A 67,659-nucleotide genomic window follows, 5' to 3' on the forward strand; every position below is an offset into this window, starting at 1 on the left:
GGGACCTAACCCTGTGCCACAGCAGTGACCCAAGCCACAGCAATGACAGTGCTGAGTATTCAACTGCTAGGCCACTAGGGAATGCTTCCTCTGTTCTTTATCTTTGTCTGGCTTTGGTATCAAAGTAATGCTGACCTCATAGAATGTGTTTGGAAGTGTTCCTTCCTCTTAAGTTTTTGGGAAGAGTTTGAGAAGAATTGGCATTCATTTTCTTTAAATGTTTTGTAGAGGAGTTCCCATTGTGGTACGACGGGATCGGCGGCAACTCTGCAGTGCCAGGACTGGTACAGTGGGTTAAAGATTTAGGATCTGGTGTTGCTGTAGTTGTGGCATAGGTTGGAACTGTGGCTTGTATCTGATCCTTGACCCAGGAACTCCGCATGCAGAAGGTCAGCCAAAAAAGAAAAAAGAAGACTTTGGTAGTCTTCTCCATGAAGCAGTCTGGTCTTGGACTTTTCTTTGGGGGGGGGGGTGTTGATGAATGATTCAATCTCCCGAATAATTATAATTCTGTTGAGGTTTTCTAATTCTACATGATTCAGTCTTGGTAGCTGTATGTTTCTTTTTTCTTTCTTTCTTTCTTTTTTTTTTTTGTCTTTTTCTAGGGCTGCACCCTCGGTCTATGGAGGTTCCCAGGCTAGGGGTCTAATTGGAGCTGTAGCTGCCAGCCTACACCAGAGCCACAGCAATGTGGGATCCGACCCACGTCTACAAACTAGACCACAGTTGACGGCAATGCCAGATCCTTAACCCACTGAGCAAGGCCAGGGATTGAACCTTCAACCTCATGGTTCCTAGTCGGATTTGTTAACCACTGAGCCACGACGGGAACTCTGATAGCTGTATGTTTCTGATAATACATTCATTTCTTCTAGGTTATCCAATTTGTTGGCTTATAATTGTTCACACTAGTGTATTATGGTCCTTTATATTTCCATTGTCAATTTTGTGATCTTTAAAAAAAAAAAAAAATCTCTGGGCGTTTCCTCTGTGGCTCAGTGGTTTACGAACCCAACTAGGATTCATGAGGATGTGGGTTTGATCCCTGGCCTTGCTTAGTGAGTTAAGGATCCGGCGTTGCTGTGAGCTGTGGTGTAGGTTGCAGACGAGGCTCGGATCCCGAGTTGCTGTGGCTGTGGCATAGGCCAACAGTAACAGCTCCGATAGACCCCTAGCCTGGGAATATCCACATGCCATGGGAGAGGCCCTGAAAAGACAAAACACAATAAATAAATAAATAAAATGTCACAATATACAAAACATTTCAGAAATGATATCCCCTGCAATGGTTTAAACTAATGATGAAAAGTCTTAGCTGTCAACTTAAAATACATGCAAGGTGGAGTTCTCGTAGTGGTTCAGCAGTAACAAACTTGACTAGCATGCATGAAGATTCTGGTTTGATCCCTGCCCTCGCTCATTGGGTTAAAGATTGGTGTTGCCATGAGCTCTGGTGTAGGTTGAAAACATGGCTTGGATCTGGCATTGCTGTGAGCTGTGGTGTAGGCCGGCAGCTGCAGCTCTGATTTGACCTCTAGCCTGGGAACATCCAAACGCTGCAGGTGCGGCCTAAAAATAAAGACATAATAGGGAGTTCCCGTCGTGGCGCAGTGGTTAACGAATCCGACTAGGAACCATGAGGTTGCGGGTTCGATCCCTGACCTTGCTCAGTGGGTTAACGATCCGGCGTTGCCGTGAGCTGTGGTGTAGGTTGCAGATGCGGCTCGGATCCCGCGTTGCTGTGGCTCTGGCGTAGGCGGGTGGCTACAGCTCCGATTCAACCCCTAGCCTGGGAACCTCCATATGCCGCGGGAGCGGCCCAAGAAATAGCAACAACAACAACAACAAAAAGACAAAAAAAAAAAAAAAAAAAAAAAAAAAAGACAAAATAAAATAAAATAAAATAAAATACCTGCAAAGCAGTATAGAGTTTTCTTCAAAATTCCTTTAGGGGGTCACAGCAGCAAACTGTAAAGAAAATTTTTAGAAAGCAGCAGAATCACCAGGGAGGTAGGCTGGGTGCTGTCTGGGACAGCTTCAGAAGAGGTGTGAGCTGAATGGAGCTGGTGAGGGGCAGACCTAGCAGGGAGGAAAAGGGGCAAAGAGCATCTTGGAGAAGAGAGGTGTGGAGGTCAGGGGCCAAGGCCTCGATGGGGGGGGGGGTCCCTTGAAGCCCAAAATGCGGGGTTTCCATGTGAGATCCCAGAGGCAACTCAGAATAGAGCTCCCTTCACTGTCCCTGGTTCGTGTCCGGAGACCAGCACGTCCTCGTCTCCAAGATTTGCAACAGCTGGCAGGAAATGAGCGGGTGCGTGACCTCAGGGAGAGGCTTGTTTCCAGAGGGGTCTAAGTGTAAGCCTAGAGTGCTGGGGAGAATGCTGAGCTTTATTGGAGGTCAGGGAAACTTAACAACAGGCAAGGCTGGGCTCCAGGGCCTGGAGCCAGAGAAGCCCCAAAGGAACAAACAGCCACTTTGAGGTCAGGCAGCTCAGCCGGAGGCCTCCTTGGGGAGGGATGGGGCCAGAGAAGGGCGGGCTGCCCTCCTTCACCCAGGAGTCCAGGGCCCAGACAGCCTGAGCAGAGCCTGAGCAGAGCAAGGGAGAGGGGCCAGAAGCAGGTTCCCGTGGGAGGTCCCTCAGTGGAGCTGAGAATTGTCCCTCTGTGTCAGGTCTCACGCTGGCTTGCCCTAGTGTCTAAACTACCGGGACTGAGGTGGTGGGAGCCCAATAAGTCGTGCCCGTCCAACCCATCCGTAGCCAGACCTAACAGTCTATGGGGCCGCATTAGGGGTAAGGAATTTAAAACCACCTGCATAAGCTTTTGTACTTCCTGTATAGTTGGTTTCTCTTTCCCTTTCGATTCCTAGCAAAATTCCTTTTGGAAAATAAAACATTCATTTATGGTTATCCAGGGTCAAAATTTTAAGAGGAGTTCCCGATGTGGCTCAGTGGTTAACGAATCCGACTAGAAACCGTGAGGTTGCGGGTCCGATCCCTGGCCTTGCTCAATGGGTTAAGGATCCAGCGTTGCCGTGAGCTGTGGTGTAGGTTGCAGACGTGGCTCGGATCCCGCGTTGCTATGGCTCTGGCGTAGGCCTGTGGCTACAGCTCCAATTGGACCCCTAGCCTGGGAACCTCCATATGCCACAGGAGCGGCCCAAGAAATGGCAAAAAAGACAAAAAAAAAAAAAGTTTTAAGAAACACTTTCTCATCCAAAGCTGGGGTCAGGGTGTGGCTATGGCAAGTTTATTTTTTTTTTTTTTTTGTCTTGGAGATGGAGATGGAAGCATTGGGCATGGGTGAGCTTGCTGAGGGAGAGCAAGAGCAAGAAGAGGAGAGGTTCTGTCTAAAAGTCACCAGCAATTCTGACACCAAGTCCAGTGGGTATGAGTTTTTCCCCCACACCAAGCAGTTCTCTGCCATCAGCTGGGTGTCGTACAATTAAGCTCAGTTCTGATACGATCTACTAGAGATAGCGTCAGACCTACAGGTTAAGGGCTCAGTCCTCTAAAGCATCCCCCTCACCCCACCCCCACTTCAGATACCAATCAAAATATGCCTGCAGGAGTTTCCTGGTGGCTCAGGGTTTAAGTATCTGGCATTGTCACTGCTGTGGCACAGATTGGATCCCTGGCTGGGAAACTCCTGCACGCTGTGCATATGGCCAAAAAAAAAAATGTCTGTTTAGAAATCAGAGATTCCCATGACCCCTTCTTTGGGTGATAGAGCAGAATTCTCTTCCCCAGATATTCACCTGGCCCTTCCCTCAGCTACTTTCAGTTCTTTGATCAAATTGATCAAATGTCACCCACTCAGTGGAAACTTCCTTGATCGCTTTTTTTTTTTTTTTTTACTTTTCTCATTAATTATTTTATTTTACATTTTATTTTATTTTATTTTATTTCATTATCTTAGTATTTTTAGGCACATGAAGGTTTAGGCTTGGGCACATGAAGGTTCCCAAGCTAGGGGTTGAATCAGAGCTGTAGCTGCCTGCCTACGCCATAGCCACAGCCACAGCCATGCCAGATCTGAGCCGCGTCTGCCATCTACACCACAGCTCACAGCAATGCCAGATCCATAACCCACTGATCGAGGCCAGGGATCAAACCTGAGTCCTCACGGATGCTAGTCAGATTCGTTTCCACTGAGCCATGACAGGAAGCCATCCCATTTATTATTTTTTGACTTTTTAATGATGGCCATGCTGATTGGTGTGAGGTGGTACTTCACTGCAGTTTTGATTTACATTTCTCTAATAATTGACTGCTTTATTTAAAATGGAACCTCCCCACAGGCTGGTATGCCCTATCCCTCCTTCCTGCTTTATTTTTCCTCATGGCACGTGTAACCTCTAAAATACTGTGTTTTACTTATTGTTTCTTGTTTTCCTTCACTGCAATGCAAGCACCACGAGGGAAGATTTCATTGTTTATTTTGTCTGCTCACTGTAGTGTCCCCAGTGCCAGGCACATAGTAAGTACTCAATATTTGTTGAATAAATGAACTTCCACATGGCTGTCTCACAGTACATGAAACTGACCAAGTCCAAAAGCAAATTCTTTTCCTTCCCAATCCACAGCCCCAATTTCACTTTCCTGTATTAGTGATGTTACCATCTCCTCAGCTGTTCAAGTCAAATCCACAAGTCTTCCTAGGTTCTTCCTTACCTCTCATTCCCCATTCTAATGGATCGGCGGGTTCTATGGGTTCTACCTCAAAATTAAATCTCAGATCTGTCCGCTTCTTTCCCTCTCTACTGGCCTTCCCATCATTTCAAAACCATCACCACCCCCACCCCCACTGCAAGTGCCAGTCTTTCCTACTTCCTACAAGTCCTGCTTTAGTCTGTTCTTGAAACAACTGCCAAGGTCGTCTTTTCTGCTTCTAAAAGAATGCCTGTGACCCATATCCATTAGCATGAGCAGCAGCAGCAACAACAACAAAAACAAATTAAGCAGGAAAGTACAGAGAAGAAAGAAAAAACTTAGTCACTATCCTACCACCCAGAAATAAGCATTAACATTTTTTTTTTTTTTTTGGTCTTTTGAGGGCTGCACCTGGGACATATGGAGGTTCCCAGGCTAGGGGTCAAATCAGAGATGTAGTTGCCGCCCTACACCATAGACAGAGCAACGTGGGATCAGAGCTGTGTCTGAGACCTACTCCTCACGGCTCACGGCAACACTGGATCCTTAACCCACTGAGTGAGACGAGGGATTGAACCTGAGTCCTGATGGGTACGAGTTGGGTTTGTTAACCACTGAACCACGATGGGAACTCCTGACATTTGTTGACCATCATTTGGCTCTCTATCAATTTAGACAGTCGGAGAGACTGACAGACTTATATAAAAAGGTTACGAAAATGAACCATGGTACATGCTATTTATAATAAAAAGTACTACTGAAGTTTTACTTGCAGATAACAAAAGGGAAAAAATATCAAAGGGAAAATGAACAAATTACTGATTTTTAGATAAATATTTTTCTTTTTTTATGGCCACACCTGTTTCATATGGAAGATTCTGTGTCAGGGAGTGAATCTGAGCTACGGCTGTGCCTATGACACAGCCAGATTCTTTAACTCACCCTGCTGGGCTGGGAAACAAACCCACACCTCCACAGTGACCCAAGCCACCGCAGTTGTCATCCCAACCCACCACGCCACAGCGGAAACTGCCCAGGTAAATATTTTTATCAAGTAAAATAGTTATTGGGAGTTCCTGTCATGGCGCAGTGGTTAACAAATCCAACTAGGAACCATGAGGTTGCGGGTTTGATCCTTGGCTTTGCTCAATGGGTTAAGGATCTGGCATTGCCATGAACTGTGGTGTAGGTTGCAGACGCGGCTCGGTTCCTGCGTTGCTGTGGCTCTGGCGTAGGCTGGCGGCTGCAGCTGCGATTAGACCCCTAGCCTGGAAAGCGGCCCTGGAAAAAGGCAAAAAGACAAAAAAAAAAAAAAAAAAAAAAAAAAAAAAAGAAAGAAAGAAAAAAGAAAAATATTTATTTGTAAAAGAGTCAGAGATAAAAAAAAACAACACTTCACCACCACATGTTTTTGTGTTAGATAGCATCTCGGGACTCTACCAGAAGGATGAGGAAAACAGTATATGTACACTTACTCCCATGTTCCCTGCCACAATGTGCCGATGTCTGCCAGCTATATTAGTCCATTTAAAAATGGCAACATAGGAGTTCCTGTTGTGGCTCAGTGGTAAGGACCCCGACGAGTATCCATGAGGATGTGGGTTCGATCCCTGGCCTTGCTCAGTGGGTTAAGGATCCGGTGTTGCCATGAGCTGTGTAGGTGACAGATGTGGCTTGGATCTGGCATTGCTGTGCCTGTGGTGTAGGCCAACAGCTACATCTCCAATTTGACCCCTAGCCTGGGAACTTCCATAGGCTGCAGGCAAGAGCCTTAAAAAAAAAGGAAAAAAAAATCATTGTGTACAGTATTTACATTCTGTTTTGTAACCACTTTTTCCAATGCAAGTTTGGTCTTAGTTCTGTGAATTCAGGGCTCACAAACAGACCTTTTAGCCTGGCTTCTTCCTCTCCAGCATCCTTTGTTTGAGTCATCATTTGGTTGGTTAGACTTCAAAAGGCTCTTGGCCTCTGTATTCCCTGAGTTCTTTCAGCTTGAGACTGTTGCTGCTTGGCAGGGCATAAATTCTCGGGTCATGCATTCTTTCTCTCTGAGCCCTGTAGACATGGCTCCACTGTTTAGTGCCATTGAGTTCTGTGGGAAAATCTCAGGCAACTGGATTTTTCTACTTTGTCTGTGCCTTTCTAGACACTCTCTTCTTTTTTTCTTTTTCTTTTCCTGCTATTTTAATGATGAACTATTTCAATCATATAGAAAAGTACAGAAAATAGCACAATATCTAATCATAAGCTTTGTTGAATTTCAACAGTTAAAAAATATTTGCCTTAGATCACTTAAAATTAAACAAATAAAACCTCCAAGTCGAGGGAAGGCCCCCATGTGCAAGCCTGTATTGCACGGGCCCTCTCCACTGCTGTAGTCACTGTTGGGGAGGAAGAAATTTTCCTCTACCCTTCTAGCTTCTTCCGGTTGGTCTAAGAGTTAAATTGACATGAGATAGAGAGTTCCCATTGTGGTGCAGTGGAAAGGAATCCGACTAGGAACCATGAGGTTGTGGGTTTGATCCCTGGCCTCGCTTGGTAGGTTAAGGATCCCACATTGCATGAGCTGTGATGTAGGTTGCAGACACAGCTCAGATCCTGTGTTGCTGTGGCTGTGGGGTAGGCCAGCAGTGGTAGCTCTGATTTGACCCCTGACCTGAGAACTTCCATATGCCGTGGGTTCAGCCCTAAAAGGCAGGAAAAAAAAATTGACATGAGTTAGATTAACAGGAAGAAAAAAAAAAAAATGTTAGTAATATGTATACATGGAAGAGACCAGGAAAACTGAGTAACTCTCCCAAATGACCAAAACCTCACCTTAAATACCACCTTCAGCTAAAGACAATAGAGGAATTTGGGAGCAGTGGTTTGGAGCTTCAAAGGGGAGGAAGACAATTCCTGTCGGAGATAGAAAAGCAAATATTTGGTAAATAAATGTTTGCTGGGCCATGCAGGAACAATGGGGCACTGGTGGACTCTGATCTCACCCTCACCACACCTAGCCCATATCCTGTGCAATATCTCTGGTGATAGCTTTATTTTGGGAACAGGTCTTTTATCTAAATTCGTTAGGCAGCTGAGGAGGAGGTAAAAGGAAAGACTGCCTGAGTTTACAGTTCTTAAAATTAAATTATTCTCCAAGCCAAAGAAACACATTTTGGGGTGGCAAATTTCGCTCTCTTACACCGCCCTCCTGAATTATGTATTTATGATTCCCTTGATTAAAAAAATAATTTTGATCACATATGTACATATTCCTAAGCAATATATTATGCAGTATTGCATGTTTTTGCACTATACATAAATGGTTTTTGGACTTTACATAATGCATACATTCTTTTGCAACTTTCTCTCATTTAAAATAAGACATTTTGGAAGTTCCCTTTGTGGTGCAGCAGGTTAAGGATCTGGGGTTGCTGCAGATCCTTAAAGTTGTGCTGGGCCACAGCTTTGGCTTGGGTTTGATCCCTGGCCCAGGGACCTCCACAAGAGGCAGACTCGGTAAGAAAAAAAAAAAAGAGAGCGATTTATCCATATTGATGGAGTTCATTTGTTTTCATTACCATATCATATTTAATTTAAAAAATATGCTCTAATTTATTTATCTATACTCCTGCTGATGAACCCTAGGGCTTTTTTCATTTCTTTTCTGTTTCCTTTAAGACTATTACCTTATTAAGTAGGCATTTTTATGGTGTTATTGTAAGAAAACATAATTAAAATCTGTATAATATTTATTCTTTGGAATTTATGGAGACTTCTTTTGTGTCCTAGAGCTTATTCAATATTACATGATCTACATCTGCTGGAAAAAATGTTTATTTTCTCTTTGTTGGGTGTAGAATTCTATGTATACCAAAAGGTTGAACTTGATAAACTTATTCAGCTATTTTATATTTTTGTTTATTTTTTCCCCCTTGGTCAATCTGTTTCTGGGAAAATTATATTAAAATTTCTAACCATAATTTTTTTATTTCTTCTGGACGTTTTGTTAGTTTATATATATATATTTTTTAAAAATTAATTAATTTATTTTTTTTCCTTTCTTTTTAGGGCTGCAGGTGGGGCATATGGAAGTTACCAGCCTAGGGGTCAGATCAGAGCTGCAGCTACCCGTCACTGCCATAGCCACAGCCACGCTAGATCCCGAGCTGCATCTGTGATCTACACCATAGCTCACAGCTAGTTCACAGACACAGCTCGAATCCCAAGTTGCTCTGGCTGTGTGTAGGCTGGTGGCTACAGCTCTGATTCAACCCCTAGCCTGGGAACTTCCATATGCCGAAGGTGCTGCTGTAAAAAGCAAAAAAAGAAAGAAAGGAAAAAGAATTTAAAAACATTGCTACTTGGCCTTCTTGCATCTACTGCTTCTATTGAGAAGTCTGATGTCAGTTTGATTTTTGTTGCTTTGCATTTCTTTTGGAGGGGTTTAGAATTTTACCTGATTTGGTGTTCTTAAACTTCAATATAATGATTCTGGATGTTTTTTTCCCTCTCCGTAGTTACCCCGTTAGCATCCTGTGAGCCCTTTCAACCTGAGACTTTTCACCTTTCTCTAATTCTCAGAAATGTATTACCATTATTTCTTCAGCTATTTTTCTTCTCTTTCTCTTTTTCTTTCTTTTTTGGGAATCCTATTATCCTGATATCACACTTCTGTTCTCTATGTCATTTGGCTTCTTTTAAAATATTCTATTTCTTGGAGTTCCCATCGTGGCTCAGTGGTTAACGAATCCTACTAGGAACCATGAGGAGTCGGGCTCGATCCCTGGCCTTGCTTAGTGGGTTAAGGATCTGGCATTGCCGTGAGCTGTGGTGTAGGTTGCTGACTTGGCTCGGATCCCGCGTTGCTGTGGCTCTGGTGTAGGCCAGTGGCTAGAGCTCCGATTCGACCCCTAGCCTGGGAACCTCCATGTGTCGCAGGAGTGGCCCAAGAAATGGCAAAAAGACAAAAAAATAAAAATAAAAAAAAATTCTATTTCTTCAATCTTTTCTTCTGCCTCTGGAAGATTTTCTCAATTTGTTCTCTCAGTTCACTCATTTGTTCTTCAGTTGTATCTGTCCTTTATTTTTTCCCAATTGTCGTGTTCTTAATGTTAACTATATATCTTTTTATATTCAATATGTCTCCTCAGTTCTTTTCTGACTTTTTAAAAAATGTAATTTTATTTAAAAATTTTTATTGGAGTAGAGTTGACGTACAATGTTGTATCAGTTTCAGGTGAAGAGCAAAGTGAAAGCTGTGCATATGCTTACATCCATTCGCCTTCCCCCACATTAGTCATCACAGACTATTGAGTGGATTTCCCTGTGCTGTATACTAGGTCCAGGCTAATTATCTGTTTTATGTACAGAAGTGTGTATGTGTTGTTCCTATCCTCCTAATGTATCCTCTTTCACGATTTCTTGTTCTTATTTCTATCACTTGTTCTTTATCTTTTTTGAAGACATTTCTTATTTTAAATTCTTGGTCCATCTGTTTCAACAATTCTGTTTCAAATGGTTTAGGTTGCTCTTTTTTGTATGTCATTATCATAGCTCTACACTTCAGGTTCTGACAATTTTGGCTGTAAGCCCGTGTTTCCTGAGCTAGGGTAGGGATTGCTCTGTTACCATGTCTGGTGATGGTTATGGGGGCCTCAGTGTGAACAGCCAAAGATGCCAGAGAATTAGCGTCACTGTTCTCTTTGCTGCCACTCTACTAGGCAACATTCTGGGAAGGGATTTGCCTTCAAAGTTTAATTTAAAACACAGGTCTGAGTAAAGGTATATATACAGTAAAGATACGAAATCATCCATGCACAATTATACCATCAGAATCAGAAATCATGAGAAGAGGTGGGTACAAATGTGGGACACTGGAGATGAACTTGCAATTAAGAGAACAACAACTTAAAACAATCTCATATACATATAGACTCTTACATCAAAACTTCAGAATAACTGCAAACCAAAAATCTACAATTTATACACAAACAAGGAATCTCTGGAGAAGAAATATATCTCATAATAAATAAGTGCATAACCCACCATGAATGGGGTCATTTGACATCATTCTTGGAATGCTGAAGTCTCCTTAGATCTGATTCTGATTTCCTCTCCATCAAAGAATTTATGATAATTATAATTAAATAATGCCACTGTACAATTAAATAATACAGTTCTACAATTGTATTATTAATAACCATTTCTCTCCATGGTACAATGTAAAGTCTATAATGTCTTGTTTATCACATCGCCTAGAATGGTGTAATGCCTTTATTGAAGAATCAATGAGATGGAACAAATTGTGAGGACATATTTATATAGTTACACTGTTTTTTAACCAACGTATGCATTTTATATTTTACTTATTTTCAGAGGGTGTATTATTTTTGTTATGCTTACCAGTTAAGTTATTCTTTTTACTATGCTATATAAAATATTTAGTGGTATATAAGGCTTTCTTCTTTATAAATTTTAGTTGCATAATATAACAATTTAATATAGTGCTAATTTTTAAAGAAAAATTGAAATGTAATAGATAAAACTAAGTAGTAAAGATGAAAGCCATAAAATTGGGATAAAGTATAGAATAAATTTCCTATTTGTCTCAGCATATTTTCCATTCCACTTCTCCAGAGGGAGTCACTTAATCTGTTTCTTAAGATCCGTGTTATAATAACCTGTGTGAATGTAATTGTGTGTAAATGTATGTATTTTATTCTGTAAAAAAATAAAAAACTAAATATTAAAAAAATAATAATAAAATAAAACACAGGTCTGGGAAGAGTCTCTTTAGGTTGTAATCCTTCAGCTCTGGGGATCTGGAGGGGGCGGCTTGGCTCCCAGCTCAGACCACACCCATTTTCATCAGCTTCTTATTCCAACAGGGCTTTTATGCTGCTCTGTTTGTAGTCAGCTGTCAGGGTTCTTGTCTTTCCATGGAGGCAATCATATCATCTTGTGACTTTTTTTTTTCCCCTAATCCTTAGACCTTAAGAAAAATGGCCGTAATTCTCAATGTAATATTGAGTAAAATGATAATAGTGATAATAGTGGGAATCCTTTCCTTGCTCTTAATTTTAATAAGAATAACTTAAAACGTTTACTATTACGAATTAAATTGTGTGCAGTTTCCATCATGGCGCAGAGGAAACAAATCCTAACCATGAGGTTGCTGGTTCTATTCCTGGCCTTGCTCAGTGGGTTAAGGATCCGGCGTTGCTGTGGCTGTGGTATAGGCCGGCAGCTGTAGCTCCGATTAGACCCCTAGCTTGGGAACCTCCACATGCCGCAGGTGTGGCCATAAAAAGAAAAAAAAAAAAAAAGAAAAGAAAAAGAAATTGTGGAGTTCCTCTTGTGGCTCAGTGTGTTATGAACATGACTAGAATCCATGAGAAGTGTGTTCGATTCCTGGCCTCTCTCAGTGGGTTATGGATCCCAGTTCCTAGCCTGGGAACTGCTATGTGCCACAGGTTTGGCCCTAAAAAAAAGAAAGAAAGGAACGAAATTGTAGTAGGTTTTTGATAGATACCCTTTGTTGGTCAAGATATTTCTTTCTAGGAATTCCTGTTGTGGTGCAGCGGAAACGAATCTGACTAGGAACCATGAGGTTGTGGGTTTGATCCCTGGCCTCGCTCAGTGGGTTAAGGTTCTGGCATTGCTGTGAGCTGTGGTGCAGGTCGCAGATGCGTCTCGGGTCCTGTGTGGCTGTGGCTGTGGCTGTGGCGTAGGCCGGAGTCTACAGCTCTGATTAGATCCCTAGCCTGGGAACTTCCACATGCTGCGGGTGTGGCCCTAAAAGAAAAAAAAAATATATATATATTTCTTTTATTCCTAGATTACTAAGAATTCTAATTATGAATAGGTATTGAATTTATTCTACGATCTACTGAGCTAACCATATAATTTTAATTTTCAATTTGTTGATATATTTTATAATGGTAAAGCCATCTCTGCATTCGTCATTGAGATTGCCTTCTAATTTTCCTTTCTCATATGGTACATTTCTGGTTTTAGGATCTAGGGTGATTTACTTAGTACACAAATTTGGCTGTGTGTAACAAATACCAAAACTAACAGTGGCTCGAAGGAGGAAGAAGTTAATTTCTTTGTCATGTACTATCTGAAGGTTTGTGGACTAGGGCTGGGTTGGTGGTTCTGCTCAGCTGTCCCTAGTTTGTATGGTCCAAATGGCTCATTTGAACTCTAAACACTGAACCAATGGCCTGTTCTCTCCCATTAAGGGCATGAATCAGAAGTTGCATAAACATGCATGGACCTAGAGATTACCATACTAAGTGGAGTAAGTCAGACAGAGAAAGACAAATATTATATTAAATATTATATGCTATCTCTAAAAAAAGACACAAATGAACGTATTTACAAAACAGAAACAAATTCACAGACTTCAAAAGCAAATTTATGGTTACCAATGTGGGGGCAGGGAGGGATAAATGAGGAGTTTGGAATTAACATACACACAACAGTATATGTAATATAGGTAATTGGAGTTCCCACCATGGTGCAGTGGGTTAAGAATCTGACTTCAGGGGCTCAGGTCACTTGGAGATGCGAGTTCAACCCCTGACCGAGGAACTTCCATATGCCACAGGGGCAGCCATTTAAAAAAAAAAAAAAAAAAAAAAAAAGGATAATCAACAAGGACCCACTGTACAATAGGGAACTCTACTCAATATTCTGTAATAACCTATATGGGAAAAGAATCTGAAAAAGAATGGCCAGGAGTTCCCGTCGTGGCTCAGTGGTTAACGAATCCGACTAGGAACCATGAGGTTGTGGGTTCGATCTCTGGCCTTGCTTAGTGGGTTGAGGATCCGGTGTTGCTGTGAGCTGCAGTGTAGGTTGCAGAGATGGCTTGGATCCCAAGTTATTGTGGCTCTAGTGTAGGCTGGTGGCTACAGCTCCAATTAGACCCCTGGCCTGGGAACCTCCTAGAAAAGGCAAAAAAAAAAAAAAAGAAAAAGTATGTGGATAACCGAATCACTTTGTTGTACACCTGAAACTAACATGACACCGGAAATCAACTAAACTCCAATATAAAATAAAAATTAAATTAAAAAAGAAGTTGGCATATATCACTATTACTGTCAGAGCTGTCATGAAACTCAGGTTCAGCATTTGTTGCTCTAAAGTCAATATTCAATAGACAAGGGTTAGTAGAAAAAGTCAGATGCTTTATTAGGAAACTGGCAACTTGGGAAGATGGCCGATTAACATCCCCCAAACCACTTGCAAGTTGTTAGTTAAAGGGGAAAAGATTTTATAAGGAAAACCTGCAAAGTTTCAGGGGTGTGCTGGCGGGGGCTCCATGTAGAACAGCACGGTCAGCTCGGAGAGTCATGAGTCATTTCAAAACTGGCCATGCAGTGCTCTGGGCAGCATCATTTTGACTGTTTTTTTTTTTTTTTTTTTTTTGGTCTTTTGTCATTTTAGGGCTGCACCCGCGGCATATGGAGATTCCCAGGCTAGGGGTCTAATCGGAGATGTAGCTGCCAGCCTACACCACAGCCACAGCAATGCCAGATCTGAACCGCATCTGCGACCTACAGCACAGCTCACAGCAACGCTGGATCCTTAACCCACTGAGCGAGGCCAGGGATCAAACCCGCAACCCCATGGTTCCTAGTTGGATTCGTTTCTGCTGAGCCACCACGGGAACTCCAGTTTTGACTGTTTTTTTTTTTTTGTTGTTGTTGTTTTTTTTTGTCTTTTTGCCATTTCTTGGGCCGCTCCCACGGCATATGGAGGTTCCCAGGCTAGGGGTATAATCCGAGCTCTAGCCACTGGCCTATGCCAGAGCCACAGCAACGCAGGATCCAAGCCGAGTCTACATCCTACACCACAGCTCACGGCAACGCTGGGTCTGTTAACCCACTGAGCAAGGGCAGGGATCAAACCCGCAACGTCATGTTTCCTAGTCGGATTCAGTAACCACTGCGCCACGACGGGAACTCCCCGTTTTGACTGTTTTAATGGCAGTTAATCTACAACTCTAGGGTCTTTTCCTTTTTTTGCTTTTTAGGGCTGCAAATGTGGCATATGGAAGTTTCCAGGCTCGGGGTCGAACTCTACGCCATAGCCATAGCAAGGTGGGATCTGAGCTGCATCTTCAAGCTGCACCACAGCTCGCAGCAACGCTGGATCCTTAACCCACTGGGCCGGGCCAGGGGCTGAACCTGCAGCCTCATGATTCCTAGTTGGGTTCATTACCGCTGAGCCACGACAGGAACTCCCTGTTTCCTTTTCCTTGAGGCCAGTTTCTGGAATTATGGAAGTCATAGATTCCGTACTGCTCAAGATGGAGCAGCTTATATTATGGCTACAGTCTGGTCATCACACAGTTAGCTTTTTCCCTCTGGTGGTGGTTTTAATATCTGCACACCAACTCAGGAATGTGCATCAGACACTGTTATCTTAGGTCCTTGAGGAAGGAGCTAAGGATTTTGTGACTGCCTTAGGGCTGACCTTTTGTTTAAATTGTTACCAGTTCTCCAGGCCCTACTGCTATCTTTTGTTATTTTGTGTTCACATTCTTCTCATCCTTAACTCTTGAGTGAGGCCTGGGAGGCCTGGGAGTCCTGGGAGGCTAAGGCTTTTCTACAAACGAGAAGTAGGCAGAGGACCTGGGGGGGATTTGCCCTGGGGTGACCCCATAAGGTTCTGCTCAGTTACATCATTTCTGTCTACTTCTCCAGGTCAGAGCTTCGTCCTGTGGCTACTACCCCTGCTGCAAGGAAGGTTGAGGAGTGTGGCCTTTATTTGAACTTAAATGTAAGAGTTCTGAAAAGTAAGAGGAGAATTGGTAATGGGGAACCAGCAGTCTTTACAGTAAAGGTTATTTCATATCTGCTACAAAAGGTAAACCGGGCATTATTTCCTTTTTTTCTTTTCTTCTGTTTTCTGGAAATGCAAGTCTGTACAAGATTTTCTTTTTCTTGGTTATTTGATAAATTTACCCATAAGAACCACCTGGGTCTATTTTATTTTCATTTTTAAAATCTTTATTGTGTAGATTTATACTACTGATCAATTTCTTTTCTTTTCTTTTTTTTTAATTTTTTTAAATTTATTTTTTATTTTTTATTTTCCCACCGTACAGCAAGGGGATCAAGTTATCCTTACATGTATACATTACAATTACATTTTTTCCCCCACCCTTTGTTCTGTTGCAACATGAGTATCTAGACAAAGTTCTCAATGCTACTCAGCAGGATCTCCTTGTAAATCTATTCTAAATTGTGTCTGATAAACCCAAGCTCCCGATCCCTCCCACTCCCTCCCCCTCCCATCAGGCAGCCACAAGTCTTTTCTCCAAGTCCATGATTTTCTTAATTTCTTTTCTTTTTTAAAAATTTCTTTAATAGGAGTTCCCGTCGTGGTGCAGTGGTTAACGAATCTGACTAGGAACCCTGAGGTTGAGGGTTTGATCCCTGGCCTTGCTCAGTCGGCTAAGGATCTGGCGTTGCTGTAGCTGTGGTGTAGGCCAGCGGCTACCAGCTCTGATTCGACCCCTAGCCTGGGGACCTCCATATGCCGCGGGAGCGGCCATCAAAAAGGCAAAAAGAGCAAAAAAAAAAAAAAAAAAAAAATCTTTAATAGTTATAGGTCTTCGGGAGTTTCTTGGTGATGCAGTGGGTTAAAGATCCGGTGTTGTCACTGCTGCTCTGTGGGTCTGATCCCTGGCTCCAGAACTTCCGCATGCTGTGGGTGCAGCTGAGGGGAAAATAAAAAAAGTTCTAGGTCTTCAGATTTTTCTCTGATAGTCAATGTTGGTAAATTATATATGTATATATTTTTTCTGCAAAATTGTTTTATATAATTTTTCAAATTTCAATCTCAGTTTTTTTCAGGAAAATCCTGCTTAATCTATTTTAAGAGTGTGGGCCTCCAGGAGCTCCCATTGTGGCTCAATGGTAATGAACTTGATTAGTATCCATGAAGATTCTGGTTCCATCCCTGGCCCCACTTGGTGAGTTAAGCATCTAGAGTTGCTGTGAGCTATGGTGTAGGTCACAGACTGGGTTTGGATCCCACATTGCTGTGGCTGTGGCGTAGGCCAGCAGCCATAGATAGCTCCGATTCGATTCCTAGCCTGGGAACTTCCAGATGCCACAGCTGAGGTGGTTTAAAAAAAAAAGAAAAGAAAAAAGAAAAAAAAAGTGTGGGCCTTCAAAGTCATTTTGTTTTTATCAAGTACCCCAGGCCATTACCAGGTTAGCACCACTCTTTATGCTAATTTCTTGTTTTGAGATTTTCTGAACTATGCCAGCCATGTGAACTAAAACTCCGAATCTGCATGAAGGCAGACTCATGGTTAAAATTTCTCTAGGAAAATTATTTTTCCCCATCCAGAGCCCAGGGTCAAGCTATATAAGCTTCCTTGTAATCTTCTTATCTTGCTAGTGGGATATTTTTCTTTCAGGCCATTCTTTCTCTAAGGGAGCAGTACTTCGAGGGTCTTTGCTTCACATAGAGGGGCTTTCCAATACCCAGCTACTTGCAGATATAAAGGCTCATTTATTCTCAACTGGTCCCTAAAAACTGAAGCCCTTTGTTTCCTGAGATTAGAAACCACCCCTTTCCAAGGTCAGCTGTAGCATTAACTCTTGCTTACTTCTGGGTTTTTAGCTCCTCCTTTGCTCTGGGCTTCTGAGCATTTCCTCTGCTTTCTTGTGAGCTTACCTGTGAATTAGAAAAAGTATGTGTTACATTTTCCATTTTCTTCCTCTCTCTCTCTCTCTCTTTTTTTTTTTTTTTTTGCTTTTTAGGACCGCACCCATGGCATACGGAGATTCCCAGGCTAGGGGTCCAATCAGAGCTACAGCTGCCAGCCTACACCACGGCTCATGGCAATGCCGGATCCGTAACCCAATGAGCAAGGCCAGGGATTGAACCCACAACCTCATGGTTCCTAGTTGGATTCATTTCCGCTGTGTCACAACAGGAACTCCACTGAGTGTTACATTTTCATCAGATGGAAATAGAAGTCTCCTTTTTTTTAACGCAATGACTTCATCAGAATTTGTCTTGGTTTTGGCAATTCTGGATCATTTTTTCACCTTGGAATATGCTGTGCCCATTGGATCTGAACAGTTCAGCATTTATTTTAGATTATTATTATTTTTTTTTAGTCATATTTTTTTTTTTTTTTTTTTTGTCTTTTTGCCATTTCTTGGGCCACTCCCGTGGCATATGGAGGTTCCCAGGCTAGGGGTCGAAATGGAGCTGCAGCCACTGGCCCACACCAGAGCCACAGCAACAGGGGATCCGAGCCACGTCTGCAACCTACTACACCACAGCTCACGGCAATGCCAGATCCTTAACCCACTGAGCAAGGCCAGGGATCAAACCTGAAACCTCATGGTTCCTAGTCGGATTCGTTAACCACTGCGCCACAATGGAAACTCTTACTTTAGATTATTTTATTCTATTTGTATTGTTTTATTCTTCAGGAATACCAATTACATATTGGCTGAATTTTTCTGTTTGCCACATTTCTCTTTCTTTCCATAATGATATTTTCATTGTTGTGCTTTTCCATTTCTTTTTTATGATTTTCTTAAACCTACCATCATGTTTCTGATTTTGTTTTTTATCGTGTTTCCTCTATTTTAAACGATGACCCTCGTCTTTGTAATGTTTTAATTTTTTTCCTTTTATTTCTTTTCTGAAGTCTTCTAATTCTCCATTCTCCTTCTTTTGCTCTGTAATCTTTTCCTTGAATCTTCATATCTTTTTGATTTTTGTTTGTTTGTTTTGTTTTGCTTTTTAAGGCTGCACCTGCGGCATATCGAAGTTCCCAGCCTAGGGGTTGAATCAGAGCTGCAGCTGCTGGCCTACACCACAGCCACGGCAACTTGGGCTCCTTAATCCACTGAGCGAGGTCAGGGATCAAACCTGAGTCCTCATGGATACTAGCTTTTTTTTTTTTTTGTCTTTTTAGGGCCGCACTGATGGCATATGGAGGTTTCCAGGATAGGGGTCCAATGAGAGCTGCAGCCACTGGCCTACACCACAGCCACAGCAATGCCAGATCTGAGCCATGTCTGCAACCTACACCACAGCTCATGGCAATGCTGGATCCTTAACCCACTGAGTGAGGCCAGGGATTGAACCTGCATCCTCAGGGATACTAGTCAGGTTCATATCTGCTGAGCCATGACGGGAACTCCTCATGGATACTAGTTAATCTGCTGAGCCACAATGGGAACTCCATGAATCTTTGTATCTTTCTTAAAAAGTTATTTATTTTTTGGGAGTTCCCGTCGTGGCGCAGTGGTTAACGAATCCGACTAGGAACCATGAGGTTGCAGGTTCGGTTCCTGCCCTTGCTCAGTGGGTTAACGATCCAGCGTTGCCGTGAGCTGTGGTGTAGGTTGTAGACACGGCTCGGATCCTGAGTTGCTGTGCCTCTGGCGTAGGCCGGTGGCTACAGCTCCGATTAGACCCCTAGCCTGGGAACCTCCATATGCCGTGGGAGCGGCCCAAGAAATAGCAACAACAACAACAAAAGACAAAAAGACAAAAAAAAAAAAAAAAAAAAGTTATTTATTTTTTGGCCATGGGAACTCTTGGGCGAGGGATGGAAGCTTCACCTCTACAGTAAACTTAGCCATAGCAGGGACAACATTCGCTGAGCCAGCAGGGAATGCCATGGAATGTTCTTAAATGTTATCCTTTCTGATTATTGTTCACTTTGAATGGAGCTAGCTACGGCCTGAAGGATGGTGTGGGTAGAGTCTGGTGGGAGTCTAGTGGGTGGGGAGGTACCTGAGTGTGTGAGGAGGCAGATCTCCTCTCAGTTTTTGGCATTTGGGAGGTAGGATTATATCACAGTAAAACTTGGTGGCCTATGGTGTGACATTTTCTGCCCTCTTTCCTGCTTCACCCCAGTTCACCTCTGGTGGCATCCTAACAATGAGGCCATGTCACAAGGTGCTAGGAATGTCAGGGCAGCATGGTTTCTTCTTAAGCTACCCCTTCCCTGCTGTCATGACATTTCAAACTAGGTCTCCACAGGGAGACCTTTCTCAGCCTGTTCTCAACGTCAAATATTATTGTTTCAATCTAAGGGACATTGGCTATCCCTAGAAGGGAGTGTTTTTTTTTTTTCCCAGAAGTTCCTGGGCCAGGGATTGAACCCTCACCACCGCGGTAACCAGAGCCACAGCAATAACAATGCCAGATCCTTAACCTGCTGCGTCACCAGGGAACTCCAAAAAGGGGGTGTTCCACCCAAGGACTTGGGTAGCATGTTTCTGCTTTCAAGTAATGCCTTTGGTCAGATTCACACATACCTATGTTTGGCAGGTGCCCTTCCTGATTTGGGGCTTGGAGTTATACCAGTTTCTTTAAACATGGTTTCTCCTCTCCTTTATATTTTGTTTTGTTTAACATTCTTAAGGAGCTTCCAAAGTGGAGAAACAAAAAAATGCCTCTACTCTGCCCTTTTACATTGAGAGTTTCCCAGAGTCTTTTTCTTTTTTTCCTTTTAGGGCCACTCCTGCAGCATATGAACGTTCCCAGGCTAGGGGTCAAACTGAGCTGCAGCTGCCGGCCTACACCACAGCCACAGCAACATGGGATCTGAGCTGCGTCTGTGACTACAGCTCATGGCAACGTCGGATCCTTAACCCACTGAGCGAGGCCAGGGATTGAAACCATATCCTCATGGTTACCAGTTAGGTTCACTACTGCTGAGCCACAATGGGAACTCCCAGAGTCATGTTTAAGGCCCAATCAGACCATGTCGTTTCAATTGCTTATAATCCATCCATGGTTTCATGTTGTACTTGGAATAAATCCCAGACTCCTTACACTGGGCTACGAGGCTCCTGACTTGACCCCTCCTGACCTCTGCAATTCCATCTTCTACCATTCTCTTCCTTGGCATCCACGCCTCACCCATACCGGGCTGCTTTTGCTTCTTTCACACCCCAAATTCCCTCCCATCTCTGGGCCACTGCCTGGAAGGCTCATCCTCCACTCCCTGGGTGGGAAACTCCTCCTCCTTCAGGTGTCAGCTGAAAGATCCCTCCTTAGCAAGCCCTTTCCTGACCACCCCACCCAGGGGATGATCCTCTATCATCACAGCCATTTGTTTTCATCACAGACCTTACTACAACTTGTAATTCATGCGTATCTCCTATCTTCCTCACCTGCTTACATGCCCCGCCAGGGCAGGGAATGTGTCTGTTTTGTTCACCTATGTATCCCTAGGGTCCAGTTCAGTGTCACTATCTAATGAACGTTTGTTGAATGCATGAATGAAGAATGAATCAGGAGTTCCCTGGTGGCTCAGTGGGTTAAGGATCAGGCATTGTCACTGCTGTGGCGCAGGTTTGATCCCTGGCCCTGGAACTTCCTCACACCATAAGCAAAGCCAAAAAAAAAAAAAAAAAAAAAAAAAAAAGAATGAATGGGGAATTCCCATCGTGGCTCAGTGGTGAATGAACCCAATTAGTATCCATGAAGATATGACCCCTGGCCTTACTGAGTAGGTTAAGGATCTGGCATTGCTGTGAGCTGTGGTGTAAGTCGCAGATGCGGCTCAGATCTGGTGTTGCAGTGGCTGTGGTGTAGGCAGGTGGCTTCAGCTCCGATTCCACCCCTAGTCTGGGAACCTCCATATGCCTCGGATGTGGCCCTAAAAAGACAAAAGACAAAAAAAGAAAAAAAAAAAAAAAGAATGAATGGGAGAGTGGTACCCTTGAGAGCCACATTGAAGAAGTTAAAAGATGTGATGGTCAGTCAAGAGACACTGAAGATTTTTGAGAAAACGAGGGACAGCACGGATAGCTATGACCAGGACGGATGAAGGAAGAGACTGGGTCCAGGAAGAGACTGGTCAGGAGGTTGCTGTCCCAGGACAGCTGGGGTGAGCCTGTAAGCTATAGGCACAGGGACAAAGGGTCGGACAGGTGAGGTTCCAAGGAAAACCCAGCAGTCCTTAGTGTGTGCTTGTGAGGCTCTGTGGCTGGGAGGCTGCCTGGCTGGACCTGGGGTTCTGCAGAGCGAGGCAGGATGATGCCCCCACAGGGGAGCGTTTGGGAGCCTGGGGCTGGGAGGGAGCTGCCTGAATGCAGATCCACACACTTTCATGTTAGGAGTCTCTAAACTGAGGGGGTCACGATGCTGTGAGAAAGAGGGAGGGAAAGAAAGGAGACAGAGGCAAGCAGGCAGGAAAGACAGTGTGGAAGACTAATGTCAGCCCCACCAGCAGGGATGTGGAAAAGAAGAGGAGCCAGGGAAGTGGCTGGAGGAGGAACTTCAGGGGACAAAAAAAAAAAGAAGGAGTTCCCGTTGTGGCTCAGTGATAATGAACCCGACTAGTATCCTTGAGGATTCGGGTCCCATCCCTGGCCTCACTCAGGGGGTTAAGGATCTGGCATTGCTGTGGCTGTGCTTGTGGCCTGTAGCTGCAGCTCCGATTTGACTCCCAGCCCAGGAACTTCCATATGTGATGGGTGCGGCCCTAAAAAGCAAAAAATAAAAGGCACTTCTGGGAAAGGAGAGGCAGGCAGTCAGGGTGATTGAGGAGGCAGGCCAAACTGAGTTCAAGTCCTGGCTCTACACTTAATCCCCTGAGCCTCTGTTTCCTGATCTATTCATCACAGACGTTCCCCACATTATAGGGTGGTGGGGAGGATCAAATTAATAACGCGTGTGGAGTACTTCTAACAATGCCTACACAGCAAGCACTCAGTACACCTGAGTTTCTTTCCACCTACCTGACCGAAGCCCTCCTTCCTCTTAGAAGCAGATGTTCACTCAGAAACTGGGCAGGTTCACCAAGTCTTTCTTTATGACGTCACTTAGAGATGATCTTATTCTGAGAGATTAATTCTTGTGCATTCTTTTTTGGTTTCGGGGAGCTGTGCCTGTAGCCTGTGGCCTGTGGAAGTTCCTGGGCCAGGGATTGAACATGGGCCACAGCGGCAACTTAAGCTGCTGCAGTGACAACTCTGGATCCTTAACCCATTGCATCCCAAAGAATCCCCCCCGCCGCCACCACCCCCCGCCCCTTTTTTGGTTTGCCTTTCTAGGGCTGCTCCTGTGGCATTCGGAGGTTCCCTGGCTAGGGGTCTAATTGGAGCTGTAGCTGCCAGCCTACACCAGAGCCACAGCAACGTGGGATCCGACCCACGTCTACAAACTAGACCACAGCTCATGGCAACGCCAGATCCTTAACCCACTGAGCGAGGTCAGGGATGGAACCCGCAACCTCATGGTTCCTAGTCGGATTTGTTAACCACCGAGCCACAGCGGAAACTCCAGAAGCTCCTTTAATTCTTGAGTGTTCTTTTTTTTTTTTTTTCTTTGTCTTTTTTGGGCCTCACCCCAGGCACGTGGAGTTTCCCAGGCTAGGGGTGGAATCAGAGCTGTAGCCACTGGCAACATCACAGCCGCAGCAACTCGGGATCCTATGCCACAGCTCACAGCAATGCTGGATCCTTAACCCACTGAGTGAGTCCAGGGATCGAACCTGTGTCTTCATGGATGCCAGTCAGATTCGTTAACCGCTGAGCCACGACGGGCACTCCCTTCTTGTGCATTCTTATGACTGTGTGGTAAACCCAAACATTCCAGAAGTCAGCTCAGTTTCTTCCTAGAAGGAAAGTTTCTGTGAGAATCTGAGTATAAGCCAGGGGCTGGTTGGTGAATAGAGAGTCATGATAACGGGAGTGGATGTTCTGAACACCCTGAGCATCCAGCCCCACGGAGGGAGTCCACGTCCTCATCTAGGAGACAGGGTCCAGGGAGGCACTGAACGAGGTCAGCCTGGGTTGTCACTAAATTCCGCTAGATCTGAAGCTGGTCCTAGTGTTTGGCCAATTATAATGGGGAAAATATAATCGTTTCCAAGCTCAGAAGAAAGAACGAAGCAAATGAGCAGATTTCCCTCAATGTTAAGATTATCCTTATTATTTTATCTGAAACTGTTAATACCTGGTACTAGCAGATGACAAAATGAGGGCTCAAAAAACTCATAGATGCTGACCGGGAAAGGAGGTTATTGTCCCTGTGTTTCAGTGGATGTGTGGGGTTTGGTTGTGGTTTTATGTTGCTGACATGTCCCATGACCCCATGTTGGCAATGACGGTGCTTCTAACTGTAGGTCATGGTTTCCCCTCCTGCTGCCGCATCTGATAGCATTCATGGAGTGCTCGCTAGGGGCCTTACATGCGTTATCTCATTTGATCTGTGAGGTGGGTGGTAGCATCACCATGTTTCAGAAGAGGACACTGATTCCTAGAGGGAGGTTAGGTAAAGTTGGAAGGTCATACAGCTGGTGTAGTGACTGCAGTCACTCACTTCCTTCCTTAGAAAAGAAATCCTTGATGGTAGGGCTCTATACTCTGTAAAGAGTCAGTGACTCTGTTCTTTTCTTTGCTTTTGCGTGTGTGTGTGTGTGTGTGTGTGTGTGTGTGTGTGTGTGTGTGTGTGTGTTTAGGGCCACGCTCGTGGCATATGGAGGTTCCCAGGCTAGGGGTCAAATCGGAGCTGTAGCCACTAGCCTATGACAGAGCCATAGCCTCGCCAGCTCCAAGCCACATCTCTGACCTACACCACAGCTCACGGCAACGCCAGATCCTTAACCCACTGAGCAAGGCCAGGGATCGAACTCGCGACCTCATGGTTCCTGGTCAAATTCGTTTCCACTGCGTCACAACGGGAACTTCAAGAGTCAGTGACTCTGTAAGGAGTGACCCACACAGGGGCCACTCCTAGCGCCCTGTCTCCCTGGAAACAGGGATTGGTCCACAGCTGAGTACATGAAGCAGGCAGAGCCAATCAGGGCTCTTCTTGGGACAAAGGGACCCTGGGTTTACCAGGTGGAACCGTCCGTGGCTGTGTTCCTCGTTATATAGAGAGACCTTGTGAGAGTGAAGCCAGTCAACAAGGACCTGCTGTACAGCACAGGGAACTCCACTCAATCTTCTATAATAACCTATACAAGAAAGTAATTTGAAAAAGAATAGATATAGGACTATGTATAACTGAATCACTTTGTTGTCCAGCAGAAATGATCACAACATTGTAAATCAACTATCCTCCAATATAAAATAAATTGAAAAAAAGAGTGGGCATTCCCGTCGTGGTGCAGTGGAAACGAATCTGACTAGCATCCATGAGGACGCAGGTTCGATCTCTGGCCTCGCTCAGTGGGTTAAGGATCCGGCGTTGCTGTGACCTGTGGTATAGGTCAAAGGTAGGGCTCGGATCCCACGTTGCTGTGGCTGAGGTGTAGGCTGGCAGCTATAGCCCTGATTCGACCCCTAGCCTGGGAACCTCCATATGGCTTGGGTGTGGCCCTAAAAAGCAAAAAAGAAAAAAGAAAAGAAAAGAAAAGAGTGAGGCCAGCACGGCAGGAGACTCACACTGATGAGAGAAGGATGGACGGATGGATGGATGGTGGTGGTGAGTTCTTTATTCCAGCCCACAGGCCTGGGGCTCATTGAGCCCGTGAAATATCACAGTGGTCTTTCCAGTTATGTAACACATCGCATCCTCTTTTTTTCTTCAGTGAGCTTGCCTTCAACTTCCGTGTCTTTTAGCTGAAAAATTTTGACGACTAGAGCTAGACAATGGTCTAAACTCAGAATCCAACGTCTTAACTCTCTGCTACAACTCTTTCCTAGTATTACACATTGATATCTTAAAACATCGCCCTTTAAGCCACTTCCTCATGATCCACACCCTCTGCTTTGAAAAATCCCTGCTTACCTTCCTGAGTCACCTTTCTTTTTCTGAAGCTGCCTTTAGTTCCTTTCCAAATTTGGAAAGTTCCCCGGGTTTATCAGAACACATCAGAACGCAGTTCTCAAGATGGGAGTTTCGGGGAAGATGGCTAATCACTGTGCTTCATGTTGGTTCCAGTTGGCACCCGTTTCATCCAGTGATCTTTTTTTTTTTTTTTTTTTTTTTTTTGTCTTTTTGCTATTTCTTTGGGCCGCTCCCTCGGCATATGGAGGCTCCCAGGCTAGGGGTCGAATCGGAGCTGCAGCCACCGGCCTATGCCAGAGCCACAGCAACGCGGGATCCGAGCCGCGTCTGCAACCTACACCACAGCTCACGGCAACGCTGGATCGTTAACCCACTGAGCAAGGGCAGGGACCGGACCCGCAACCTCATGGTTCCTAGTCGGATTCGTTAACCACTGCGCCACGGCGGGAACTCCTCATCCAGTGAGCTTTTCCATCCTTGGCTGGCCCTGCATTCTGGCAAATGGCAGAACCCTGCTGCAGACTCCAGCCTGCCTGCCATCCTGGCCTGTGTGCTCGCTAGTGGGGACAGCAGCCTGCCTCCAGGCTGCGGGAGGCCTTGAGGAATCTGCGGGCTTTGGGGGTGGTGGTGGGGGTGGGGTTGGGGGTGAGGGTTGGGAGTGGGTAGTGAGTCAGGCTCCTGAGTCAGGCGTCAGACCTCAGGAACCACAGGCCTCTGCACACAGACTCTGCGAGGGGCTGTGGGTCCGGAAGGCAAGTCCCCAAACCTGAAGTCCAGCGGTGCTGAGGTGTGAGGTTCGGAAGGCTGTGGTTGTGCTCCCGGGAGCGAGGCCAGGGATCGAACCGGCGAACTTATGGTTCCTAGTCGGATTTGTTTCTGCTGCACCATGATGGGAACTCCTCCCTGTTGAGTTCTAAGAAAGTGGACCAGAAGTTCTAATTTGGAACTGCGGCCAAAATTAATTAAATGATATTGCACTCCTGCTGCCCCCCAAACTGCCTTTCCCCATCACCTCACAGAGAAGAGCTGCTGGACTGAACCCTGTCCCTTGGGGTAATGGGGTCACCGGGGAGGTGAGGAGAGGTGGGGCCGGCCAGTTGGGGAGAAGAGAGGGCAGGTGCTTAGGTCTCACCTCTTCCCTCAGAGGAGGGAGAGGTGATGGAGAGAAAGGTACAAGGCCTCCTCCCTCTGAAGAGCCCTCCCAAAGAGTGGGCTGGTAAGCTGCCCCCTCCCCAAAACCCTGCATTGGCTAGAAGGGAGCTTTGGGTGACATTGGAGAGAGCTAGGTTTGTTTGAATGGTAGCAAGTCAGCTTTCGGAAGGTTCAGGGGGAGTTCCCTGGCGGCCTAGAGGTTAAGGATCTGGTGTTGTCACGGCTGTGGCTCGGGTTTGATCCCTGACCTGAGAACTTACTCGTGGCCGAAAAAAGAAGGTGCAGGGGTGGTGGTGGAAGATTTAGAGCCTGTGTGTGGAAATGTGTTGAAGGGAGGAGACAGGACGGTGGCGATGAAGGATGAGGCTGCACTTTGCTTCCGTCTGGCCCTTCACTGAACACCTGCTCTGCGTCAGGTGTGTCAGGCCTCAGGGATACTGGGAATGACCCCATCAGCGTTTATGTCCCAGCCGCCTGGTTTGGGGGGGGGAAAGAAACATAAATAAACTGTCACAATGAGCCATTAAATATACTGTTTTGGGCGATGGGCAAAGAAGTACATGGGAGGAACACTTAACCTGACACCTGCGTGAGTGTGTGTGTGTGTGTGTGTGTGTGTGCGCGTGCGTGCATGCACACGTGTGTGCTCTTGTATGCACTCTAGTATGTGAGGAGGCACTCTAGTATGTGAGGAGGCTGGGAAGTGGATTCAGGGATGCTGTACAGAGGAGACGGTCTTTTTTTTTTTTTTTTATCTTTTCTGGGGCTGCACCTGTGGCATATGGAGGTTCCCAGGCTAGGGGTCTAATCGGAGCTGTTGCCACGGGACTACACTACAGCCACAGCAATGCGAGATCTGAGCCCTGTCTGGGACCTACACCACAGCTCACCACAGACGTTCCCCACATTATAGGGCAGTGGGGAGGATCAAATTAATAACGCGTGTGGAGTACTTCTAACAATGCCTACACAGCAAGCACTCAGTACACCTGAGTTTCTTTCCACCTACCTGACCGAAGCCCTCCTTCCTCTTAGAAGCAGATGTTCACTCAGAAACTGGGCAGGTTCACCAAGTCTTTCTTTATGACGTCACTTAGAGATGATCTTATTCTGAGAGATTAATTCTTGTGCATTCTTTTTTGGTTTCGGGGGGCTGTGCCTGTGGCCTGTGGCCTGTGGAATTTCCTGGGCCAGGGATTGAACATGGGCCACAGCGGCAACTTAAGCTGCTGCAGTGACAACACTGGATCCTTAACCCATTGCACCCCAAAGAAGCCCCCCTCCCCTTTTTGGTCTTTTTGCCTTTCTAGGGCTGCTCCTGTGGCATTCGGAGGTTCCCAGGTTAGGGGTTGAATTGGAGCTGTAGTCGCTGGACTACACCACAGCCACAGCATCCCAGGATCCAAGTCCAGTCTGGGACCTATACCACAGCTCGCCACAATGCCGGATCCTTAACCCACTGAGCGAGGCCAGGGATCAAACCTGGACCCTCATAGTTCCTAGTTGGATTCGTTAACCACTGCGCCATGATGGGAACTCCAACAAGAGATAATCTTTGAGCTGAGTTTAAAGGGGGAACAGCTAGAAAGGCTTTCCGAGAGAATGAATGACGTGGGCAAGGCTCCGAGGCGTGGTAGGGCGTGGCACGTGCCTCAGTGAAGGTGGTGACTAGGAAGGTGTGTCATGTGTGGTAGTCTTCTCTTGAAAGTTATGGGCGTTTTCACTTGCAGAGTGACATGTGCAGATTTGAATTTTAGGAAGGTCACCATGGTGGCAGTGCTGATATGAGGTCAGAGTTGCGGGGGGCAAGGTTAGAGGTGGGAGAAAAGTCCAGATGTGCTTACAATAATCCAGGAGCAAGGTGCTGTGGTGGGATCTCAGACAGTGTAGACAGAGCTGAAAGGCATTTAGAAGGTCAGGCTGTGGGAGTTCCTGTGTGGTGCAGCGGGTTAAGGATCCGGTATTGTCACTGCTATGGCACGTGTTTGATCCCTGGCCTGGGAACTTCCTCATGTCATGGGCATGGCCTCCCAAAAAGTTAAGAAAATAGAAGTTCAGGACACCTGGCTGGGTAACTGGAGGGCAGTGAGGAAGCAGGAGGCTAGGAGGGCAGCCAAGTTTCTGGTTTGGGTCATTGGGTGGATGGTGGTGTTATTTGTGGCGATGACAAGGGAGGGTTAAGGGCGGTGGCAGATCTGAGGAAAGTTTCTTTTAAACTTATTTATTTATTTATTGTCTTATTTGGGCAGTACCTGCGGCATATGGAAGTTCTCAGGCTACAGGTTGAATGGGAGCTACAGCCACCGACCTACTCCACAACCACAGCACCTCGGGATCCGAGCCGAGTCTGCAACCTATACCACATTTGGGGCAACATCAGGTCCTTAACCCACTAAGCGAGGCCAGGAATTGAATCTGCATCCTCATGAATCCTAGTCAGGTTTGTTAACCGCTGAACCAGGAAGGGAACACCCAGAGATTTTTTTTTTAAGATCACAAAATTGACAATGAAATTAATTGTGTGAACTTGGGAAAACTTCCCTGAGTCTCAATTTCCTCCTGTCCAGTGGGGTAAGATTGTACCAGTTTCCTGGGATTGTTGTGTAAGTTAGATGGGATGATACACGGACATCGCCTAGCACACAGTAGGTGCTCTGTAATGTCAGTCTGCACCCTTTCACAAAGGGAATGACAAATGCATCACACATGGCAGATGTAGAATGATCCAAACCCAGTGTGATAACACAAATTCTCTTCATGCTGAGTGTGCTCTCAGGGGATAGTCAGGTTAATTATTTAATGCAGTTTGTTGAGAGAAAATATCTCAGGCCATATTTTGGGGGACAGAGGAATGATAAAAGGGATCTTTATAGTGAAAAAAATTTAAGCTCAGAGGTTGGTGCACTCTCCCAAGGTTGCATGGTGAGTCAGGGCAAAGTCAGGGCTAAACCTGGGCCCTAAAGTGAGGCCTTTTCTCTTTCTCTCTTCTCTCTCTCTTTCTTTCTTTTTTTGGTCGCTCTGCGGCATATGGAGTTCCTGGGCCAGGGATCAGATCCGAGCCACAGCTGTGACCTACGCCGAAGCTTTGGAAAGCCGATTCTTAACTCACTGTGCTGGGCTGGGCATCGAACCTGTGTCCCATTGCTCCCAAGGCACCACAGATCCCGTTGCACCACAGGGGGAACTCCAAGACCGTTTCTCTTTCTGTGGCACTGCCTCAGGTACGCTGAGCAGATTGGCAGAGCTCCGCAGTGTTCAGCCCCTCACTTCTGCCCAGAGTTCGCTCCTGTCCCCTCCCTACGGCTTTTAAACAGTTTACTGGCATCTGTCTTTCATCTCCGAGGTCCACCTGGGCAGAGACGGTCCGGGAAAGATCTTGTATGTTGGGCAGGTGTGAGAAGTGTGGGCGTGGGAAGGTTTGTTGGAGATGAATCAGCACTGCCTCCTACTTGAGTCAGGAGCAGGGCAGGGCCAGGTCTGGAGGACCCGCTTGGGAGGGAGGGAAAGGGGAGCAGAGAGAGACTGGCTTGCAATGACTCATCTCCACCACCAGGGGGCACAAACAAGCCGGACAAGACCCAGAAGCCGCTGCGGCATATGGAGTTCCTGGGCCAGGGATCAGATCCCCTGGCACCTGGGAACCCCTGGCACCTGGAGCCGGCAAGGGGATGGAAAGAGGAGACCCAGCTTCCCAGGCCGGGCATGGGCACAGTCACTGCCAGGATGTGCCCACTGCCTGCTTTGTGTCCTGGCTTCTCTGCCTTCAAGGAGAAGTGGAGAATGCAGAGCAGGTTTTGGCTCTAGGGGTCAATCCTCCTGTGCTGCCGAGGGGATGGAAGTTGCTTAGATCACACAGCAAATGAGTGGCAAATTATTGTGAGTTTCATCAGTCTCGGAAATACGGCTCTTGATGGGTAGGGTCCTGTCCTCAGTCCTATTTAGGGACAGGTGCCCTAGCCATCAGTGGCACGCTCTGTTTCTCATCTCTCTCAATTTATTCCCTTTTCCCCACATGGTCCCTTTGTTTCCGTGACTCTGTTTTTCCCTGACCTTTTCTCCCAGTTTCCGTCTGACTGCCTCTGGGTTTCTTCCTCCGTCTGCCACCTGTCTCCATCTCTGCCCGCTGGGGAGTTTCCGAGTCAGCTCCTTTGCTCCCTGGTTCCCCCCAGTGAGAGGCTTCCTTCAGTCACTCCTCTGGGATTTGCAGCTCTTTGAAGCTCTGTTTTCCTACTCAATGTCTCAGTTCCACTCCTGGGACTCAGGGGAGAAGTTATGATGGGGTAGCATAATCAGTGATGTGATTTGGGGAGATAGGAAGGCCCCTTGGCTCTGAGACACCACCCCTGGCCCTGCCCACCCCCCATTCGGTGCCCGTAAACTCTGGTTGACACCTGGTATGGGTAAGGCCCTTCGCTCATGCAGTCCCTGCCCTGTGAGCTCAGTGTGTGGGAGTGAGGGCGAGAGAAGACAAGCACACCGCGTGATTCAATGATTCAATGAATGCTCTGAGCACACAGGACAAAAGGACAGAGCAGGTAGCAACAGAATCTGATTGGGCTTGGGGAAAGCTCCTGAAGTCCAGGGAATTTGATCTTGGAAGCCTAGGTAGGATTTCAGCAGGAAGGGGTGTGGTGAGAGGGCAGGTTCTGAGCAGCGGGGTGAATATAAGCAGACTCTTGGCCGTACCCCACGTGCTCAGGCACAGTGAGCAGGCAGTTGGGGGATGTACAAGGGGTTGGAATGCAGGTGGGTGCCAGCATCTGCCATGGAGACGCTGCCACTGCAGTTTCGGAGCAGAGGCAGCATCTGCCAAAGTCCTCAGTTAAAATGGAAGAAATGGAGTTCCTGTCATGGTGCTGTGGTTAATGAATTCAACTAGGAATCATTAGGTTGCGGGTTCGATCCCTGGCCTCGCTCAGTGGGTTAAGGATCTGGCGTTGCTGTGAACTGTGGTATCAGTCGCAGAGGTGGCTCAGATCTGGCGTTGCTGTGGCTCTGGTGTAGGCTGGTGGCTACAGCTCCAATTCGACCCCTAGCCTGGGAACCTCCACATTTGCTGTGGGTTTGGCCCTCAAAAGACAAAAAACAAAAAACAAAAAAGAATGAAGAAGTGCTGTGAAAAGCAAGGTGTTGCGCCCCATTGGTCCCCACACTCAGTGTGAGCAATTCCAAGCTATAGGTTTTGATGGGGAGGAGCCTAGCACGAGGGGTCCAAGTGCCTTGGGGAGGAGGGACACTGGGTGGCTTTGCAGAGGTGTAGGAGAGGGAGCTGGGGGTCCCAAGGCCTGAGTTGATCTTTGCTGCTCAGGCTGTCCCCAAGTCCCATGGTGACCCCCCGCAGTAGGAGCGCAGCCCGGCGTCATGTCTGATGGTCTGTGGGTTCTCAGTCTGAGCTTCGCTGTGACATCATGACCGACACTCCTCTCCTTTGGTACATTCATATTTAAGAATCACAGGTTTCAAGGAAACAGGAATCCACAGTGAACCTATTCTGTAGCCTGTTGTGGAGATGAAAGGAGACATAAAGATTATTAGGGTAGAGCTGAAAATATGTGCAGAAGGGTCTCCGTGCGGTGCCCTCCCCTCCCAAGCTGGGTTGGGGCTTCGGCTGGCTGCCCTGGGACTGCGGCTGCCCTGGGGGAGGAGGGCGGTGCCGCTGAGTCACTGCCTGGGCATCTGGGCCTGGAACCACGAGTGAGTCACCTAGGACTAGGGGCGCTGGGGGAGGGGAAAGGGGCTGGTGGCCATCTGGAGGGGGAGGGGAGCTGGGCCCACAGGAAGGGCGGTGCCCGGACTGGATGGGGCGGCAGGCCAGCCGGGCCTGGGAAGGGGTAGCTGGAAGCCTACCCGGCCCTGAAAGCCCTTCCCCCGGGCTGGGGCTGAAAGGCTGCAGTGTTTGCCTCTCTCTGAGTATGGAAAGGGGGCCGTTGGAGTGGGTGGGGAGGCTGTGGCAGTGGCCTCACCCCAGGCCTGGTCTCCTGGCTTGGGAAGCAGTTTGGTCCCTCCTCACGTGCCTACCTCCCAGGCTGGAGGAGGCCCGAGTTTCCTCCTCTCCCTTCAACCCTCCTGGGGCTTCCCCTCACACCCAGACTGTGCTCAGCCCAGCTGACGGCGACGGGGCCATGGCCACCTCTCACCGCCTCCCTCTCTCCTTCCAGACCCCTTCCTACCCCAAGGGGGGGCCTTTCCAGGTATTTTCTAAGCACACCTGCTTTCCTTGTTGTGTCATTCAAAGGTATTCTTGTGCCAGCTATTAAAAGTAACTCTAGGAGTTCCTGGGTGGCTCTGTGGGTTAAGGATCCAGCCTTCTCACTGATGTGGCTCTGGTCATTGCTGTGGTGTAGGTTCGATCCCTGGCCTGGGGCCTCTACATGCGAGGGCAAAACAAATAAATAAATAAATACATGTAACTTTGTTTCCTTCATTCTCTGAGGTTGCCCCTGCTCTCTTCTTTCTGATGTCACCTTCTGACTCCCAGCAAACACACACGCACACACACCTGTGAAGTCCCATGTGCACCTGCAGCTCTGATACATGAATGAGCCGTGACTCTCAGGGATGCGTCACGGGAACGAGGCCTGCGTAGTCTGTCTCCAGATGCCGGGAACGAGGCTGCCTCCCCTTGGCCTGCGCCCAGGCTACCTCTTCCTCAGGACACCTCCAGCTCCCTTTCGTGGCCCTGGGTGGGGTAGGGGGAGGGAGCTGCCCTTGGCCTGGTGAGAGGCGGGAGGGGAGCTGGCTGTGTCAGGGAGGGAGGGGGCTGGGAAGGAGTGGGTGGGGGTGGCAGGATGCCAGGCTTTGGCGCAATCATGTTAGGGCAGGTTTGGTTTCCTTAAAGGGCCAAGTTGGGGGCCAGTGGGGCTGGCATATAAATCTGCACGCTGGGCACCAGGCCCTTCACTTTCCTTCCCAAGCCTGTCTCTGCCGTCAGGTCTGGTGAGTATCTCTGTCCTGCTGGGGGCTGGGTGAGGAGGACCCACGTGGGCCTCTGTCTTTGTCCCCGTGTCCTGATCTTTGTCTCCTCTGGACGGGACCTGGGGCCTCTGTGGTTCTCCGCATTTGCGGGGACCTCCTCCGATTGAGGCTGTTTCCAGGTTCCTCTGTGAGGTCTCAGTTTAGGGGTTATTCTGAGGCTCTCTCCTGGGTCTCTCAGTCTGGGGGGCCATCTAGAGGCACCTTCTTGGGGGTCTAGGCCCAGGAGTATGAAGTGTGTGTGTGGGGGGGTCGGGATGCTTTAATAAGAATCCTGTTGTTTTTGTCTGTGTTTTGCACAGTCCTGGATTGCAAGCAGGACTCAGGAACGAGAACCAGGGATCTCAAGCGCATGGGCCCTCCTGGGTCCTTGCCCTGAGGAGCTCTGGCCTGGGCTTCCTGTCTTCTCCCAACTCCCAAGGCAGGGCTGGCAGGGTGGCCTGGGGCTCTCCCTGAGCCCAGGGCCTCTGGCTGCAACCTGGGACCCGCCTAACACTCCCGGGTTGGTCTGGGCATTGTCCAGAGGCAGGGCTTTGGAAAAGCTGACATCCCCAGCCTATCCTTGGTCCCAGATTCCACCCTGAACCTAGGGTGCTGGGCTTTTCATGTCTTTAAATCCAGTCCGCCTTCCTGGTGGAGGAGGCTGAGGCGGGTGTTCGGTTGCCTCCACCCGACCCATGCCCTGTCTGCACAGAGTCAGTGCCCCTGGCTCAGGGGCCTCCAGTATGAGGGGAGACACATGCTCTATCCTACCCTTGAGAGGCCCTCGTCTGAGGGAAGAAACAGACCTTCCCCAGGGAGCTTCCAGTTAGATGGGAGAGTGACACCCTCTGGCTGAGGGAGGAACTGACTCCTCAGGGAACCTCGGACCCCTAGGCGTAGGCCTGGCTACTGTCAGAGCCCAGGGTGCCCCACTGACTGGACATGGAGCTGCCCGTCTCCCCAGTGCTGGCACAGAGCCACTGGCTGGCACAGAGCTGCACAGAGTAGATCCCAGGTGGGACTCTGGCCACATTTTGTCATGTCCTTTCCACAGACATTCAAAGGGTGGGGGGGCCCTGTCCTCAGGGGTGGGCCCCAAGTGTGATGGAGGAGACATGAGGCCCTTGCAAACACAGGGGAAGCTCTAGCATCTGCCCCCAGGGTGAGGTGGGGGTCTGGCCTCTGCCCTGGGAGCCATAGGCTGAGGGGGAGACATGGCTCTCCCTGCCCATTCAGAGAGGCTTGGCAAGGCGGTTTGGGGCCCAAGGACGGAATTGGGTCCTTCAGCCTGGACTGAGACACCTCCATCACCTGTCACCCCTGCAGCCCAGATCCAAGATGTCCAGTCCCCTGGAGCAGGCGCTGGCTGTGATGGTTGCCACCTTCCACAAGTACTCGGGCCAAGAAGGTGACAAATTTAAGCTGAGTAAGGGGGAGATGAAGGAACTTCTCCACAAGGAGCTGCCCAGCTTTGTAGGGGTGAGTGGGGCCCGCCTGGGCTGGGGAGGGTCCTGGCGGGTGCCTGGGGGGCACAGGTTGAATCTCTTCTCCCTTTCTTGGGGAGGGCCTGCTGATGCGGACCCCAGGGTGGGGTCAAGCCCTTCATGGCCTCCCTGGAGTGAGAGGGAGACCCATGTGTGGGTGCTTTATCATTGGTGTACCCTGCAACTTGCCAGACAATGGAGGTGCTGTCAGAGCCCAGAGAGGGGAAGTGACTGGCTCAAGGTCACACAGTGTGATCTTCCCTTTCCCTTTCCCTCTCCCTCTCTCTCTCTCTCTCATTTTCTATATTTACATGCCAAATTAAGAAGGTGTATAATATAAGGGACTTCCCATTTGTGACTCAGCAGTAATGAACCTGACTAGTATCCCTGAAGATGTGGGTTCAATCACTGACCTCGCTCAGTGGGTTAAGAATCCAGTGTTGTGTGAGCTGCCGTGTAGGGTAGCAGACACGGCTTGGATCCTGTGTTGCTGTGGCTGTGGTGTAGGCCGGCAGCTATAGCTCTGATTCGATCCCTAGCCTGGGAACTTCCATATGCCGCAGGTGCGGCCCTAAAAAAGAAAAAAAGAAAAAAGAAGAAAAGAAAAAGAAGGTATATAGGGATTTTGCAGAGGAATACAGTCAACTCTCAATTCTCCCCTTGTCCTCCCTTTTCCGACTTCCCTGAAGGTCAGGTCTCAGGCTTTGAATGCATGAGACATGTTCTTTCTTTAAAAAATGTTTTTGGGAGTTCCCGTCGTGGCTCAGTGGTTAACGAATCCGACTAAGAACCATGAGGTTGAGGGTTCGATCCCTGGCCTTGCTCAGTGGGTTAAGGATCCGGCATTGCCGTGAGCTGTGGTGTAGGTCGCAGACGTGGTTCGGATCCTGCGTTGCTGTGGCTCTGGTGTAGGCCAGCAGCTACAGCTCCGATTCGACCCCTAGCCTGGGAACCTCCATATGCTGCAGGAGTGGCCCAAGAAATGGCAAAAACAAACAAACAAAACAAACAAACAAACAAAACCAAAAAAAAAATGTTTTTGGTCACACTTTTCTAATTTGGCTTCTCTTTGGCTGGTATGAATGTGAGTTTGCCCTTTTTGAATTCACTCTTCCAGTGATATGGGGCGGGGGGGTGGCTTCTGAAAGCTTTAGTTTCTTCATGAGTAAAATGGGGGCAGTGCCCATTACTTGTTGGGCTTCTGTGGGGAGCAGAGCTGATCCCGTGCTTAGGGAGTGCCCGGAGTGCTCCCCACTCGCAATAGGGAGAACTGGAGAGTCCCACCAATGCACTGCTCTCTGTTCTCACTCCCGGGGCCTCCTAGGGGCTCCCAGGGTCTCCCTGCCCACTGTTGAGCTGGATGCCCAGCAGGGAGGGAGAGCAGCCTGATGATGACCCACTTTCTCTCGCTTTCAGGAGAAGGTAGATGAGGAAGGCCTGAAGAAGCTAATGGGTGATCTGGATGAGAACAGCGATCAGCAGGTGGACTTCCAGGAGTATGCCGTTTTCCTGGCCCTCATCACTATCATGTGCAATGACTTCTTCCAGGGCTCCCCACAGCGGCCCTGAGGCAGAGTGCTTGGCTCCCTGTGTGGGTCTCTTGGGCCCAGGAGGACTCTCTATCTTTTTTAGTTTTATATTCAATAAACTTTTTTTGCATGTTGACAATATATGAATGGCTCAGTGATGCCTTGTCACCTGGTTGGCTCAGTTGACATGCTGGAAACAGAGGGCCACCTAGATCCCACGCTCTTCTGGGTCCTGACTCTCATTGTGGAAGTCTTCCCCACTGGAAGTTAAAGACCTAAGCTTCTTTTTGTTTTGAGCTGTCTCTAGCCCTTTCAGTCCATGATGATATAATTCCCTTAAAAATGTTGTGGGTTTCCTGTGTATCAACTGATCATTCACTTCATTAGATAAAAACCACATTTACACATCTCTTTGGGATTGGCCCCCTCCACCTTAGAGTCAGGGAGCTGTGAGAAAATGGCCTTATGATTCTTTTTAAGGCTCTCTTGTCTGAAAGGATTGAGAGGCACACTGCTAAAATTATTAAAAGACATGTTGTTTATCTGAGATCTGAGACTTGCCTTTAAATTTTGAGGTCTCCATGAAGGGGCTCATCTTTGACTTTATTCTGAGGCCCTTTAATAAAAAGGCCTCAGGACAAGATAAAGGCAGGGGCTTGGATTTGATCTTTGCCCTGAGACCATTTCTTATTGTGAGAGCCATTTGCCACCCAGAAAGACTATCTTGGGTCATCTATAGTTCCTCTAAATTCTTCCCGAAGAGTTCCAGAGTTCCCTGGAGGCCTAGAGGTTAAGGATCTGGCATTGTAGCTGCTGTAGCTCAGGTTCAATCCATCCCTGGCCTGGGAATTTTGTATGCCATGGGGGCTGCCAAAACAAACAGACAAACGAAAACACTGAAGAGTTCCTTCTTTAGTGCATGTCTTTTCTTCTCATGTTTTTATCATAGACATGCAGAAGCAGCCAATTGGCACTTTCAATATTCTGTCCAAAAATCTCCTTAGCGCATCCCTGAGTTCCTTAAGTAAGCTTTCTGTTTTCCAAGTTACCATGGATAATAGTGTTTCCAGACATTCCACCACTGCATCATAGGGGTTGCCTTTTCTTCAGTTTCTAGTGGCCATTTCCTCACTGCCCTTCACATTATTCCTGGTAATCCCCTTGAAGTCCTGCTAGCTTTCGCCCATTGCCTTGTCCCAAAGCCAATGATACCTGCCTTAGGTTTTTGTAATAGCAGCCTCTTTCTCTTGCAGGTCTTTGATGAAGGATTCAAGGAGCCAACTCATGCTAAGTTTCTAAGCTTTTCCTACCACTTCCATCACTACACTGAGATTTCTGCCTGGTTTGCCTTCCAAGATATATCAGGGGACAGTTGGACCAAACATTTTGTCATTTCATAGCAAAGGTCCCTAACTTTTCAGCTGCACATATTGGGTCCTCATATCTTGCTGTCTTCCCTCCGCCACTTAGCCAAGTCCATGTTTTAGACTCTTTTGTTTGCAGACTCTACTTCAAAAATTCTCGGGAATTCCCGTTGTGGCTCAGTGGTTAACGAACCTGACTAGTATCCATGAGGATCTGGGTTTGATCCCTGGCCTCACTCCGTGGGTTAAAGATCCGGCATTGCCATGAGTTGTGGTGTAGGTTGCAGATGTGGCTCCACTTCAATCCTGTATTGCTGTGGCTGTGGTGTAGGCCGGCAGCTGCAGCTCCAATTTGATCCCTAGCCTGGGAACTTCCATATGCTGTGGGTGTATCCCTAAAAAGCAAAACCAACCAACCAAACAAACAAACCAAAAAACCAAAAAAAAAAAACCTCTTCCAGTTAAGAATTTATTAAGCTTTGAATTATAGATCACCTGACTAATAATAGTGGCTTTAATTGTCTTATGTAAAAAGATATCTGAAGCAGGCAGTTCAGTGTTGGTTCACGGGCCCAGAGATATCTTAGGACACCCAGTCTTTTCATTTTTTGCTCTATACTCTATTGCACATACGGTTGCCTCCTCATATGTGTTGACTCATGATCACAAGATGACTGCTGTACCTCCTTATCTCACTGTCTATATTCCAGGCTGGAAGACACAGGAAGGGTGAGGTACAAAAAACCTTTCCCTCAAGAGATTTGGCCTTTTGCCTTTTTATTATGCAAACGGCCTGTCTCCAGGGATTTCTACTTATATCTCTTTGACCTTAACTCTGTAATATGGTTAGTCCTACCTGCGACCGGAGTGTTTTCAGCGGGGGATGTTGACACTTTACAAGAAAAGAAAAGAAAAGATTTTAATAATAAGGAAAGAGGGGATGGATAGTGGACAAGCAACAGGCAATATTTTCCTGAATTGCTTTCTTGCTGGAGCCAAGGCTGGGCAGGCCCCTGGCAATGGAAAGAGAGAAGCCCACTCTCCTAATACCCTATAGGAAAGGCAGCCAGTGAATATAGGTCAGGGACTCCTGATCATGGTAATTGGCATTTTTGCAGCAGTTCCCAAAGCTCCTTTCAGACACACTGTCACTTCAGCCTCATGGTCACCCCCGGCAAAAAGCTATCCTTAGGCCCTTTTTACAGATGAGGGAACTGAGAGGAAGCAGCACCTGTCATTCAGGGAGCGCCCCTCTGGTCAGGCACTCTGCTGGGCCTCTCGGAGTATCATCCTGCTGAATCCTGATAGCATGCAGATGCGGGATGTGTTCTTAGTTTCTGCATTTCCTAAGGGAGGACACAGAGGCTGGGAAAGGTTATGTAAGGAGAGTGTGGGGACTCGACCCAGGGCCTCCCCCCTCTGGGACATGAGAGTGGCAGCCTGGGCCTTCCCCTCCTTCCTCCCAGGCCTTGGGCTTTGTGTGAGTTGAAGGGGGCCTGGGTGGGCAGAGTCTAGACACTCTTGGTCTCCCGATCCTGAATCCACAGGGAAGTGGGTCTACTTGGTGGTGATTGCGTTACCTCAGTCTGAGTGCTCAGAGTGGATCCTGGCTTCTGGGGCTCAGTTCCTGTGTAGGGTGGTTTTGGCTGGTGGAGACCGGCCTTGGCTGGCTGCCTCGGCTAGGTACGCGTTAAGGTTAATTTCATTTTGTATTTGACAAACTAACAAACATGTGACTTTCCTAGCTGGTCTCAACAATCACCCCTCATCCTGCAAACCTTGCACTCCTTGCAAACCGCCCAGCTGAGGCAGAAGCCAGGGTGGAGCAGGGACGGTCCAGAAAGCGTCACTGTGCAAAGGACCAGATTCTCACTTCCTGCTGGAATTGCAGCTGTGAGGAGTGCCTCATAGATACACATCTCACCTCCCACTGGGTCCTACTGTCACTTCAGCCTTTGCTGTTTTGGGTCCATCCCTGGCAGCTGTTGACCCGAGAAGAAAAGAGAAACCCAAGGCAAAAGTGGATTCGGAGGCTGGGCAACAACTAAAGCAGGGCTTCGCATGCTCCTATCTTTAGGTCACTTGTTCTCCCCACCAACTCAGTGCTCCCACCTGGGAAATGGGCATAATCAGGCATTGACCTGGCAGTCAAAACAGAGAGTGAGTCTGAGCCCCACAGGCTCTCCTTGATCCCGAGAAGATTCCCCCGCAGCCCCTAACTGTAGCGAAGCCCTCCGGGACTCCAGCCCCCGGTAACCAGATACTCCTTCCAACACTGGGCTCAGATGAGGAGAAAGGAGATGACCCTCAGTTTGACAGGGTTCATGGACCTCCATGGGGCTGTGAGATAGGGAGTGTGGCCACCCCCTCCCTCGGGCCCAGGTCCTTTTGGCTCAAGCACATGAGTGTCCAGGCACTCTAGGACACTTCATCTTTTTTTTTTTTTTTTTTTTTTGTATGTTTTTTGCCTTTTCTAGGGCTGTTCCCATGGCATATGGAGGTTCCCAGGCTAGGGGTCTAATCAGAGCTGTTGCTGCTGGCCTACACTAGAGCCACAGCAACGCCATATTAGAGCCACGTGTGCGACCTATGCCACAGCTCATGGCAACGCCAGATCCTTAACCCACTGAGCAAGGCCAGGGATCGAACCCACAACCTCATCGTTCCTAGTCGGATTCGTTTCTGCTGCGCCATGATGGGAACTCCGGGAGGCAAGGAATTTAAGTTGCCAAGAAGATAAAGGACATGCCAAGAAGATAAAGGACAGGAGGCAAGAGGTGGCGGAGCTTGTAGTGAGGGTCCAGCAAAGGGTTCTTTCCATCATAGTCCCCCAGCCCCAAAGTGCCTGCACGCAGACCTCCCCGTCTGTCCACTCATCCCTCTGCTGTCACTTCCAGGGGCGGGCTCCTGCCCCCCTCAGTCTGAGCCCCTCCCAGTGAGCAAACCAAGGTGAGGCATCCTGGGGAGGGGCAGCCAGGCCAGGCCAGGCCGAGGAACAGGAAAGCCCGGGGCATCAGGACCCGGCTCAGAGCCAGGCTGCCCAGCTCTTCTCTGACCACCATATAAAGCGCCCAGACCCACCCCCACCACCATTCTCCCCCTCAGCCCTGCTTTAGTGTCCTTCCTGGCATTTATGTCACAAGCCTATCAAACACGCATTACTGTCTGTCGCCTCCATTAGATGGTCATCTCTGCAGAGCTTGTGCTTTATTTTGTTCTTGGCTGTAGGAAGCTGCCTCTAAATAGTTACATAAGTAACAAAAGGCTCGGAGTTCCTGTTGTGGCGCAGTGGTTAACGAATCCGACTAGGAACCATGACGTTGTGAGTTCGATCCCTAGCCCCGCTCAGTGGGTTAAGGATACGGCATTGCCGTGAGCTGTGGTGTAGGTCGAAGATGTGGTTTGGAGCTGACGCAGCTGTGGCTCTGTCATAGGCTGGTGGCTACAGCTCCGATTTGACCCCTAGCCTGGGAACCTCTGTATGCCACGAGTGCGGCCCTAGAAAAGACAAAAAGACAAAAAAAATAATGAATGGCTCTTACCCCGCTATTAATTAGTTGTGTGACTTGGGCAAGTTACCTACCTCTCACTTAAGCTTTATGCTCTGATGGTGTGCTGGCACTATTTATCTCTGAGCTTAGTGTATGTGACCTCACTTAAGCCTCACAACCATCCTGTGAAGTGGTGACCATTTTTGTCCTCGTTCATGGACAGATGAGGAATATGAGGCCCGGAGAGGTCAGGTGATCTGCTTAAGGGAGGCGGCTGGTGGCGGAGCTGGGAGGTCACGGGTGGGAATACGTGCTTGACCTAGAACTGAATTAATTGCTGGTCCACTCGGGCTCCTGCTTCTGTCCCCTGCTCCCCATAATTCCTTGCCTATAAAACAGGGTTAATCACAGCTGTCCCTTCCCTGCCCTCCCCACTGCTCATGGCCTTCACCCAAGGGCTGAGGCCTCAGGTAGCTGATGGCATAGGCTGGGGCCCTGGGGTGAGGCCAAGGGGTCATGAGCTCTCTGGCTGCCCCATGAGCACGAGGGCTTCTTCAGAGGCCTGGGTGTTGACTCCCCTGCCCTCTCTTCTGGGCCTTGAGTTCTCTTTCTGGAAAATGGGGAGGGGTCTGACACAGGGAGGAGGGCAGACCCAGAGAAGCGCTATGAAGTGATTTCCATTTCTCTCTCTTTCTTTCCCTTCCTTCCTTCCTTCCTTCCTTCCTTCCTTCCTTCCTTCCTCTCTCTCTCTTTCTTTCTTTTGTCTTTTTAGGGCCACACCTGCGACATATGGAAGTTCCCAGGCTAGGGGCCTAATCGGAGCTATGGCTGCTGGCCTACACTACCACCAAGGCAATTCAGGATCCCAGCTGCATCATTGACCTACACCACAGCTCACGGCACCGCTGGATCCTTAACCCACTGAGCGAGGCTAGGGATGGAACTCACAATTCATGGTTCCTAGTCGGATTTGTTTCCCCACACCACCAGGGGAACTCCTCTTTTTTCTTTTTAGGGCTGTACCTGTGGCACATGGAAGTTCTTGGCTAGGGTTTGAATTGGAGCTACAGCTGCTGGCCTACACCACAGCCACAGCAGCACCAGACCCTTAACCCACTGAGTGGGGCCAGGGATCGAACCCACATCTTCATGGATACTAGTCGGGTTGGTTATCACTGAGCCGTGATGGGAACTGAACTCCTGGGATTTCCATTTCTGATACTATGGTGATCTGTGCTGGTGCCAGCTGAAAACAACAAAAAATGCTGAAGAGAATAAAAATATCTTTTGCAAAGCACTGGAGCATTTACAAGGCGGTAAGGAATGAGGAGATCAAAATCTAAGTGAAAGCAGACTCGGGCTGGGTGGGGGCTCAGGTCCTGAGGGCATCGGCCAAATGGAGTCAGAATGACCTTTGGCTTTGACAGGGTGGGGAGTGAGGAAGGGCTCACTTGAGGAGCCGAGAATAGGGGGACGTCCCCCAGACTGCTGGGCCCCAAAAGTTTACATGCTTAGGCCCAAAAGCCAAAGGAAATCTACCCCCCCATGGGGGTGCAAGGAACATGAACTTGGTGCTGAATGGAGCTGGCAGGACAGGAAGCAGGCCTTAGGAGCTCCAGCTACAGGCTGCCCTAGGCCCTGGTGTGAGCCTGTGCTTGGTGGGGGTGGGGGTGGGCACCAAGAGCACATTGCCTAGGAATTCCCGTCGTGGCACAGCAGAAAAGAATCTGACTAGGAGCTATGAGGTTGCAGGTTTGATCCCTGGCCTTGCTCAGTGGGTTAAGGATCTGGCATTGCTATGAGCTGCAGTGTAGGTCACAGATGTGGCTCAGATCTGGCATTGCTGTGGCTGTGGCGTAGGCTGGCAGCTATAGTTCCGATTGCACCCTTAGCCTGGGAAGCTCCATATGCCGAGAGTCCGGCCCTAAAAAGAAAAAAAAGAAAAAAAAAAGAGAATGCAGCCTAGACTTCCAGAAGCGCCTCTGGGGCAGCACACCTTCCTCCTGGGCCTCAGATGTCCTGCTGACAAGCCCCTTTCAAGCGAGCGGTTCTCAGCCCAAATCGTCCAAGGACCATCCATCTGGAGATTAGGCGGGGTGGGGTGTCTCATGGCCTCAGTGTTTTTAGCATCACCAGAGGAGGGGGCTTAACCAGAGTTTCACCAAGATCCCCTCTAGCACAAGGATACTCTGGGGATGAGGCTAAAGTGTGGCTCTACTTTGTCTTCTGGGGTGCATCTTCTGGGGGCTGGCTGCGGTGGACCAGTCACCCCGACCGTGCTGGAGGATGGGCGGCAGGCTGTGCCCGGTGCCCGACGCTGGGGGAGGGCAGAGGGAAAATGAAGAGGTGGTGGTGCCTGCAGCCCGGACGGGGCCTTTGATGTGTGCCCGGCTAGGTGGGTGGATGGGGCCTGTAATAGGGGTTACCAGGGAAGGAGGTGGGGGAGCCCCGGGCCATCTAGTGCTTGACCTACTTGGGCTCCCCCATAATTGCTCCCTTCCTCCCTGGGGAGGGTACAAATAGGGATGGCCCGTCTCTAGGCTCCTCCAACTGAAACCCAACAGCAGTGGTGAGTGCCAGCTGCTTGGGTCCTGCCCTGGGTTGGATGTCGGGCAGCTCAGGGACTCTCCTGGCCCCAGGTCTGGGCTTGGGGGCAGAGGGATGACCATGTCTGGAGCTGATGAGGTGATGGAAGGCAGAGGGGATGGACGCAGGGGTTCCCTGGTACAGTGAGGGGCTGCTGGGGAGCGTGGATTTAAGGGGTGGACAGAGCTGAGGTCTGGCGGAGGGGTGGGGGTGATGGGCTTAAAGCGCTGCTGTTCCCTCCGTGAGCATCCCCCTCACCCACTCCCTTCGTTCCCCCCGGTGGGTTGGGATGGGCCAGGGCCGTGGGGAAGAGAAGACGCCCTCCAGTCTCCAGGCACCGAGCTTCTGAAAAAGCATCAGCGCTGGCGCCAGGCAGGCTGGCAGGAACCCAGAATGGCAGCTTGGCCTCTCCAAGGGCTCCTCTTCCCCCGGGATCCTGGCCTTTTCCTCTTCTGGGAACCCAGACTTCGCCCCAATTCTGGGCTGTCACAAAGATTTAGACCCCAGACAACACTTAGCCCCCTGCTCCACCCCCAACCACCAGCATTCTGGCCATGTGCTCCACGGGGCCCAGCAAAGGGCGAATCATTAGGGCCGAGGGCTCTGGCCCAGGCCGCCTTGTGCTGCAGGACTCCTGTCCTCTGGGGGAACCAGGAGTGAGTCACTGCACTCACATGGCGACAACACATGTCTTCCTCAGGGCTTCCCCAGGCGGGAGGCAGCTCCCAGAAGGGCGGTAGGAGGGCCCCATGCAGTGGAGGGTGTGGGCAGTTCCAGGGAGGGGTCCCTTCTGCAGAGCCTTCCGTCTCTAGGCCCCCAGGGTCGGGGTATGGCCTCGGGAGGGGCAGGTCGCAGATTGGCACATACCTGAGCTCACTCTCTCCAGAGAGCATGTGGTTCAGGTCCCTGATGAGGCCTGTGAGGTGGGATTAACCCCATTTTACAGATAAGGCACCTGAGACCCAGACAGGCTCAGTGGCTCACCCAGGGCTACACAGCTAGTCAGAGGCAGAGAGGATTCCAGGTTTCCCTTTAGAAGCAGCTTCCCTGGGTTCAAGGCAGGAGGGCTGGTGAGGAGGGTGGTAGTGAGGTGGGGGCAGGGATTCCTCTGAGAACTGACTGTCCCTGAGAGAGCTCAGCTTTGCCAGGGGCCTGCGGAGGGGAGCACAGCAGGGGGCCAGGGTCTCCAAGGAGCTCTGGGGTCCTGAAGGAGAGGAAACTTCTAGGGCTAGGGGGACTGTGTCTTCTGGGTGATGCATAGCAGGACCGAGCCTTTGCTGGGTGTTTGATGAGAAAAAGTGATGAGAATCAGAGTCCTCAGGGACCCCCAGTGTGGGGGGGTGACTTTGGGGGTGGCCCACGCTCTCTGAAGGGTTTGCAGTGACCTTGGGCAAATGAGGCCTCTGTCCAGAAACAGAACATGGGAGGCGGGCAAGCTGGGCAATAAACGAGGAGGGTCTGGTGCAGTCAGGGAGGGCTGCTCAGAGGAGGGGGAGTGTTGGACGGGAAGCCCAGAGGGGATTAAGTCAGGTTTGGGGGCAGTCCCTGGGGCACACCAAGGGCAGAGGTGAGCCCAGGGGGCTGACTGGGCCTCTACCGTGAGTCACACCCTTGTTCTGTGACAGGGAGGATGGCCAGTCCTCTGGAGCAGGGGTTGGCTGCGGTCCTGTGCACCTTCCAGGAATATTCGGGGCGCTGCGGGGACAAGCACAAGCTCTGCCAGGCGGAGCTCAAGGAGCTGCTGCAGAAGGAGCTGCCCACCTGGACCCCGGTGAGCACCTGGGGTGGGCACCCCACGGAGGGCACTGCTTAGACTCTGCCAAGAGAGGCCTGGAGACAGCTCTGAGCATCAGCTGGCAAAGCCAGCTTCTGGGGAGGGGTCTGGGGGGGGCGGCGCCTGGCACATCAGAAACCTCAGTATCCTCATCTGTCAAGTGGGAGGACAATTGGGCAGGGCTGATGGGAGGGCTGAGTGAGAGCTCTGTGAAGAATCCTGACACACGGCAGGCACTCGGTGGCAAAGAGCAGGTGCTCAGTGAAGGGTCTGAGAAAGATGTGGGAGGGGGATGGACCCGGGCAAGTGGTCAGGACAGGTCGGCTGAGGTTGGCTCCAGAGGGCTGTGGGTTGGGGTGGCCGGGACCCCAGGGAGGGGAGGGAGGGAAGCCGGGAGTGTGCATGGCTCACTCAACCTCCCCTCAACCTGCTTCCCATCCCTGCCCTGCGCAGACGGAGCTCCGGGAGTGTGACTACAATAAGTTCATGAGTGTCCTGGACTCCGACAAGGATGGCGAGGTGGACTTCGTGGAGTACGTGCGCTCCCTCGCCTGCCTCTGCACCTACTGCCACGAGTACTTCAAGGATTGCCCCCCGGAGCCCCCCTGCTCCCAGTAACAGGGCCGGCAGGGGTCTGAGTCTGCTCTGAGACCCGCCCCATCTCTGCTCTGAGATCGTCCTGCACCTGTCAGCTCTCCCCTCCACCTCCCGCGTCCCCTCCATCCAGGGCCCCTGAGTCCAGGAGACCTGAGGGACCTTCCCCAGGACCACAGCTAGTGACCCGGAGAGCAGCCAGTTGCTGCCTCCCCTCTGTGGCCCGAGATGGCACAGGCCAGGGGTCTGCCCCGAGGCTATCAAGTCCCAGCAGAGTGTGTGCAGGAAGGAGACCTACAGCGGGAAAAGGGCCTATTTCGCTCCTAATAAAGAATTGGCATCATCGGCTTGGTTCAGTTCCTCTGAGGGGACAGCTGGGGCCTGGGGCCAGAGTCTTGCTGAGGCTTCGTTCCTCTCTGGCCTTTCCCACTGGAGCACAGGAGGCTGGGGGCAGTTTCAGACCCCGCAGAAAAGACATGGTCTCCACGTCCAGCAGGAGGGGGAGGGGTCGGCACGGGGGGGAGGGGGGCGGCGGACAATGTCCCTGGGAGGGGGGTGGTGGTGGGGTCTCTCTGGCAGGTCTTTGAAGAAGAAGCTCCCTTGGAGTGTCAGGGAGGGCAAGAGGGGAGGACAGAACCCAGTTCTCTCGACAGGATGTTGGGGGGGAGGGTGGGGCTGGAGGCGGGTTGGGGGGTGGATCTGTTCCCTGCCCAGGGCTGTGGGCGCCCAGCGGGCAGCACTAATAGGATTAGGGTGTCTGAGCTCTGCCTAGGGTGTTGCACCCTATTGGCCTGGGAGGGGTGCCCTGCATTGGCGAGGGAAGGGGAGACCTGCAGGCAGACCCCGTTCCTGAAGCCACAGCCACCTGAGGGACTTAACCCCCTACTCCTGATGCGCCCTCAGTCCCTGAGTTCACATCCTACCTTGAGAGGTTCCCTGATCCCTGCCTGCCCCCTCCTCTGCCCCCGCTCCATTTTGAGCCGTATCACCTCTAACTCCCACCACCCCACCCCCCGCCCAATGGGCACTCTTCATTCCTGACACCCATCCCCACTCTAAACTCCTCCCGTGCGTGACACCCTCTGCCTCCCTCTTGGTCCCTTCAGTCCATCCCCGCCCCCGGAAGGACCTGACTCCCCTCCCCATTCCATTGCTACCTCATCCAGATCTTTCTCCAGGGAAGTGCCTGTGGGGTGCGGTTGGGGGACCCAGCACCTCCTTTGGGTGTTGGCTTGTTCTTCCTTCCAGACACCCCCAGCTCCTGTCCTGGGCTTCACTCAGGAGGGTGGAGAGCCCTTTGGGGAGTGGAAGGGCAGTCTGAGCTGTCCCCAGCACTGAGCGTGGGGTCCCCTCCCCGTGTTGGGCAGCCACATGCCAGGGCACTTTCCCACCACCCCTAGTCCCCTTTCCTCTGTTCTGGCTTCCCCAGAGACCACCGGCACCCCAGGCCCCAGGCACTGACTGCCCCTTCCTCCAGCTCCCTAAAACTCAAGTGTCCACCCCACAGAGGCCCCTCCCTGTGCCCACTGGGGCTCTCCCATGGTCCCCCCGCCTCCCCGTGCCCGCCCTGGGCAGGAAGCTGGGTTTCCAGGCTGGGCTGGTGGAGGGGGCAGGCTGCATCTGACCACGATAGGAGGGAGGGCTGTCTCCTGCTCTCCCCCAGCCCCTGCATGGGCAGGGCCCGGCCAGGGTATAAATAGGTCAGGCTGCTGGGCTTCCCCACTCTTCCTCTCGCCCCAACCCTCTCTGCGCTTCCTCTCTCTTGGCCTGGTGAGTTGTGGTCGGCCTGATGAGTTGTGGTTGCCTGACTGGCACACGAGGGGGGTCAGGCTGAGGCTCGGTGCAGGAGAAGCAGAGGCTGGTGGGCACCAGATGTGCTAAGTGGGTCGGGATATGAGATTCTGATGGGAAGGCTCTTGGGTGGTGTGTGTATGTGTTTGTGCGTGCGTGTGTGTGCACATGCACGTGCATGCCAGAGAGACGCAAAAATTAAAAGTAAGAGCGAGGAGCAGGTGGCTGATGGGAGCTGTCGCAGCGGTACTGGGATGCTGGGGCTTGCCTGTGTGGTGGCTGTAGTAGGTTTTGGGATGCTTGTGACCGGTGGGTGTGCACATTGGCTCATGTTTGCTGCGTTGCACAAGCCAGTGTATGCACACTCGGGCATGGGAAGCACAGTGAAGGCAGTAGGCGATGGCAGGCTTTTGTTTCCCTGTGTCCTGGGAGCTTCTGCCCTGCACACAGCAGCCCAGCTCAAGGGAGGGTGGCCTCCCCATCCCTCCCCTGCATCCGCGTGCGCCTCTGCCACCTCATCCTGCCCCTCCCTATGCAGTGCCGGCCGCTGGTTTTTTCCGCTACAGGCCCCTGGGCAGATCTCCAGCAGTGTCGCCCAACCCAGCGCTGTGAGAGAGAGAATGGGCCGGGGTGGGGCTGCTGGGGGCTGAGCCTGGGAGTGAAGGGCCCGAGGGAGGAGGGGTGGAGAAAGGCTCTGGTTAAACGGGCTGCCTGCAACCCGGAACCTGCCATCCTGGCCCGCAGGTGTTCACTGCCCCAAGCACGAACTTCCCAAGTGTGCACAGCCACCCCGCCAGGAGCCGAGCCCCACCTTTCAGGGCTCCCTCTTGGGTGGAAGCAGAGTCTCTCCAAGGGCTCCCTGAGGGATGGAGGTGGGGGCATTCTGAATACATAGCTGGGGGCAGGGTTGGGGGGGGGATAAGGATGTCTCTGTGATCCTGCCCCCAGATCCTGACTGCTGCCATGGCCTACCCCCTGGAGAAGGCCCTCGATGTGATGGTGTCCACCTTCCACAAGTACTCAGGCAAGGAGGGTGACAAGTTCAAGCTCAACAAGTCTGAGCTAAAGGAGTTGCTGACCCGGGAGCTGCCCAGCTTCCTGGGGGTGAGTGATGCTGAGTGGGGCGGAGCGGGGTGGTCTTCAGGACTTCAGGAGCATCAGCAACCGGGGCCTCTCTGGCTGACATGGGCAAGTGGGGGCAGAGAGCTTGCTCTGGCTGCCTAGTGAGCACCCACTGTTCACTTCCTGGCCCCCAGCCGAAAGAGGCACAATGGACCTGGAGGGAAGCTGAAGCTCAGAGATACTAAGTCACTTCCCTAAGTAGTTCGTGTATAAAGCTGAGATCCATGAATCATGATAGTCTGACTCTTGCCATCAATCCAGCTATGAGCCATTTTTAAAAATAAACACTCTATCAAAGTTTCTTTCTTTCTTTCCCTCCCTTCCTTCCTTCCTTCCTTCTTTCTTTCTTTCCTTCTTCCCTTCTTTCTTTCTTCCCTTCTTTCTCCGACCGCACCTGCAGCATGCAGAAGTTCCCAGGCCAGGGATGGAACCTGCGCCACAGCTGTAACCAGAGCCACAGCAGTGACAAGGCTGGATCCTTAACCTGTTGAGCCATGAGGGAACTCTGCCACCTTCTTTTTAAAACTGATGTGTAGTTGATTTTCAATGCTGTGTTAGTTTCAGGTATACAGCAAAATAATTCAGTTGTACATACATGCATATTTTTTCAGATTCTTTTCCATTATAGGTTATGACAAGATATTGCATATAGTTCCCTGTGCTATAGAGTAAATCCCTGTTGCCTTTCCTGTTTCATATATAAAAGTACATATTTGTTAATGCCATACTCCTAATTTGACCCTCTCCCCTATAAACCATTTTTGAGTTTCTCTTTGGCTTGTGAATGTGAAGATACACACATACCTACAGACACACCCCAGCGTAATCACAGTTACCATCTGTATCAACCTTTGTACAATTTATGCATTGCTTTCATGACCACTGTCTAACTGGAGTCTTTTTTTTTTTTTTTTTTTTGGTCTTTTTGTCTTTTTGCCATTTCTTGGGCTGCTCCCACGGCATATGGAGGTTCCCAGGCTAGGGGTCGAATTGGAGCCATAGCCACCAGCCTACACCAGAGCCTCAGCAACGCGGGATCCAAGCCGTGTCTGAAACCTATACCACAGGTCACGGCAAAGCTGGATCCTTAACCCACTGAGCAAAGTCAGGGATCGAATCTGCACCCTCATGGTTCCTAGTCGGATTGGTTAACCACTGAGCCATGACGGGAACTCTTCTAACCAGATTCTTAAAATGACCTTGGCAGACGATGTTGTAGTCCCCTTTTCCAGGGGCTTCCAGGTACCCAGACTTCCTCATCTGAAGGGCAGATCTCCTCCACGCCCCCGCCTAGCCCTGAGGGCTGGAGGTTCAAAGCTCCCCCCGGCCCCCACAGCCTGCCTGTGCCTTCCTGAGGTCCCATCTGGAGCTAGTCTCAGCTCTGCTCCCCCTGCCCCCACCCTGCCCCTCCTGCTTCCAGTTTCTACCTGCAGCCTCTTCCCCCTGCAGAAAAGGACGGATGAAGCTGCTTTCCAGAAGCTGATGAGCAACCTGGACAGCAACAGGGACAATGAGGTGGACTTCCAGGAGTACTGCGTCTTCCTGTCCTGCATTGCCATGATGTGCAACGAGTTTTTTGAAGGCTTCCCTGATAAGCAGCCCCGGAAGAAGTGAGGGCTCCTCGGATGTGGGTGGGGGCCCTGCCAGCTGGGAGGGGGTCTTCCCTGACAGAAAGGGCACAGTGCCTCACCGTGGCTCTTCCTGACCTGATCAAGTTCAATAAAGATTCTGAAAGCTATAAGACTGATGGTCTGAGAGGGTGGGATGGGGCCTGAGGGATATGGGGGGGGGTGTGGGTGGGAGGGGTACTGGCAGGTTTGCTGCTGTTTTGTGAAGAGTGGAGAGCAGACTGGTGAAGGTGGGAGAGGGATGCGTGACCGTGCATGGGTATGTGGGACAGACTTGACTCAGGATGGGGCTGAAGGCAGGGAAAGGGACCCCAGAGGCTTGGACCGCCCCAGCTGTAGGATCTCGGCCAGGGCACTCACCCATCCCATCTCCCCAACGTTGCCTCCAGCAGGACCGCAGACTGAAGCTGGGATGGGATGGAAGGTCACATCTGTTCTTGGTTGGGGTCTGGGAAGGAGTGTGGGCACCCTGGGGATGGTGGGGGAAGGGCTGAGTCACGGGGAGGAAGTCGTGAGGCCAGAAGGGGGAGGGGGAGGAGGGCTCAGACCTGACATTGACAGCCCAGGCCCTGCCTGGCCACCCCTTCCAGCACCTTGGCTTCAAACCCCAGGGATGGATGAATCCTTCTTGTCCACATTCAGATGAGGGAGGTGATGCAGGGGGTGAGCAGGCTGTTGGCTGCAGCATGAGACGATCATCCTTCTCTGAGACCCGTCTCTGTCCCAGGGGTCCCAAGATGTGCTTCATTATCAGTTAGCATCTCTTGCTCCTTCAGAGGAAGGCAAAGGACTTCGGAAGGGGTGACTGGAGGAGAGTGGCTGGGGTGGGAGGTGACCACCAATTTGGAGATAAAATTCCAGACATAGGATCTGATAAATGAAATTGAGATCTCGCCCCCCAGTATCAGGCATGGTGTTGTTTCTCCTTAGGTGAAAGGCCAGGGGCTCCAGCGGGCCGTGGGGGAGGATTGTGGTTAGACCTCTGGACCATGCCTAGGTGTACAGGGACCTTCAAGGAAGAAGTGAGTAGGGGGCAGGTCCAGAGACCAGGAAGGTCTGGTTCCCTTGACCTTTCAAGCTTTCCCCTTCCTTCTCATCGCATTGTGTTTTTCTCTCCAGTTTCAGAGGAGTGGGGTAGGTGACTCACATGTTCCCTCAGAGGACTGCCGAGACTTGGGTAGAATTTTGATCCAGGAAAATGTTTGCCTCCTCCCCCTTCTCCCCCCCGCCCCCGCCCCCCAGGTCCGCCCATCTTCCATGGCGTGCCCTCCCCTGAGTCTCCTGCTGCATCACTCTCTACTTGGGAAACTCCAGTTGCTTAGCGACCAGTCCCCTGCTGCCTCTCTAACCTTGCCAGATGGGGGTGGGGGTGGAGTGGGGGGCAGCGGGGAACACCCAGGCAGGCGAGGGTGGGGCTGCAGCAGCAATAGGTGCTAAGCCCCCACTTCCGTTCTGTTCTGGTAGATGGCAGGACAACATCTGAGTTTCTCCTGGGATACGGGCCACTCCCCCTGACCCCCAGCCCCATTCATTACCACATCCTGAACCTGCTCCCCTAGCTCACAGCCTCTACCCCGTCACCCAGCCCCCCTATCCTTCCCCAATCTCTGCCTTGGTCCTTGATTCTTAGTTTTCCAAGAGTCTCTAAGAATTTTTTCCCATGGTAATGAGTGAGGTTTAGACAAAATTATTCATTGAAAATCCTTTAAGGAGTTCCCCTGTGATGTAGCGGGTTAAGGATACGGGGTTGCCACTGCAGCAGCTTGAGTCTCTGCTATGGCACGGGTTCGATCACTGGCCCAGGAGCTGCACATGCTGCAGGTGTGGCAGAAAAAAAAAAGAAAAGAAAAAAGAGAAAACCCTTTAAAAATCTTAGGCTCTATACTCGCTAATGGCTTTGACCATGCCCTTGGCAGGAACCGTCTTCCCTGCTGGTTCCCATCTTAACCAGAATGTGCCTGTTCTGTTCTTGGAGTGGGTGGGAGGGTCCCAGTGTGGAGAGGGGCCTAGGGTACGGGTAGATACCCTGCGTTTTTCCTCCTGGGTCTTCTCTCCAGGGCAGCCTGGCTGTTATCCCATTAGACCGTGAGCTCTGATTTTTGGTTGGGAAAATAAAGCTTTTGGGACGGAAGACATGTGTGCCACACTCAGTGCGCCCCCATCCTGTCCTTTTGGAAATAAGGAAGGTGACACTGGCAGAGGGGATTTCTTCCCAGCCTTAGTCCCAGGAGGCCGGAGCCTCCTGGTCCCTGGCCCCTTCTTATTGGCCCTTTGTCTCCCCTGGTTTCCTGGGGACTGGGGCCAGGGAATAAAGGCAGAGACCAGAGGGAAGGAGCCTGTTGCTGCTCCGGTGAGTTCTCTGACTCCTTCTTTGGTGAGTCTTTCTGATCTTCCTGCTCACTTATACGGTATGGCAAGCTGGGCGATGAGACTGGAGGGTGACAAGCAGGGTGACCCCCACCGATGAGTGGGGGCAGGTGCTCAGGAAGGAGAGGGCAGAGTATTTGGAGTCATTGTGGCTGTTGGAATTTCCTGAGAAGTGGCTCTGGGGGTGGAGGTGGGGATCAGAACCAGCCAGGATGCTGCTGCAGATGCCCACAGACCCGTGCCTTCCACTGTGGTCCTGGCCTGAGTCTCCTGGAGGGTGGGGCGAGGCTGAGGGTTTTGGGTGGTGGGAGATGAATGATGGGTCCAATTCAAGAAGTGAGAGATGGGTGTGGGGTCAAAGGTAAGAGGTAGCGGCTTCTTTCTCCTTTCCTTGCTCAAGACTCTACACAGATTTACCTGCAGCCTCCGAGTTCCTGGGGTGTTGGCTCCTTCCTCCCTAAGGGGGAAGTGGTTTTCAAGTCTGAGTCACAGGAGCTCCAACTGCCTTTTCCCTTGGTGGGTGTGGCTGTGCTCATGGACTAGAGGCCCAGACCAAGCCAACTTCTGGGTCCAGCTCTCAGATGACCCTGGAGATATCAGCCCCCACCCCCCCCGCCCCCGCCTCACTGCCTCATGGCCAGTCTGTATGTACAGTTCTCTGGGCTACGGAATGGGACCAGCTGGACAAGTCCTGTCACCTCTCCCCAGTTTCCTGTTGAGATCTTATCTTCCAGTTGCAGCCCCAGCCTCCTCCAACCCCTGGGCTCTTTGCCCTGATTCCCTCCTCCATAGTGGCATACTCCCTGATACCAGCTGATTCAGGCACCTGGGCCAAGAAGGGTGACCAGGGTGACAACTGCCTGGAAAATGAGGGCCTGAGCTGGAGGGGGCAGGGAGAAAATCCCGACCCCTCATTTGCTCTGCCATCTGCCCCCGTATCTTCCTTTGGCTGGGCCATTTTGTCACCTCTCTGCCCCGAGACCCCCTTTCCCATGTCGCCTACGCAGGAGAGTGAGCCGTCTCCCTTGGGTGCTGCCGCTCTCCCTGCTCTGGCTGTTCCAAGTTTGCCTTGGGTCTTGTTACCACCTGTCCGCATACACCAGGGTCTGCTGGGTAGATTTCAGTCTCATCACGGGTTCTAGCTGCTGGTCCTCGAGGGAGAGGCTTGGAGGTGGGCTAGCGGCGGAGGGAAGCAGGAGGTCTGGCTTCCCGGGTGGGGTGATCTTCTCCTCTCCCTTCGGCCTCCAGGACTGCACCCGGTGATGGAGACCCCGCTCGAGAAGGCTCTGACCACCATGGTCACCACTTTCCATAAATACTCAGGGAGAGAGGGCAGCAAGCTGACTCTGAGTAGGAGGGAGCTGAAGGAGCTGATCAAGAAGGAGCTGTGTCTTGGTGAGGTAGGTGGGTGACAGTCCCCTCTCCTGTATCCCTGAGTCCAAGTGCTCCCAGTGGGCACCGTGGGGGAGGGGAGAGGAGGGAGAAAACAGGAAGCACCAACACCAGGGCCTTCCGGGCATGAGGTGGGTGGGGTGGCAAGAGAGGACACGCATCTGCCCGCAGGGTATGCCAGCCTTGGGAAGGACAGGATGGCTAATGGGTACAGACAGAGACCCAACGGAGAGCGTGGACTTCTTGGGCCAACACAGCTCTAGACCTCTGTGCTGAGATGAGTCATGTTCCACTGGGGAGAAGGGCAGCATCTGGATGGTGGCCCTCAGCCCGCGTGAGGCTTTAGAGAAGCTCAAGACCTTTGAAGTTCGGTAGTGGCTCAGCGGGTTAAGGATCTGGTGTTGTCACTGCAGTGGCTTGGGTCACTGATGTGGTACAGGTTCGATCCCTGGCCCAGGAACTGCCACACGCCTTGGGCATGGCCAGCCTCCCCTATAAAACCGGCAAAGATGAAGGAAACTTCCTTGCTGAGGCTGGGCTCTCAGAGATGCAAGTGGAGCCTGTGTGAAGGATGGGGTGGGGGGACGAGGGGGTTCAGGGGTCCAGATCAGCTGTGCACAGCTCAAGGGCAGGGCTCCCACCCGACACCCCCCCACCCCAGGGCTTTGATGGTGCTGACGCAGGAACCAAAAGGATCATTCGGCTAGTTCCAACACAGGCTGGAGGGAGACAGAACTGATTCTAACCAGATGGAGATGGTGGGAGGGAGGCAACTGATGGAGGGGAAGGTCTATGAGATAGTCATCGTATTATTATTTCAGTTAAAAAAAAAAAAAATCCAAGCTCAGAGACATTATATAACTTGTCTGAGGATACCCAGTTGGCGAGAGGCTGCAATTCCAGGCCAGGCCCGTGTATCTTTAAAAACAGCCTGGGAGGCCTCTGCTGTCACATTCTGAACCCTAGTGGGCCTCCTCGGAGAGAAGCTCCACCAGGTTTTGTCCCTGTGGACGGGGGACTGAAGTAGGTGTGGGTGTCACCGGCTGCCCCTCTGGCCTTCCTGCCAAGCTCTCTGCATCCTGGAGTGAATGAGGGCTGAGGGAGGGGCCGTGGGTCCAGCAGGGTTAATTACAGGGGGACAGAGGCCCTGGGGAGGGTATGGCTAGAACAGGAACCCAGACTGGGGACAAGAATGGCGTCACAGAAAGGTTGTTTCCATCTCCGTAAGTCCCCACGTCCTGTCTCCTGTGGCAAAGCTGGAGCTGGGGGCAGTGAAGAGGAGAGGGAGGATGTTCTGTATTTTCTTCCTGTCTCCCACCTGCTGCCCCCTGGGGTAGGGGGCGCAGTCAACGTGCTCTTGGTGGAGCTGGGCGAGGAGGGCAGGGACCAGAGAGTAAGACTGGGTGCCAGGCACTGGTTCCCTACGGCTGTCCTGCAGGCTCTCCTAGCAGGGAACGGATGCGCTGGCTTCTCGGCACGAACGCACCGCTCCTGGCGGCATGTGCTGTCTGGGTCGATGCTCAAGATCCCCAAGAGGGACAGACTAAGACCTGGATCTTGCTCAGCGCCGCATAGTCACCAAGCCGCTTCTATGAGGTGTTGCATGAAATCTAGCTTATTATTTCTTTGGGCGGTAGAAAGTGTGGAGGGGAAGCGGGGCTGCCCTAGACTCCCTCTTGTAATTTCTCCAGGCTCAGGGGTCAGCTCACTGAGCGCCTGCGTGGTGCTGGGTCCTGGCCTGAGTGTGGCCTGGGGGCGGGGGGATTCTGAGGGCCCAGATGCTGACTCCGCTGGGGCTCAGCCTGAGGCTGGGAGGGGGCAGGGCTGACCTATGTCTCTACCTGGGCCCTGGAAGAAGATGAAGGAGAGCAGTGTGGACGACCTGATGAAGAGTTTGGATAAGAACAGCGACCAGGAGATCGACTTCAAGGAGTACTCGGTGTTCCTGACCACGCTCTGCATGGCCTACAACGACTTCTTCCTGGAGGACAACCAGTGACGGGGCCCAGGCCCTGGCCTCTGCAGCTCCTATCACACACCCTCCCAGAAGGATGCTGCTTTAGCCTTCCATTCCCGCAGAGGAAATAAAGATTTTCCTTTCCAGGGGTCCGTGACTGGTTTGGAAGATGTCTTGTCCATCTTGGCTGGGGGTGCGGTGGGCAGGGCAGCGATTCCCCTTCAGTGAGTGGAGAGCTTCTGGGGGTTAGGGTTCTGGGCTCCCACTCCACTTCCTGTCCTTTGGTGTGGATGTGACTAAGTGTGTCTGGGCTTAGCATGGCCCTCCTGGAAAATGGGGAAGTTGGGCCAGGCTTTTGATGGCTTCCGAGGTGTGCTTCGGCTATGCAGAGAAAGCTAAGGAGAAAGTGCTTAGAGGGTGAGGACACTGGGGGCAGCCGGGATGTGGTTCCTGGGGGCAGTGGTGGACAGACCAGTCTGACTTGTCACCAGCTCACAGGAGGCCACCCTGAGGACGCTGGTAAGAAAGGGGAGTGTGGCCTTGACCTCCAGGCCAGTCCCCTTTCCCTCTCCTCCGTTTCCCTCTCTGCAACAAGCCCTGCTACCCCGCATGCCACCTCAATCACCTCTAGGCTTTCTGCCTTTCCCACCTCCCCATATCAAAAGCCTTTCTCCAGAGAGGATCTGAGAGGAGTTCCCCCTTGTGCTGCAGCGGAATTGAATCTAACTAGGAACCATGAGGTTGCAGGTTCGATTCCCTGGCCTCACCCCAGTGGGTCAAGGATCTGGTGTTGCCATGAGCTGTAGTGTGGGTCGAGACCCTGCTCGGATCTGGCGTTGCTGTGCCTGTGGCAGAGGCCAGCAGCTACCCGAGGCCCTAAAAAGCAAACAAAACAAAACAAAACAAAACCCAAAACCAAAAAACACTGAGGATCTGAGAAACTTTGCATTGCAGGGTAAATAACTAGGGACACAGGGCTTGGCTCTGGCGTGTGTGCCCCTGAAGCTGCAGGAGGCTCCGGTGTGCAATTCTGGAATTCGGGGTGGGGGAGGGGGTTGGGGAAGGGAGCAGGATGGTGGTAGGAATTCGTTTTCCGCTGGCGGATGGGTGTTGGAGAAGTCCTTGAAACTATTCTGTAGACCACCGGCCGCTCCCCACCCTTCATCTAGGTTTCGCCCTGGGAAGGGGGCACCCTTCTCTCCCTTCTCCACCCACTTCCGGCAGCCCCCCCAGCGTCAGTGACAGCGTCCTGCCCTGGCCTGTCACATCACGATGCTGGGGGGTGGGTGGGTGCAAACTGGGTTTCAGGGATTAGGAAGGAGCTCGAGGTCACTCGGCTGGCTGCAGGTGGGACCCCCTCCCCCTCGAGGTCCCCCCCACCCCGCGGAGCCCTGAACAGCCCCGGGGCAGGAGGCGTGGAAAGTTTTGGGGCCCTGGTGTTGTGTAAACGGCGAGCACAGGGTGGGGCGCGGGGCGGGCCGTGGGCGGTGGGGAGCCGGCCTCCCGGACGCGCCTCTATAAGGCGGGCGGGCCGGCCCCAGAGCCCAGCATCCCCTCGGCCGCTCCCTGCTCCCGTCGCTGCCGCCGCGGTGAGTCCTGGCCAGGGCAGCCCCGGTCCTTCTGAGCCAGCCCGCCCCGGGCTTGGTCCGCGGGCGGTGGATGGCTCGGCATCTAGCCTGGGGCTGCGGGGCTGCCGGGCGGGCGGGGAGAGGCAGGAGAAGCCAGGCTGGCCCAGGGCTAAGGCGTCCGTTGGGCGGCTCCGGGTAGTGGCCCATCTGGGGTGCGGGAGGGTGTGTCCCGGGCGGGCGTGTCAGCGCCGCCGTGTGTGGCCCTGGAAGGCTGTGTGTAGGGCTGGGTGCGCCGTCTCCACCCCCGCCCCCCAACATACGCCCCAACTTTCCCGCAACCCCTGGAGGAGCGTTCTCAGCTGTGTTTCTGTCTGCTGCTTAGAATCCTTGAGCCACCTCGTCTCTGGTTCCCTGGAGGCCACAGATTTCTAGGCTCTAGAGTCTGCCCTCTTCCTCCCCTTCAAGCCTCGAGCTGTCTCCTGAGGTCACCTGACACTTACTTGGTGGTCCGGGCAGGGTCGTCAAAGGGAGTTGGGGTCGGGGGTGGGGTGGTGGTGGGGATGGGGGTGGGTGGGTGGGGGGCAGAGGTCTTGGGGCTTGCGGTGAGTGAGACAAGTGAGACGCCCGTGCGGCCCAGGACACTGACCAGCCCCTCTGCCCCCAGCCTTGAACTCAGCCTTCAGCCATGGCATGCCCTCTGGATCAGGCTATTGGCCTCCTGGTGGCCATCTTCCACAAGTACTCCGGCCGGGAGGGTGACAAAAACACCCTGAGCAAGAGTGAGCTGAAGGAGCTGATCCAGAAGGAACTCACCATTGGGGCGGTGAGTGAGTCTCCCCTGCCCCCCCCCCCCCCCCCCCGCCCCCTTAGAAGCAGGATTGGGAGAAGGCCAGGCGCCAGGTGCCTGTGACTCACACTTACTCACATTCCGGGGACCTAGACCTTACCGGACCATTGGTCCACACCCCTGGGCCCTGAGGGGCTGGGGATATTCCCAGCCTGGTATTCACTCCTCCTGAGTCAGCAGCAGAGAAGTCAAGCCAAGTGAATTCAAGGTGGGCTCAGAGTTTTGGTGACAAGTGAGCACAGAGCCACTTGTCTGAGAGAGGGCTGCCTGGGAGGGGGAAAGGCAGAGAACCCAAGGTCTCGTCACCCCTGAGTCCTGGATTTCCCATTTTGACCCGGTAGAAGCTGCAGGATGCTGAAATTGCAAAGCTGATGGATGATCTGGACCGGAACAAGGACCAGGTGGTGAACTTCCAAGAATATGTCACCTTCTTGGGGGCCTTGGCTATGATCTACAACGATGTCCTCCGGGGCTGAACATAAATTGAGACGGTGGAGACACCCTTTAGCTGGCCTGTTGATCTAGTGGTGGGTAACTGTACAATAAATTTTTTTTGTTGTTAAATCTACCCCCGTGTCCTGGCTTCCCTGTGATTTGTTTCCTCCTCTGCTTGCCGCTGCGTCAGCCATCAGAGGGTTTTCTTGCAGTCCCCTCTGGGAGTGACTCAGTGACTCACCAGGTCAGGGGAGCTGGTGGGAGGATCCACAAGATGATGGATGCACCCTAACAAGGCAGTTACAGCTCCTAAACTGCTTTTATGTGAATCAGAAAAGATGTAAGCTCTGGGCAAAGCCATCTTAAGGAAAGGCTCAAGCGGTCCCCAGCAAAGGGCGTTCTGGGGTAGGCTTGGAGAAGGAAATGGTGCTTAAGCCAGGCTGTGATGAGTCCAGAGTGGAACAGAGATAGTCCTAGCTGGGTCCTTGCAGACGACAAAGACAAGTTTTTGCTCTGGGTGTGGTCAAAGGGGAAGGTCCAGCAGGGCTGTGGGGCGGGGCTGGTCCACTCTCTCACTACAGGGAAGTGGGGGCAGAGAAGGCACATCTGGCATGCTCACAGCCTGGCTTGGGGACTGCTGTGGATGCTGTACGGTCAAGGTCAATTCTGCTGCCCCTGCCCCGGTTGAAGGTGGGAGGCACACCTTAGGGCCCTTTGTTCTCAGGGTTGTGGTCTGAGAAGCTGGCAGCTGTGTGGATACATGAATCATGAGATGCTCATGAAAGGGGTGGGATGGGGGTCCCCGGGACTGGGCAGCCACAGCCCAGCCTTTCTGTCAATATTGAGCCAGCCCATTCCTAGCGCCTTAGCAGAATGGATCACCCCAGTTATTCCATGGAGCCACTGGTAGATGATGCATTGAAATTATCTGAGTTCATTGTTTGCATTAGTGTTTTCAGGCGGTGGGGGGGAAGAAGGGGGTGGCGGGGGAGGAGGGGATGGTGGGGAGGGAGGGGGATCGGGGCAAGAGGGTTTCAGGGCGATGGGGCAGTTGTGGCAATGCTCTCCCATGCAGACCTAGTCTGTGCCAGGCAATTTCCTCTGTAGGTTCTGGGGGCCTCAGACAGAGACCGTTTCTTCCTGTCCCTCTTTCTCACATCTCCACTTCCCTGCGGGCCCAGATTTGCGGAATTAAATCTTCTTCCTCCATGGGGTGGGGATGAGCAAACAGTCCCAAGAGGGCTGGAAACCTCACCTTTGGTGTCCCTCCTTCTCTAGTGGCCACTCCTTCCCCTCAGGGAGTAGGGACTGGCACAGTTGTGAACCAGGAAGGGACCCAGGATCTGAGCTCCCCGTCTGCACAGTCATGTCCAAGCCTTAGCTCCATGCAATCTCCTCTGGAAAGGTAACTTCTCAGCGGCCAGCATCTTGGGGCTTGGACCGAGCGCCCTCGTGTGGGCAGATAGCAGGACGCCGCGGGGAGCGGGTTGGTTTTCTCCAAACCCCAGGGATGGGCCAACGGTGTAGAGGCCAAGGTTGGTGGAGACTTTCCAACCAAGAGGGAAACGCCGCTTGGACGCTCAGGGTATGTCAGCTCCCAGCAACTAACCCCCAAATAAAGCAACTCAATTTCACCTAAGACACACCTACCAGGAACAAGTCAGTAAGAGGAAGGCAGTTTGCAAAGACAAACAGAATCTGAATCGTGCTGCTCCCCTGCCCCACTTGCTTTTGGCAGAGAGGACATTCCTGCAGAGGAAGGAGGGCTCCTTTCAAGGGGTGAAGACCCACTCCCGGGGTGGGGGCTGCTCCTACATTTGCTAGGAGCTCGGGTGGGTGGCCTGGCCCAGGGATGGAAGAGAATCAATAAACCTGCACAGGGCACAGTCCACCTGCTGAGCAAACAGGCGTGTCCTTTATAAAGTGTCTGACTTTCCACGGTAGTGGAGGGCAACAGGAACACGGATTTAAAAAATAAAATAAACACTGAAATGTATAGTTAATCTTTAGTTTGCTTTGAGGGTATGTTTGGTGGGGGGGGCGGCAATGGGAGGAAGCAGCATTTACAATGGCATCTGGTGGGTTGCTGGCCTCACAGGGTGGAACTGGGTGTGGTGAGGGGCGCAGACTGGTCATTTTTTAATTGCGTTTGCCTCCAACTGATATAACCTTGGAGATGAAGCCTTTAGCTCAGTCTGTGGAACAGGGGTCTGGGCTTAGAGGGGAGGGAGCCAGTCAGGGGGCTTTACACCCAGTGCCTTTGCCGCTGCTGATCCAGGAGCACTGATTCACTCGCTTGTGGAACTGGCTCCGCTTTCTCCTCTTCCCTCGCTGAGCATAAATAGGCTTTAATCCTGTAACCTAGTCACCCTGACTCCCAGGAAGCTGAAACAGCAGCACCGCTGCCCATCTCTGTAAGCTGGGTTGGGCCCCAGTTGGAGGGTTTTAGGACTGAGTCAGAGCATGTAGCTCTTTGTTCTCTGCCAAGCATATCTGATGTTGTCAAGAATAGTGCCACTGTACATGGCATGGCACTTGTATTTTTACAAGGCACTTTCCTATCCATTGTCTTTTGTGATGCTTGGAAGTTTTATGTGTAGTGTGTATTATTAACCCCATTTAACAAGTGAAAAGACCAGGTTACAGTGAAGTAAGTGCCTCTACCCCTGGGCAAATCCCAGTGAAGAACTGGGCCCTTGCCATCCTGTCACCCATTCACTAATGCTTAGCTCATCAGGACATATTTCAGCCATTTCTTCTTCATGTTTTTCTCTTAAGTGTTTTAATCACATATGGAAGGTATACAAAATGATTTATAGAAATAATCAGTGAGGGAGTTCCCGTTGTGGTTCAGTGGGTTAAGAACCAGACGAGTATCCATGAGGACTTGGGTTTGATCCCTGGCTTCGATCAGTGGGTTAAGGATCCAGCATTCCTGTGAACTGTGGTGTGGATCGCAGACACGGCTCAGATCTGGTGTTGCTGTGGCTGTGGTGTAGGCCGGCGGCTACAGCTCTGATTGGACCCCTAGCTTGGGAACCTCCATATGCCTCGGGTGCCACCCTTCAAAACAAATGAATGAGTGAGTAGATGAATAAATAATAAAAAAGAAATAATCAGTGAGTCAGGGCTGCCTTGACCCCGGTCTCACCCTGGGCTTGGTCCCATTTGAGGACCAGATGTTCAGTGTGTAACCGAGCTGGACTCTGCGAGGGCTTCCCGGAGGACCCTCAGTCAGGTCCTCTACTCGCCTTTTTTGTCTATAGAAAAACTTTAGTCAAAGAATCAATTTAGGAGTTCCCATCGTGGCGCAGGGGTTAACGAATCCGACTAGGAACCATGAGGTTGCGGGTTCGGTCCCTGCCCTTGCTCAGTGGGTTAACGATCCGGCGTTGCCGTGAGCTGTGGTGTAGGTTGCAGACGCGGCTCGGATACTGCGTTGCTGTGGCTCTGGCGTAGGCCAGTGGCTACAGCTCCGATTAGACCCCTAGCCTGGGAACCTCCATATGCCGCGGGAGCGGCCCAAAGAAATAGCAAAAAGACAAAAAAAAAAAAAAAAAAAAAAAAAAAAAAGAATCAATTTAGTCAGACAAGTGAGAAAATACAGAGAAAACAGACAACAGTCAAGCGAGACATAATAGTAATAATTAATTTTTTTATTTTTATTAAAAAAATTTTTTTTTTTTGTCTTTTGCCTTTTCTAGGTCTGCTCCCCTGGCATATGGAGGTTCCCAGGCTAGGGGTCGAATCGGAGCTGCAGCAGGTGCTAAATCCCCCACCAGGAGGAAGAATCCACTGTATGCTGCCTGCAAGCCCGTAGAGTAGATCCCAGCTTGGCTGGAACCGGAAGGTTGATGATGCTGACTCCCAATTACCTCACCACCAACCAATCAGGAAAATGTCCACGAGCCATCATGCCCTGCTCCTTGACCGCTTTCAGACTCCTCACTACTCCTCCAGGTGGGGCAATGCCCTCGAGGCATTAGCCTGCTATGTTCTCTCCTTGCCTGGCAATGAAACTTCTTTTCCTCTTTCCTCCAACTCTTGTCTCTGTGTTTCTGTTTGGCATTGGTGTACAGAGGCAGCTGATATTTCGGCAACAAAAGGCAAAGAAAGATTTCTCTCTACTTATAAAGGGGAACGAGGGCACTTGCTCTCCTCGCCTTCTGAAAGGGTGGCCTTGGGAAAGCCATGGGCCTAACTCCTAACACTACCCTTTGGAAGGTGAATAAAATTTCTCCAGGAACCAGATGACTCCAGGAATCTCCAGTTTTTAGGTCCTAGAGAGCTCTAAATTCTGAGTCTTCTTCTGTTTTGAAGTCTATCCAGCTAGAGAGATAGCTTTGCGGTCTCCTGGGCTCCTTGGGGCTTAACCTTGGGACCTACTACAGGTGGTAAGCATTTGACTCTCTCTCTCTGGGAGGCAAGAGAAGTTTTATTGTCCTTTTGGATCAGAGCAATTAACTATACAAATGGCTAAAAATCCAATTCTCAGGGTATGTGAAGGGTCCCAGGAGGCTAGGCCAGTGCTGCAGCACTGAGAAATTCACTGAAGTTTTATTTTCCCCACACTGGAATAGTCAATGTCAATAAACTAGAATGCTTTTTCCCAGCTTTCCTTATGATCATGTTACTACATAGAAATATAGTTCCACATATGAGATGTTTTGTACAGTGTAATTGCATTATAAAAATGAGATTGTGATAATATTTATATTAATGTATATTTACATTATATATCAATATTAACATATTACTATATTATATTATCAGGTATGTAATATAATATATAATACATATAATAATATATATTTCTTTCAGTTATGTTTTCTCTATTTGACAATATAATAATGTGAAAATCCCTTCAAGTCAGCTTGCAGAGATCTAAATCTTTTTTTAAAATTTTTATTTTTTTAAATTTTATGGCCACACCCAAAGCATATGGAAGTTCCCAGGCCAAGGACTGAATCTGAGGCGCAACTGCAACCCATGCCAAAGCTGTGGCAATGCTGGATCCTTTTAACCCATCCTGTTGGGCCAGGGATTGAACCTACACCGCTGCAGCCACACAAGCTGCTGCAGTCTGAGTCTTAACCCACGGTGCCACAGTGGGAACTCCTTTATTTGTTTTTTAGACTCCAACTAAAAATTTTTTTTTGGCCAGGCCCATAACATGTGGAAGTTCCTGGGCCTGGGATGGAACTCAAGCCGCAGTAGTAACAATGAGACATAGCTGTGACAACACTGGATCCTTAATTGCTAGGCCACCAGGGAACTCCTATTAAAAATTAAAAAAATTGAAATGTAATTGATTTACAATGTTGTATTAGTTTCAGATTTTGTGCTTTTATTTTATTTTTTATTTTTATATTTTTTAGGGCCACATCTGCAGCACATGGAAGTTCCCAGGCTAGGGGTTGAATCGGAGCTGCAGTTAGCTGGCCTACACCACAGCCACAGCAATGCCAGATCTGAGCCATGTCTGTGACCTACACCATGGCTCACGGCAACGCCAGATCCTTAACCCATTGAGTCAGGCCAGGGATTGAACCTGCATCCTCAAAGATATTAGTAAGAAGTGGGAAACATTGGTTCTATTACGAAGGCATTGGCTGGGATATCATATTTGCGAGAGACATACCTAGAATCAGATGTGACCAGACAGCTTTAAGGAACTAAGATTGACTTTATGGAGCCATAAAGCCCCTTGGGGAAATAGTCTGGTATCTCCCTTACAGGATTCCCAGCAGCCTTACTGGATGAATAAGGAAGGTCAGTTCCTGGCAGGCGCAAGAAATTCAGGATATTTTGGGGACCTCAGGAAGAGAGAAATTCATCCAGATCTATAGTTATTATAGGCAAGTCTGATGGCAAGTTATTGGCATGGTTTCCTGGTCTTAAGGAAAGTTCATTCTGATACGGCACGAACGAACCTTTCCACAGAAAAGAAGGGCAAGGGCTTGGAGAAGAGACTTGAAGTTGCCAAGGGGGAGGGGGAGGGAGTGGGATGGACTGGGAGCTTGGGGTTCATAGACAGAAACGATTGCATCTGGAGTGGATAAGCAATGAGCTCCTGCTGTATAGCCCAGGGAACTCTCTCTAGTCACTTGTGGTGGAACATGATGGAGGATAGTGTGACAAAAAGAATGTATAAATATGTGTGTGACTGGGTTGCTCCGCTGTGCAGTAGAAAATTGACAGAACACTGTAAACCAGCTATAACGGAAAAAAAAATGGAGATCATTAAAATAAAAAAAATAAAAAAAGTTCATCCTTGGGAGTTCTCTGATGGCCTAGCGGGTTGAGGCTCCTGCATTCTCACCGCTGTGGCTCTGGTTGCTGCTGTGCGTTGTAGGTTCAATCCCTGGTGCAGGAATTCCCACATACTGCCTGCGTGCCAAAAAAGAAAAAAAAATACAAAAAAAAAAAACACAAAAAAAGCCCAAGAGAGAACCTGAAATAAACGTTGCAACTCTCATTAAAAAAAAAAAAAAAATTCATCCTGGAGATTCCTTATGAAAAGTTCCCGCAAAGCCAACTTAAAAGAGCCTATATGGAGTTCCCGTCTTGGCGCAGTGGTTAACGAATCCGACTAGGAACCATAAGGTTGCGGGTTTGGTCCCTGCCCTTGCTCAGTGGGTTAACGATCCGGCGTTGCTGTGAGCTGTGGTGTAGGTTGCAAACGTGGCTTGGATCCCGTGTTGCTGTGGCTCTGGCGTAGGCCAGTGGCTACAGCTCCAATTAGACCCCTAGCCTGGGAATCTCCATATGCTGTGAGAGCGGCGGAAGAAATAGCAAAAAGACAAAAAAAAAAAAAAAAAAAAAAAAAAAAAAAAAAAAAAAAAGCCTATATGGTCCATTGCTACTCTTGCTGGATTTATGTAAATAATCAGCCCATGTTTAATGAAACCAAACTTATTTTGCAAATACATTAGTCTTAATTTGGCTATCTTGGTTAAAAATGAGAATAATTTTAGAAAAAAATTGTGTTTCTGTAGAAACTATAATACACACGTGTGCAGTTTGGATTCTAGTTCTCTTAATTGTCTAAGGATTTGTTTTTCTGTAAATTGACTGAATTCCAAATTCTTCTAGCTTCCTCACATATTTGGCTACAGCGCTCCAAAGGAATGTTTCCACTTTTTCTCCCACTTTTGACTTGGAATCATTGAGAACAAAGCTGCCCTTTTCCTGAAGCCTGGCAAACTGAAACTGAACCACTTGATACAAGCTTAAGAGAGGGCACTGCAACAGCCTATTAGACAATCTTTGTGCCTGCGGCTTCATAAGCCACTCAGAACGTTTATCTGAATACCTGATGACATCACCAGAGACATTTCAAACTGTAAAAGATGTTTCTACACTGACATCTAGAAATTTGGACTGGCAGCTCTCAAGACTCAGTTAATTTGCTCTAATCATTAACCTTTACTTTCCTTCTGTCTCCATAGAAATGCCTCTTATTAAATAACTGATTGCTTGTATTCCAAAGCCCTAACCTCAAGAGTCCACCTGCATCACTGCCTCTTGAAACGAGTAACTGAACTGACCTAGTGTCAGGACTAAGAGACTGGTTCAGTAAGATGTAAAGCAACCTAGCAACTTGGCTTCTGGTCTATGAAACTAGTTCTCCTCCTCCTTCTTTTATGGCTCTACCCTCTGGGCCACAACCGTGGCAACGCTAGAGCCTTCAAACCACTACACAGGGCCTGGATCAAACCTGCAACTCTGCAGCGAACTGAGCCACTGCAGTCAGGTTCTTAACCCATTGCACCACAGTGGGAATGCTCTGAAATTTCTTAAAAGAAGTTTCAGGATTTCCCGTCGTGGCTTAGCTGCAGCTTTGATTTGACCCCTAACCTGGGAACTTCCATATACTGCAGGTTTGGCCCTAAAAAGACCAAAAAAAAAAAAAAAAAAAAAAAAAAGAGGTTTCAAAGGTGGGACTAGAGGGGAACAAAATTTACAAGCCCCCAATTTTTTTTTTTTTTGTCTTTTTGCCATTTCTTGGGCTGCTCCGTGCAGGTTCCCAGGCTAGGGGTCCAATTGGAGCTGTAGCCACCGGCCTATGCCACAGCCACAGCAACGCAGGATCTGAGCCTCGTCTGCAACCTACACCACAGCTCACGGCAACGCCAGATCGTTAACCCACTGAGCAAGGGCAGGGACCGAACCCGCAACCTCATGGTTCCTAGTCAGATTCATTAACCACTGCGCCACGATGGGAACTCCCCCAAATGTT

At 50.3% G+C, this 67,659-nt stretch overlaps 5 protein-coding genes and 2 long non-coding RNA genes across 14 annotated transcripts; 6 read left to right on the plus strand and 1 right to left on the minus strand.

Moving 5' to 3' along the window:
* Nucleotides 1-31,014: 31,014 nt before the first annotated feature.
* LOC146404072 (uncharacterized) lies at nucleotides 31,015-33,243 on the minus strand. Its single transcript, XR_014843137.1, has 2 exons — nucleotides 33,034-33,243; nucleotides 31,015-32,032 (listed from the first exon to the last, which is right to left on the minus strand). It is a non-coding gene; the product is annotated as an uncharacterized LOC146404072 (long non-coding RNA).
* Nucleotides 33,244-33,433: 190 nt separating this feature from the next.
* S100A2 (S100 calcium binding protein A2) lies at nucleotides 33,434-36,642 on the plus strand. Its single transcript, XM_001929556.6, has 3 exons — nucleotides 33,434-33,470; nucleotides 34,815-34,967; nucleotides 36,389-36,642. The coding sequence occupies exons 2-3, from the start codon at nucleotides 34,827-34,829 to the stop codon at nucleotides 36,539-36,541; spliced, it is 294 nt and encodes a 97-aa protein (XP_001929591.1). The 5' UTR covers nucleotides 33,434-33,470; nucleotides 34,815-34,826; the 3' UTR covers nucleotides 36,542-36,642.
* A 7,269-nt stretch (nucleotides 36,643-43,911) lies between these two features.
* Nucleotides 43,912-46,653, plus strand: S100A3 (S100 calcium binding protein A3). Of its 2 annotated transcripts, none has more exons than XM_001927336.5 (3): nucleotides 43,912-43,925; nucleotides 45,568-45,713; nucleotides 46,170-46,653. In XM_001927336.5, the coding sequence occupies exons 2-3, from the start codon at nucleotides 45,573-45,575 to the stop codon at nucleotides 46,332-46,334; spliced, it is 306 nt and encodes a 101-aa protein (XP_001927371.2). In that variant the 5' UTR covers nucleotides 43,912-43,925; nucleotides 45,568-45,572; the 3' UTR covers nucleotides 46,335-46,653. The 2 variants fall into 2 exon arrangements, with proteins under 2 accessions (XP_001927371.2, XP_020946448.1); XM_021090789.2 differs by lacking the exon at nucleotides 43,912-43,925 and adding an exon at nucleotides 44,521-44,598.
* A 1,292-nt stretch (nucleotides 46,654-47,945) lies between these two features.
* Nucleotides 47,946-50,964, plus strand: S100A4 (S100 calcium binding protein A4). 4 transcript variants are annotated; one of them, XM_005663356.4, is made up of 3 exons: nucleotides 47,946-48,080; nucleotides 49,050-49,205; nucleotides 50,673-50,964. In XM_005663356.4, exons 2-3 carry the CDS (start codon nucleotides 49,065-49,067, stop codon nucleotides 50,835-50,837), a joined length of 306 nt encoding a protein of 101 aa, XP_005663413.1. In that variant the 5' UTR covers nucleotides 47,946-48,080; nucleotides 49,050-49,064; the 3' UTR covers nucleotides 50,838-50,964.
* Nucleotides 50,965-53,121: 2,157 nt separating this feature from the next.
* S100A5 (S100 calcium binding protein A5) lies at nucleotides 53,122-56,724 on the plus strand. 3 transcript variants are annotated; one of them, XM_021090791.2, is made up of 3 exons: nucleotides 53,122-53,225; nucleotides 54,467-54,618; nucleotides 56,466-56,724. In XM_021090791.2, exons 2-3 carry the CDS (start codon nucleotides 54,481-54,483, stop codon nucleotides 56,607-56,609), a joined length of 282 nt encoding a protein of 93 aa, XP_020946450.1. In that variant the 5' UTR covers nucleotides 53,122-53,225; nucleotides 54,467-54,480; the 3' UTR covers nucleotides 56,610-56,724. The 3 variants fall into 3 exon arrangements, with proteins under 3 accessions (XP_020946450.1, XP_084880436.1, XP_084880437.1); XM_085024310.1 differs by lacking the exon at nucleotides 53,122-53,225 and adding an exon at nucleotides 54,011-54,331; XM_085024311.1 differs by lacking the exon at nucleotides 53,122-53,225 and adding an exon at nucleotides 54,011-54,331 and having other exon boundaries at nucleotides 56,469-56,724.
* Nucleotides 56,725-58,113: 1,389 nt separating this feature from the next.
* Nucleotides 58,114-59,550, plus strand: S100A6 (S100 calcium binding protein A6). Of its 2 annotated transcripts, XM_021088752.2 has the most exons (4): nucleotides 58,114-58,156; nucleotides 58,518-58,619; nucleotides 58,800-58,958; nucleotides 59,324-59,550. In XM_021088752.2, the coding sequence occupies exons 3-4, from the start codon at nucleotides 58,821-58,823 to the stop codon at nucleotides 59,456-59,458; spliced, it is 273 nt and encodes a 90-aa protein (XP_020944411.1). In that variant the 5' UTR covers nucleotides 58,114-58,156; nucleotides 58,518-58,619; nucleotides 58,800-58,820; the 3' UTR covers nucleotides 59,459-59,550.
* A 3,576-nt stretch (nucleotides 59,551-63,126) lies between these two features.
* LOC146404073 (uncharacterized) lies at nucleotides 63,127-66,915 on the plus strand. The gene is made up of 2 exons (XR_014843138.1): nucleotides 63,127-63,377; nucleotides 66,513-66,915. It is a non-coding gene; the product is annotated as an uncharacterized LOC146404073 (long non-coding RNA).
* The last annotated feature ends 744 nt before the right edge of the window (nucleotides 66,916-67,659 follow it).

Source organism: Sus scrofa, chromosome 4, assembly GCF_054392235.1.
Source record: "Sus scrofa isolate SSC_HxYL_T2T_F1_AM1 chromosome 4, Sscrofa_HxYL_maternal_Yorkshire_Landrace_v2.0, whole genome shotgun sequence".
NCBI lineage: Eukaryota > Metazoa > Chordata > Mammalia > Artiodactyla > Suidae > Sus > Sus scrofa.

Excerpts from the sequence above, each read along its gene's own strand:
- S100A2 (XM_001929556.6), top strand. The coding sequence starts at position 34,827 with ATGTCCAGTCCCCTGGAGCAGGCGCTGGCTGTGATGGTTGCCACCTTC. Across the intron at positions 34,968-36,388 it reads AGCTGCCCAGCTTTGTAGGG|GAGAAGGTAGATGAGGAAGG; the intron begins GTGAGTGGGGCC and ends TCTCGCTTTCAG.
- S100A3 (XM_001927336.5), top strand. The coding sequence starts at position 45,573 with ATGGCCAGTCCTCTGGAGCAGGGGTTGGCTGCGGTCCTGTGCACCTTC. Across the intron at positions 45,714-46,169 it reads AGCTGCCCACCTGGACCCCG|ACGGAGCTCCGGGAGTGTGA; the intron begins GTGAGCACCTGG and ends TGCCCTGCGCAG.
- S100A4 (XM_005663356.4), top strand. The coding sequence starts at position 49,065 with ATGGCCTACCCCCTGGAGAAGGCCCTCGATGTGATGGTGTCCACCTTC. Across the intron at positions 49,206-50,672 it reads AGCTGCCCAGCTTCCTGGGG|AAAAGGACGGATGAAGCTGC; the intron begins GTGAGTGATGCT and ends TTCCCCCTGCAG.
- S100A5 (XM_085024310.1), top strand. The coding sequence starts at position 54,211 with ATGTCGCCTACGCAGGAGAGTGAGCCGTCTCCCTTGGGTGCTGCCGCT. Across the intron at positions 54,332-54,466 it reads CATACACCAGGGTCTGCTGG|GACTGCACCCGGTGATGGAG; the intron begins GTAGATTTCAGT and ends TTCGGCCTCCAG. Across the intron at positions 54,619-56,465 it reads AGGAGCTGTGTCTTGGTGAG|AAGATGAAGGAGAGCAGTGT; the intron begins GTAGGTGGGTGA and ends GGGCCCTGGAAG.
- S100A6 (XM_021088752.2), top strand. The coding sequence starts at position 58,821 with ATGGCATGCCCTCTGGATCAGGCTATTGGCCTCCTGGTGGCCATCTTC. Across the intron at positions 58,959-59,323 it reads AGGAACTCACCATTGGGGCG|AAGCTGCAGGATGCTGAAAT; the intron begins GTGAGTGAGTCT and ends TTGACCCGGTAG.